The sequence below is a fragment of the Chenopodium quinoa genome, unplaced genomic scaffold (assembly GCF_001683475.1).
Source record: "Chenopodium quinoa cultivar QQ74 unplaced genomic scaffold, ASM168347v1, whole genome shotgun sequence".
NCBI lineage: Eukaryota > Viridiplantae > Streptophyta > Magnoliopsida > Caryophyllales > Amaranthaceae > Chenopodium > Chenopodium quinoa.
Window position 1 is genome coordinate 8,565,655 of NW_018745684.1, and position 70,967 is coordinate 8,636,621.

General features: G+C 36.7%; 6 protein-coding genes across 6 annotated transcripts; 4 read left to right on the forward strand and 2 right to left on the reverse strand.

Moving 5' to 3' along the window:
• The first annotated feature begins 13,950 nt into the window (after window positions 1-13,950).
• Window positions 13,951-15,206, forward strand: LOC110718188. The gene is made up of 2 exons (XM_021896998.1): window positions 13,951-14,090; window positions 14,189-15,206. The coding sequence occupies exons 1-2, from the start codon at window positions 13,965-13,967 to the stop codon at window positions 14,480-14,482; spliced, it is 420 nt and encodes a 139-aa protein (XP_021752690.1). The 5' UTR covers window positions 13,951-13,964; the 3' UTR covers window positions 14,483-15,206.
• Window positions 15,207-26,474: 11,268 nt separating this feature from the next.
• On the forward strand, window positions 26,475-28,016 carry LOC110718034 (protein FAR1-RELATED SEQUENCE 5-like). Its single transcript, XM_021896836.1, has 3 exons — window positions 26,475-26,568; window positions 26,650-26,760; window positions 27,145-28,016. Exons 1-3 carry the CDS (start codon window positions 26,475-26,477, stop codon window positions 28,014-28,016), a joined length of 1,077 nt encoding a protein of 358 aa, XP_021752528.1.
• A 45-nt stretch (window positions 28,017-28,061) lies between these two features.
• On the forward strand, window positions 28,062-29,004 carry LOC110718035 (protein FAR1-RELATED SEQUENCE 7-like). Its single transcript, XM_021896837.1, has 2 exons — window positions 28,062-28,129; window positions 28,287-29,004. The coding sequence occupies exons 1-2, from the start codon at window positions 28,062-28,064 to the stop codon at window positions 29,002-29,004; spliced, it is 786 nt and encodes a 261-aa protein (XP_021752529.1).
• A 4,756-nt stretch (window positions 29,005-33,760) lies between these two features.
• Window positions 33,761-44,524, reverse strand: LOC110718036 (circumsporozoite protein-like). The gene is made up of 4 exons (XM_021896838.1): window positions 44,449-44,524; window positions 42,311-42,390; window positions 38,027-38,114; window positions 33,761-34,209 (listed from the first exon to the last, which is right to left on the reverse strand). Exons 1-4 carry the CDS (start codon window positions 44,522-44,524, stop codon window positions 33,761-33,763), a joined length of 693 nt encoding a protein of 230 aa, XP_021752530.1.
• A 1,510-nt stretch (window positions 44,525-46,034) lies between these two features.
• Window positions 46,035-46,499, reverse strand: LOC110718037. The gene has a single exon (XM_021896839.1). The coding sequence runs from the start codon at window positions 46,497-46,499 to the stop codon at window positions 46,035-46,037; it is 465 nt and encodes a 154-aa protein (XP_021752531.1).
• A 9,793-nt stretch (window positions 46,500-56,292) lies between these two features.
• LOC110718038 (wall-associated receptor kinase-like 8) lies at window positions 56,293-60,294 on the forward strand. Its single transcript, XM_021896840.1, has 2 exons — window positions 56,293-56,296; window positions 59,036-60,294. Exons 1-2 carry the CDS (start codon window positions 56,293-56,295, stop codon window positions 60,220-60,222), a joined length of 1,191 nt encoding a protein of 396 aa, XP_021752532.1. The 3' UTR covers window positions 60,223-60,294.
• Window positions 60,295-70,967: the final 10,673 nt, after the last annotated feature.

A 70,967-nucleotide genomic window follows, 5' to 3' on the forward strand; every position in this document is an offset into this window, starting at 1 on the left:
AGGATGGGATGATAGCTTGGATTTAATTGAATTTTCCTATAATAATAGCTATCATGCAAGTATTGGCATGGATATATTTGAGGCACTATATGGAAGGAAATTTCGCTACCCAATTTATTGGAATGACATAAGTGAGACAATGATATTAGGGCCTCAAATGATCGAGGATACAATTAAGCAAGCAAAGGAAATTCCAGCTAAGATTCAAGCGGCGCAAGATCGCCAAAAGAGCTACGCGGATGTGAAGCGTATAGAGGAAGAATTTGAGGTCGGTGACAAAGTTTTATTAAAGGTGTCACCAATGAAAGGTGTAATGATATTTGAAAAGAAAGGAAAGCTTAGCCCAAAGTATATTGGCCCATATGAAATACTGCAAAAGATAGGCAAAGTAGCTTATAGACTAGCCTTATCATGGAGCTAAGTAAAGTGCATGATGTATTTCATGTATCTCAGTTGAGAAGGTATATCCCTGATAAGTCACATGTGCTACAACCTGAAACTATTGAGTTATATCAAAGCTTAACTTATAAGGAAAAACCTGTCAATATTCTTGACAGTAAAGTGCGCAGTACACGCAATAAGGAAGTTAAGAATGTAAAAGTGCTATGGTCTAACCAAGAGTATGAGGAAGCAACTTGGGAAGCCGAGGATGAGATGAAAAAGAAGTATCTCGAGTTGTTTGAGGTATGTTGAGTTACGGGGACATAACTCGTGCTCTTTAAGGGGGGGGGGTAGAATGCGGTGGAATTTCACGCTTTTTCCCTTTATTTTCAGTCATTTTTGTGCTTTTTGCACATTTTAAACGGTTATTTTGAGTAATTTTAATCTCAAAGAGATGCTAAAGGCAAAAGTATGACAAAAGAGTACAACAATATTATACAAAATAAGGAAAAAGTTTGAATTTCGTTGCCCAAGTTTCGGGACGAAAATTATTTGAATGGGGGGTAGACTGTAATACCCCGTATTTTTAGATGTATTTTTAATTTAAATAGAGTATTTCCTAAAGTATTTAAATAATTCGAAATGAATTATTTAGGGTTTTCATTAATTTAAAAAGAATGATTTTAATTAAAAGTATTTTTTAATTATTTAATAATCTTGAAAACATTTTATTTCATGATTTGGAAATATTGGGGCATATTATTTTATAAAAAGATAATTTTTAAAGTCAATATATTTAAGGAAAGTCAAAATACAAGTTTGATTAGTAAAGGGATCATTAAGGGTAGTAAAGGAATTTTAAGTAGGAGGGATTTTGAGAGGGGGTATAAATACTCATCATAAGCCTAAGGTGAAGTGCACCCAAAGGTGAACTCTTTCTCTCCTCTTATTTTCCTTTCTCCTTAATTTTTCCCCTTCCCCTTTATTTTTAATTATTCTATTTTTAATCACCACCCACACACCACCACACACGGACGGCGCCACCACCCACACACCACCACACACGGTCGGCGCCACCACTACACACCACACACGGCTGGAAGCCACCACCACCGGCGCAGCCGCCCAGCCGTGGTGGTGATGCGCCATGGTTTTAAAAAAAAATTATTATTATTGTTTTTGTTCTAATTAAATCTACCCTAAATCTAATTATTGTGTTTGGGTTTGTGATGATTTTAGGATGTTTAATAATAAGTATTTTATTCATAAATTTTCAGATTTAGTTTTAATTAAAAAGCCCCAAATTGAAAACCCTAGGTTTCTAAATTAATGAATATTGATGGAATTGGATTGTGAGTAATTTAAACTATTGAAATTAATGTTTTTAAACATAATTACAGAAATTTTTCACGGTTTAATAAATCTGGAATTTTTATATAAAGGCTATAATTAGGGTTCTTAAAAGGATTTTTAATTACGCATCAATTGGGAATAAAAGTAAGGGTTTTAAATAAAATTTTAACTTATTTTAGAGGGTTTATGAGTGATTTAAAGAGAGTATATATTGCTGGAAATTTGTGTTAGAGAGGTATTAATACTTCTTTATAATTTTGGTTTGTAGGAGATTTCCAAGTGAGTGATTTTATTTAGTCGTGGCGATTTTGAGATCATATTCAAGGTATGTTCGCGTACTTGGTAATGTTTAAGTGTATAGAAGCATGTTAGGCTTTGTTTAATTAATTCCAAGTAGTATCATGATAGGTGTTGGATGGAATTTGTTGATTGGATTGATGTTGGTGTATGATTATTGATGTATGAATCGTTCATGATGAATTGGTGATTGGAATTAATTATATTGGCATGTTGGATATGAACCACACTTTTATTATTGCCATGTTAGAGAGCATGTTTAATTTAAACTAAATGTTTAATTTGGTTTGGAATATGAAAAGGGAATTTTATAATGGCTCATATAATTTTTATTGATGCTATAAGCATGAGGAAGGAGCTAGTTAACTGTCTTAGTACACAGGAATAAATTATATTGTGGTGCCTATGTGCACTTAAGGTGTTTCTAATACCGAGGGATAGGATTTGCGGTGCTTATCCACTTAAGGTTTTATTTAACACCGAGGTAGTTTAAAAAAGGGTTCAACATTAAATTATGTGGTCACTAACTATTCAAGAATTAAATTGGTATGTTTGATTGCTTGAATGAGTTGTAATGTTTGATTTGTGTTGTGTTTGAGAGTCATCACCAAGTTTAAATATTTTCGAACTTTTTAAAAGGTAGTGATGCAAGGTGATAAACTAAGACTTGCTCCAATACTACTAAAAAAATCTAATGTACACCACTCATAAATTGCAGGACTTAGGGTAATTTTCGGATTGACACTTTTGTTACTTTTTGAGTGCTGGTTACATTCAGTGTCCTAAAAAAGAAAAGTTATCAAGCAACAAAAGATAAATTTTGAGAGAAATGGTGGCTCGTTGCTTCAACAATAAATGTCTTCAGATGAAGGAGTTGTAGGAAGGATAAAAATCTTCACATTATATCAATGAGCTAGAAAAATCCACTGACCACTTCAATGAAGATAGAATACTTGGACAAGGAGGTCATGGTACAGTTTATAAAGGAATGTTGAGTGAAGGAAGAATTGTAGCCATAAAGAAGTCTAATAAATTGGAAGAAAGCCAACGAGAAGAATGCATTCAAAGAGGTTCGAAGTTTGATTTCATGGTTCCTTTCGCATATGGAAAACTTTTGTGTGCTTAATATCATAGATTCTCAAGTCCTACTAGAAGGCTCGAAGGAAGAGTTTTTAGCCATTGCTAACCTTGCAAAACAATGTTTAATCTTGGATGGAAAGAGAAGACCTGCCATGAAAGAAGTTTGGTTAGAGATAGATAGGATTTTGTCTCTACATGTGCCACATATAAATGATCTTAACAAGCCAAAACCTGAACAAGTGTTAGTTAGAGCAAGCAAGAGTGCGAACTCAAGCACATTTTCATTAGAAAGTAGAGTATTAGATTCTGCCGAATTGTCTCTATTGTTCAATCGTAGATGATTTACATTTCCTTTGCCTTTGATAGGGTGATTACTCTTGAACTTTTTATGACTCTTAATAAATGGATATTTAATGGGCTTATATGCTATAAATTACTCTTGAAATTTTCATGACTGTTACAATATAGAAAAAACTCACTGCTATACAAAGGTCAGTGGCGGATCTTGGCCGAATTAAAATATTAGAGGGGTCGGAATATGAATATTTTACCACTTGCTCAAAACTAACTACTACAAGTATATCCCAAATTCCCAATTCTTTTAAAAAAATATATATATCCTAATATTTTATAAGTAAAAACAAAAAAAAAATTATTTAATTTCATTAACTAATAGATTTTAAAATAATAGTGTTTTAACTAATTAATACAATAATTTACCGGGGGTCGGGCCCCAAATGGCCCGGTGGAAGGTCCCCCTCTGACAAGCTAGGGTGTAGCAGCCTTGTTTCTTTTTAATTGGTTCTTATGTATGTTTGTCCCTGCACAACATTAGTATCTATTATTTCGTTGTACTAAAAATAGTTGATTAAGTTGAACCAATAAAACTCCATATGACTATATTCTTTCTTATATAGTTGTGTACTAATATAATTTGAAAAATTACTTCAAATCAATCAATAACATAATACTAAAACAGACACCAGGAAGTGACACGCACACCAAAAATGACACATGTCACTTCCTAGTGCTGTTTTTTCCCTCCAAAACTCCCCTCCCCTTTTAGCAAAAATCTTTTAGTTTTGGAAAATTTGTATAATAATACAACTATAAAAATATTCCAAATATTTTATTTTATTTTTATATAAAATGTATTTCTTTTTATTTCATGTTCATAATTCTTCCATACACATTACCTAAAATATTATTCTAACTCTTTTTAATTATAGAAAAAGTGAGTCACTGGTTCAGGTACAAGATACTATCATTATCGCATGGACATTTTTTAGCCGGAGTATTATTGAAATTTTGTCCTAAAAGTAATAATAAAATTGATTCATATAATTGATATTAAAGAAATTACTTTAAAGCATCACATTAATTTTTTTTTTTTCAAATACCTCTAACATTTTGTTTCTTAGACTAATGGAGTATTACATATGATCGACTATATCATATGTCTAATTCTAGGAAAATATGAAATATCAATCAATTTTTTGCTATTACGTAATTAAATAAATTTATATCTTAGTACATAAAAAAAAAATATTTATTGCTTTTGTTAAAACATGTTATTGAGATGATAAATCTATTACATTTGACATTATAATAAAATGCATAGTAAAAGACACATCGGACATAGTGACAAGTGATATCTTCTTGTGTATCATTTTTTTCAATAAATAACTATCATCTACAATTAAACTTTTAAGGCAATAAACAAACAACAATAAAACTACAATTATTGGATAACTTCAAACACATTTTTATATAATACTCCCTTCGTCCCCAAATGTTATTCCCAGGCCATTTGGACTGTGCATGTTTGCCAATGCAACACTTTAACCATAAATATCGTTAGTTGTTTATTAGTGAAAAGTGTAAAAATTGAATATAAATAATTTATTCATTGAGACGAATCATATAAGACCCAACATGACTATATTATATATTATATATTATATATTAAGAATAATTTATAAGATTCTCTCACCTTGTGAATAGTGTCAAAATTACAAATGGGAAGAACAAAAAGGGACGGAGGGAGTAACAAAGAGCGACGATATCATGTAAAGCATCAATTCATAAACAGAAAATGTACTATTAATAATATAGGTTAGTGTTGCCTAATTGTTGATTATAATAGCCTTTAATGATATGAGTACAATTTATTTCCATTGAAATTATTTTATTGGATATAAAGGTGATATATTATTTGTAATTTATATATGTACATGTATGTTATGCTAATAGTTTTACTGAAGATTTTATTCTAATGTTTGATTAATATTTTCATGTTTATAAAAAGACATTTATAAATAAGTCTTTAGTCATATAGTCACTAGATTGTATAGTTTTATTGGGAATAATATGCATTATTAATGTAATATATTGTATACTACTTTTTAAATATTTTCAACACAACTAATCAACAATAATTTTTTTTTTCTCAATTTTAGTTTTAATAATTTTTGCGTTATTATTTTATTTTTCTATATGCATTGCATTTTTTATTCCACAAGTTGCCTCATTTTTATATTATTTCATATGGGGAAAATGATTATTATTCTCGAGCATCGGACGACGCACGTCACTAATCTAGTTCATTTATAAATTGGATGATTCTTAAAGATAAATTACAACATATGTTTCTTATTATGAGCAGCAAAGGGAAATTAATTATGAGACATAATAAAATATTCAATAGTCCAAGTGAGTATTCTTTTTTCTACAAAACTAATTATGTTGACGGGATGACTTTGCCTTGACTGTTAAGCCCATAATAATACGTAACTGTGACACGGTGAGAGTTCTTATATAGGCTATTAACTCCTACATACTTAACAAAAAAACACCTCATTCTTGGCAAAAGTATTGAAATCCCTTACAAAAAATTCTATTGTTTTAGTATTCAATTAAAAAAATACTCATCACTAAAAAAATATATTTAATCTAGCAAGTTAAGGTCAAATACGGTCTTTAAACTAACGTAATTGTAGCATTTTAGTCCCTCAACTATTGAATGAGGCAATTTGATCCCTTAGCCACCAAGGAGTACTGTTTCCGGCCAAATAGTTTAGGGACCTTCCCTAGTCATCAATAATTTAGCATCACTGCTCGTAGTCAGCCCACACTTACTAAGCATCATATGTGTCACAATAATAATTATATGTCACCTATGTGGCTCGACACTTGGCGAAAAACTGAGATGTCAAGTGGCGCTACTCGTGGCCTAGCTGCTAGACCGACTTTATTTATTAGTGAAATGATATTAGATATTCCCTCTGACCTCATATTTTTGCCCAATCACAAATAAATGGGTAAAATTTTAAAAACTTTGACCATAAATTCTCATCAATCAATAAGAGATAATATAAACATGTGGGGTCTTGTTATATTTGTCTTGTTGTATATTTATTAATATCAAGTATAATTTTACGCGTATAAAAATGGAGTTAATTGCGTTTTAAGTCGCGTCTTGTAAAACGTAAAAAGTCAAATGAGGCAAAAAAAATAAGGATAGAAGGAGTGATAAGTATAGATATGGTGAGAGAAGGGTGAAGACACATAAGGAGACACATAGCACACGTGTGACACCAAATTATGTTGAAGGTGACACATATCGTTAGCATGTTGTTTCTACGAGTTTGATAATATAGATAGATATATAGAGGTGTTTATTCAGGTACTTGGGTCGAGTTCGATTAGGTTGAGATAGGTCGAGTCGGGTCTATTTGAAAGTTAAGTTGTGCTAAATTATTATGTTCATATAAGTCAAATCTAAATCGGATATTTTTTACGGATCAGATCGTTTGGATCAATTTTTATTACCTCTAAGTACAAATGGGGTCATCAATTGGTTTTAGGCTTGTAGCGTTCGGAATATTCAAACTAAACTATTCTTTAATAATATCCTTTATTTTTTATTTTTTTAATGGATGAATAGGTACTCCTATAGTCCTATGTTATCTACTCCTTGTTAGTTTTTCTGATCCAAAATAATACACATGTTTTTACTAATTGACTACTATTGTGACATGACACAGAGAGACAAAGAATCAAATTGACTAGTATGAATGCCGTATAATATGGTTTCAAGACGTGATGATTAAATTATGACTACCTAATCAAAACATATCAATGGAAAGAAGGGACGTGTACATCACTGATCTTTACATACTCCTTTGTTTTTTTTAATTCTGTTTATTTCACCTTATTTTTGTTGATCTAAAATTATTTTTACTGAATTGAAATTATTTTTACTAAATTTAAATTATTTTTACTGATCTGAAATTAATTTTGCTGAATTGAAATTATTTTTGCTGAATTGAAATTATTTATACCGATTCTTTATATTTGTTCTTTATAGTTATTGATTTTTACTGAAGTGAAATTATATTTACTGAACTGAAATTGTTTATACTGAATATTTTTTTTAAAAAAGTGAAGTGAATAGGGCTTAAATCACGTATGTTTTTCAATGCATAAAATTGATATTAATTGTTTCATGATACTAATAATAGTTAAATCAATAAGATTTCACATGACTATATTCTTTCTTGTATGTTAAAAATATTTTTAAAAATTCCTTCCAATCGTCAATATTCTCAATAATGTCAATAAGTCACAACTCTAATAAATAAATAAATAAAAATTGGATAGAGACATAGAGTAACTTTTAGTTAGGGGGTGAAAGTGATACGGATTAAAACCGAAAACCGAACTAATCCAAACCGAATTAACAATGGTTCGATTTTTTTGGAAATTCGGTTTGGATCGGTTTGGAATTTTAAAAAAAATATGGATTGCAGATCGGTTTTGGTTTTGGGCTTTCAAAAACCGAATTTCCAAACCGAATTTTTATGAAGCCCAATACCCCAGCCCATATTCCCTTTCATATATAAATCAAAACCCTACTTTCTTCTCCCTTTCAGCCTTCCTCACTTTTTCAGTCTTTCTTAGTTTCTTAGTTGCGGCAAGTACAACTGTACAAGTGTACAACCCTAGTTCCCCCCCTTTTGCTCAGCCACCACTCTTCCCTCACAGCCTCACCACCACACTCAACCCTCACGGCCTCACCACCGTACTCAACCAACGCTTGTTTCTCAGGCCTCACCACCGCTCATTTCTTAGGCCTCACTACCGCTCGTCCCTCACCACTCATATTTTGGTAATGTTGATTATGAATCTGAATTTTTTTTTTATTTTAATAATGGTTATATTATTATTGGGCAAATTTAGGCCTTGTAATTATTGATTACTCCGTATATAAATAGATTTACAGTTATTTATCAATTTAAATCGTGTTATTTGTCTTTAATTTAATTTGCTTAGGTTTTTTTTTTTTTTTTTTTTTTTTTTTTTTTTTTTTTTTATGAGGTGAAAAAAATTCGATTTATGGATCGGTTTTGGTTTGCTAGCTTATCAGAAATTCAGTTCGGTTTGGTTTGGACCGAATTCTAATTCAGTTTGGATTCGGATTGAAAATTCTAAAACTGAATTATTTGGGTTTGGTTTCGGTTTGGGCCATAATCCAAACCGAACACCGAACTTTCACCCCTACTTTTAGTTCCAACTTTTAAAGGTCCAAGTGATCTGAGTCGATTCTTTTTTTACAAGACAAATTACATTGCCGGGATGACTATGCCTTGACTGTTAGCCCATATTAATAGGTAGTCTTGGTAACTCCTAAATACATACCTCAAACACCTAATTCTTGCCCAAAGTATTGTTGATTTCCTTACAACCGTTTCACTTTTTTTCAAAAAAAAAACAAAAACAAAAAAACTTTCTTCCCCTTACATTATCTACTCAGCTACTCTAGCTCTAAAAACACTCTTATAATAAGCATGGGTTATTCAAGTTATGCTCTCCTACTCTCAGTTTGCCTGTGTTGGGTGTTGACAATGCTCACCAGCAAAGACGAAGCAGCGTCACCCCTCGTTATCAGCCCACACTGCTCAGCTAAGTGTGGAAATTTTTTCTGAACTTATTATCTTTAGCGAGTCATATTTTTTTTGAAACCATCTTAATTAATTTAAGTACAATATAATAAAGTTAAATTCAGCAAACAATATTTCAATCATAAAAAAAAAATATGTTAATAAGTTATGCAAGAATAAGTGTTGTTTAGTAAAAGTAAGTTATAATCAGTAAGAAATTAATAACTTTAACGAACAAGTATTATGGAGAATTAATAAAAATAAATTTTAATAGTATAATTAATTTTTTATCAATAAAATTATTTTCAATTCTTTAAATTAAGGAAAATTTGTAAAAATTAAGTCAACCTTATGGCCGTCCGCTTTTGTTACGTAACTTTTTTATTATTCTTAACACGTTAACCTTGTAATAATATTAATTTTTATTACGTTTAAATAAAAAATGGCATGCAAAAACAGGTTAATTGCTTACACGGATTATTAGATGAAGTTAAAAAAGCTAATCTATTTTTTTTCCAATATTATTTTGGAAAAATTGTCAAAAATAATACAGCCTTTGGCTCATTCTTTTTTAATAATACAAGTTGATTATTTTTTAATAATACAACCTTTAGGGGGTGTTAATTTTAAACAAGATAAAATCGAATATTCGGTGGGTTTTGAGGTGGGAGAAGGGGAAGGGATATTCCCCCCTTCGCCATCCCCACCACCAAAAACTCTCCTCTCCCCTTTCCTAACCTTAAAATTCACCGGATATTCAATTTTGTCTTGTTTAAAATTAACATCCTCTAAACGTTTGTATTATTCAAAAATAATTAAAAGGTTGTATTATATTAAAAAAAATAGGACAAAGATTGTTTTATTTTTGACAATTTTTCCTATTATTTAATCATAGTTAGTCGTTACTATTCCACCTTTTTAATTTCTATCCTTCTTCTTTGTTCTTCTTCCCCATTTTTTAACTTCATTTTCTACACTCCTTCCTCTTCATTCCTCATATTTCTTATATCAATTTAAGGCTAAAATAATAAAGCCCCAATTTGCTATTTAATATTCTACCCTCCCTCGAAATTTGAAAACCCCAAATTTGATATCAAGCAAAGCTCGTATAGGGTCATGATTGCACAACCACAATTCAATTCTTCAAATTGCTCCAAAGTGAATGCTATATATATTGAAAACCCCTAATTCAATTGAGAATATTAGGGTGTGATTCAAAAAGTATCGATGATGGGAAAAGAGGTGGATTGGTTGTGGTGGGTAGTCGTGGGGTGCGTGGCAGAGGTGGTTTTTAGGCAGCGATAGTGGGCTTTGCTAGTGTGAGCGTGCGTGGATATGAGTGAGCAGCGATGAGGGTGGGTCGTGGGTTTGATAGGAAGAAAATTTTACGGTAGTTTGAAATATGACTAGCATAATGTTTTAATGGTTATATAGTTTATAATTGACATATTTTTTCCAAGTAATTAATTATATTACTTTATTCTTGTCAAAAAAATTAATTATATTACTTTATTAATGGTATTAAATAGTATCATCATTATTTTTTTTATTTATAAGTTTTTTTAGTTTCATTTATGTAGTTTTTATTCTTATTTTATAATTTCTCAAAAAATATTTATTTTATGTTGGATTAAAATTTTCAAAATTTATATTTACATTGTAGACATTATAAGCTAATTGTAGCAATTTATAACGTGAAAAAATAAATCGATCATATTATATATTATTAAATAATATGTTAGTCATTTTTCAAATGACTGCTATAAAATCATCTTTGATAGGAAAATGTCAGGAATTGAATTTTCCTTGGTCGTATTTCTCAAAGTAGCATAGTGCCCGTGCGATGCACGGTTTATAAATCAAATTATTAATTTTTTTTTGGTGAAACGCATTATTAATCCTGTTGGAAGGAGTTCCGCATCCGACGATCAACTTAGAACGTGTTCGGATGTAATAAAGTGCGGAAAGTAAAGAGTTTCTCTCGGATTTCGAGAGAGAATATCTGTAATTAATATTGCTATAGTTTGTGTATAAATTTATGAATACCCTCATAAATGAGGTGATCTCCCTATTTATTGGGTTAGGTTAGCAGCCCCCTTGCTTTAGGTTTATGAAACCTAAAGGCTGGTGATGGATTGGGCCAAGAACACCAGTTTCTGCCAATCATGACCTAGGCTGCCACGTGTCAACAAAAAGAAGTTCATAACCTCTCTCAGGGTGACACGTGTCACCATGCAATTGGTCCACGTGGACTGGGTGTTTTTACCCTAAACAGTTGTCCTTCACAGGTGTGACATGGCATGCCACGTGGCACCTGTGATAGGTGTCACGATTTGAGAAGACGACGGTTCGTCTTTTTTTTTTTTTAGGTGACGGTTCGCCTTTTGGGGAATTTTCTCTATAAGTAGGGCTCCTCCCCCCCTTCATTTTCCTCACTTTGCTTTTTAAAATTTTCTGAGAAAAGAGAGCTCTGAGACCGGCTGCTATTTTTCTACAACCGTCTGCCTCTTCTTTGCTCAATCGGTTACTGTCTGGGTACTCTTCACTCCAGACTCATCAGAACCGTCTGAGCACACTTCAACAAATTCTCCTGCTTTCAATCACCCACAACCGGTCTACTGTCTGGGGTATCATCAAGCAGGGATTCAGGAAAATGTCTGGATAATTCAACAACCTCTTGCTTTCAAAGTGGGCCCCGACAACCGTCTGGGTACCTAGCAATCAACTTGATAGATTTCCGCCTACTGATCCAGCTGGTCAACTTCTTCCACATCTAACACATCTTCAAGGTACCGTCTCTACCCTTTGCAACTCTTTTGAGCTTTTCCAGTTGTATAGTTTGTAAAGAATAATGGACTCACCCTACACAAACACGGCACGGCCTAGGACAGTTGTCAGCTGGTCTCCTGATACGGCTGAGTCTAGGACTGGGGATGCCGTTTGGGGGTGTTTGGTCCACCCTTACTTTTCACAAATCCGACCGTCTCTGTGCATGTGCAGGATAGGATGGCTCGGACGAAGCGGACGACTATTGACCCAGACTACAGATCAAACGGCTCAGCTGAGGCACTGGCTGACATAGTATATTATTATCCTCCGGGTGCACCCAGTACACCCAGTGACAACATTTTGGAAGAGTCAAAGGACGTAGACGGGGATGAGACCGTCCAACAATCAGACTCTGATGAATCAACTTCATCACAAGCGAATGCCCTCTAGGAGGATGAGGAGGCGTATAAATGGCCAGCCATCAACAATCCTACTAAGGCGCATATGTCCGCCAGGGACATTGTTACCTTGAACGCCACCTTCCCAGCCTTCATAAAGAAATGCCCGGTTGGGGATAGGTGGGAGATTTTAGTGCCGCCTGCGGAGGCAAACGTCGTTTGGGATGACGACATCGATCACGCCGATAATTATTTTGGCTGTTATGAGCCGGCATTTAAAGACAGCCTCCGGTTCCCCTCCACGATGCAATAAAAGCCTTTCTAAGAGGCTACGACCTTGCATTTGGCAATGAACACCCAACTCCTGGGTGAACATAATTGGTTATATAGCTGCCTGTGAGATGCAGGACATAACGCCTAGCTGGGAGGCATTTGCACATATGCACTACCTCAGCCGTGCCCCAGGCGGCTGGAATGCGTGGTATACACTGACCACGCACCCGGAATACATGATGACGCTTGACAAGCTGTCAAAGTGGAGCAATTAAAAGAGCAAGTTTTACCTGGTTTCCTCTCCATGTTTGCGTTTGAACCGCCGATAATACAATACAATAAGCATCCGGCTCTCCTTGGGAAGAAGTGCGCCCTTCCCTGCGTCCTGGAAGAGGCCTGGACATAATTAATGGAGGCGGGGTTCTTCAAAAGAACATCCATGCCTTTGGATGATGGGACTGAAATAATTGTCCCCAAGAACTAGGTCCCCCATCCAGACTGGCTAAAGGGCGAGGCTTTCCTCTCCGCCTGTGGTCTTAGCAACCTTTTTAGCAGACGTATGTTGACTAATTAACCGACACTTTATGTCGTCTCTAATATTCTGAGTTGTATTTGACTTGTTGATTTTCTTTTTGTAGAAAAAGGACTAGAAATGGTGCCGCCTGAGAAGACACCGGCCAAGTCTACTGCCCAGATCCGAAAGGATTAATTAGAAAAGAAAAAGACCTAATTGGCGGCCAAGGACGATAGGGTAAGCTCCAGCTGCGTCCTTTTTACCGTCTGTATAGTTTTAATGTCAATACGGTTATTAACCGGTTGTGTTCTGTTTCCTTTTTCAGGCTGGGAACAAGAATGTTCCTCGCTCCCTGTCCAAACTGATAAAAGGAGGGCCGAGTAACCCTCCCAGGCTCCTTCCAAGGCAAGGAAGGTTTCGCCTGCCCCCACCACCTCAAGAAGGCCGCTTGTATCTGAACGGCCAACCTCAGCAGGCAAAGGCCTGAAGAGCCTCGGTCTTAACACCAAGGCGACGGTTTCTGAGACGGGCGAGCCTGAGACGCCCTCAAGCCAACCTTCTGTTGCGGCAACCGGCTCTAATGCGGCTGGGGTAGGGTGACCCCTCAACCTGAAAATCAAGGTACGACCTTCACCTTTGATCCCCCCTGGCCGCTTGGGCATATGTGAGTCAAGTCCCAAGCTACCCAATCATGGGATTCCTGGGGCTGCCGGAAAAATATAGGTGCCGCCTATGCTGATTACTTAACCAATCGCTCTCTTGTTGTAGATGTCTCTCAAAGGTGGCCTGACCTCCAGCAGTACGCCAAGAGGATGCTGATAACCATCACCCGGTCCGAGAAAGAGGCCGTCCCGGGTATGCACCAGGTCAACATTGACCGCCTCAATGCCCTTCTTACTGAGGCAATTCACCAGTTGGGATATTGAAGCCAAGTTAGCTATCCATCGGCTGGCGTTCATGATAACATTGTATCTTTTTGTCGGTTGTGCTATAAGTGAGAGACTAACACTTTGCCGGTTGATCTTGCAGGTGATGTTGAGGATAGATGGACTCAAGGTTCCCTTGAGGAAAAAGCAAGAGGAGGTAAGGGACGCCAATAGACGGGCGGATGATACATAGATGTTGCTCAATACAACAAACTTATGTATGAAATTAAAACTAAAAGCCGGGTGATGAAACAGGATGAGCTTATCAAGGAGCTCACTATGGCTATGGAGACGGCGAACCAAAAGGCGTCTGACCTCGAGCTGCAAGTTAAGAACCTCCAGTTCGATCTCAAGGCACTGGAGGGTTCGAACAAAGAGAACACCGAGCTGAGGGAAGATGTTTCTAGACTGAGGACCGAATTGGCCCAGACGCAGGCCGACCACAAGGCTGAGCTGGCGGCGAAGCAGGAGCGGCTGATCGCTGAAAAACGAGCAAGACTGCAAGGCTCGCATGAAGATGGCCTGGTCCCTTGTCCACCCGGACTATGAATGAGAGTTCTTTGAGCTGAGGTACAAGTTGCCACCGAGGAGTATGATGCTCAGCCTCTCAACCTTGAAAATCCGGTTCCCTTCGAAGAATGGGCTGGCATTGCAGCCTCAGATGAAGAGCAGGAGGAGCCGGAAGAACAAGCGCCGGTTGATGCTACTCAAGCTCCTCCATCTGGCCAGGGCCAGACGTCTCCCCCTCCTCAGCAGCAGTGAACTTAACTTGTATTTTCGGCCTGCGTGCTGAGTATTTTAGATGTACTCTCTTCCTCCCGGACGTATTTTCGGGTGACAATTACTCTTGGCTTTTTGCCAATTTTTAATAGAATTTGTCGACTGAGTCGGTTTTACTTATATTTGCCTTTGATATATTTTGCTCCAATTTTTTTAACTTTTGCGATATTTTGGATGTGCATGAATTTTTGAATGTTGATCATATACATGCGGTTTGCCCCTGGACAGGTGTTTGCTTAGTAATTGTCGAACTCCAAGCAGGCAGTCGTCCAACAAGCATCCGACCATAATGTTAGCCGGTCGTTGATCGCTTCCTTAGAAATTTTTCCAAAGTAATTTCTTAGTTGGAATAGCAGACGGTCTTGGCTAGGCTCTAACCTAGATTACACGATTAACCGGTTGTGAATAAGCCCTTAGGGTAATCAGTCTTTGCCGGTTGCATAGAAGCACGCGGCCATTGGCCATGTGTTGGTGTCATAACCAGGTTATGCTTTAGCTGCTAAGTTGACCTAGCTTAACTCTTCAATTACAACCGTCTGTATTGCTTTTGAACAATGATCGGTTATATCCAACCAAGATACTAATTATTACCGTTTGTATTGCCTTGGAGCAAGATCGGTTGTATCTAGGTCTCAAATGATTATTCAAACGGCTGTGAGCTATCTTTAATCTAGACAGACGGTTAAAGCCGTTTGTGTTATAATTTATAGAACAATGTACCACCCAAATGGGAGATGTTCTCTTCGTCGAATTCACCGAATGGGCGTCGCCGGTTGCGTGCTCATGTTAGAGCAGTCAGCGGTTTGAAGGTTATCCGGCCACTGGCCTCGAAAATAGCTGCTAAGTTTTAGGACTTAGCTTATATCTACTCATGTTGCAGCAGACGTAAAATTTAATGTGCCCGTGTGTATTACACAGACGGGAGTTGTACGGAAAAACAATAAATATGTGATAATAAAGCATCTTTTCATTATTATACTCTATTTACAAAAATTTACAAGTCTTAGAAGTAGTACTTTTTCAAGTTGTCTACATTCCAAGTTCTGGCTAGCTACTTGCCGTCTGGGGTTTCCAGGTGGTAGGTGCCGTCTCTGACTTCTTCATAAATCCGGTAGGGGCCTTCTCAATTGGAAGTCAGTTTTCCTTGCTCATTAGCCCTACCAGTTGCCTCCATTTTCCGTAACACAAAGTCCCCCACTTTTAAGGGTCGTTTGTGTAATCTTTTGTTGTAGGCTCTAGTCATTCTCAGACGGTAAATCTCATGACGCAAGGCGGCATTGCCCCTGCGCTCTGGAAGTGAGTCCAATACTAACCGCATGGCCGCCCAATTAGCCTCTTCGTCATAGAGTATGACTCGAAAAGTTGGCTCATAATGCTCGATAGGCAGGACGACTTCAGTCCGTAGGTCATGAGAAACGGGGTTTCACCAGTTGCCCCTTTTTCAGTTGTTCAGATGGCCCATAGGACATGAGGCAACTCATCTGCCCATAGACCGCCAACCCTTTCAATTTTCTTTTTGATGCTGTATGAGATGAGCTTGTTGAACGCTTCAACTTGGCCGTTTGCTTGGGGGCGGCCGACTGATGCAAAACAATGTGAGATCCCTTGGTCTCCCAACCAGCTCTTGAGGGTAGGCTTTTCAAATTGAGGACCATTGTCAAAGACCATAGACATAGGTACCCCAAACCGGGTGATGATGTTCCTCCAAATGAAGGAGATAACATCCTTTGTCTTTATGCCCTTGACCGCCTCTACTTCTACCCATTTGGTGAAGTAATCAATGGCAACTAAAATTTACCTCCGTCCGCCTGTAGTAAGGGTATATGGACCTAGATTGTCCATGCCCCATTTGGCAAATGGTACTGGGTTGTATATAGCTGTCAAATCAGTAGCCGGACGGTGTATGAGTTTGCCGAATTTTTGAAACTTATCACACTTCTTCACCATATCCATGGCGTCTGCCTCAAGAGTGGGCCAAAAGTAGCCTTCCCGCCTGGCCCTCTTGGGTAGAGTTCTGCCGCCTATGTGCAATACACAAAAGCCCGAGTGTAGATCCTCTAAAACCTCTTTCCCCTTTTCTAGGGTAACACATTTCAGTAACGGTTGGAGGTAACCCTTCTTGAAGAGTTCCCCATTATGGATTTCAAAACTTGCGGCCCGTTTTTTCATTGCAGCCGCTTCTGAATGGGCATCCGACAAAGTGTCGTCTGCCAAGTAAGCCCGGATGCCATCCATCCAGGTCGAGCTTCGGTCAAGAACTCCAATGGGGTCATGTTCAATACTTCTTTTTTCCATGACTTCCCAAAAGACTGACCTAGGCGTATCACAGGAGGCGGATGATGCCAGATTAGAGAGCGCATTCGCCTGGTTGGTTTCTGACCTGGGCACCTGACTTAGATGGAATTCGTCAAGTGTCCTGGCTTCTTCTTTGACCGCCTGAAGGTATTTGATCATATCCGGATGGGTGGCCTCATAGTCACCATGGTATTGGCTAACAATCAGTTGTGAATCAGAACAGGCGTCAACTTTTCTTGCCCCTGCTGCCTTACACATGCGAATACCGGCTAGCAGGGCCTCATATTCAGCCTCGTTATTTGAGGCTTGGAACTTGAACCGTAGTTCATATTCATATTTGTCCCCTTCTAGAGACTAGCATATTATCCCTACACCACGGTCGTTCATAGTAGAGCTCCCATCTACGTACACTTTCCAAACCTGATCAAGATTTTCCGGCTCAGCCGGCCTTGTCATTTCGACAATGAAGTCGGCGAACGCCTGACCCTTCACTGCCTTCTTAGGCTCGAAAGTGATTTCAAGGCTTTCATTTCAATAGCCAATTTGAGCATTCTACCGGATGACTTCAAGGTTGTCATAGGCCGCTTGAGCGTTTGGTCTGTATAGACAATAACCGGGTACGCCAAGAAGTAGGGTTTCAACTTCTTAATTGCCATGAATAGAGAAAGGCCAAAATTTTCAACCATGGGGTACTGGAGTTCAGCATTTCGAAGAACATAGCTAATGAAATAGACCGGGAGCTGAATGCCGTCTCTTTCAGCTAGGAAAACGACACTGAGGGCATGATCCGAGACGGCCAAGTACATATAAAGCACCTCCTCTGTTAGAGGACTAACCAGCCTTGGCAATTAATACAATTGCTCTTTTTATTTTTGAAATGCCGCCTCAGCATCCTCCCCCCATTCAAATCTACTCTTATTTTTGATTGCGTGAAAGAAATAGAGGCATTTGTCACCTGACCGACTGAGGAATCTCCCCAACGCCGCCAGACAACCGGTTAATTTTTGAACTTTTTTGACAGTGCGGGGTGACTTCATATCAATTACCGCCTGTACCTTCTCTGGATTAGCCTCTATCCCCCTTTGATCAATCAAAAATCCGAGAAACTTCCCAGACTCAACACCAAATACACACTTCTTGGGATTAAGCATGACCTTGTGTCGCCTGAGGGTGGTGAATGTTTCTCGGAGGTCAGCAAGGTGGTCCGTCTTTAACTTGGATTTGACTATCATGTCATCAATGTACGCCTCTACATTCCTCCCAATTTGATTAATGAAGACTGTATTAATCATTGGTTGGAAAGTAGCAGGCGCATTTTTCAAGCCAAACGGCATCACCGTATAACAGAATAACCCTTGATTAGTGACAAAGGCCGTCTTTTCTTGTTCTTTTTTCCACAAGGGTATCTGATGGAAACCTGAGTAGGCGTCTATGAAGCTCATCAAGGCATGGCCGGCTGTAGAGTCGACCAAACTGTCAATCTTTGGAAGTGGATAACTATCCTTCGGACATGCCTTGTTTACGTCTGTGTAATCAACATACATGCACCAGGTTCCATTCAGCTTTTTAACCAGAACAACATTGGCTACCCAATCCGGGTAGTAGCATTGTTGAATGAACCCAGCATCCATGAGCTTCTTGACCTCGGCGGCACCGCTTGGAATATCTCCTCGTCGTGGTTTCTTTTCTTTTGCCTAACCGGCTTCTTTTTTGGATCCACGGCGAGTTTGTGGACGGCAAGATCCGGGCTGACGCCTGACATCTCTTCCAATTCAAAGGCAAAAATGTCTTTTAATTCTTTCAGAAGTTGGTGCAAGTCTACACCCAACTTTGCAAAAGCAGCCGCCCCAACCTTAACAGTTCGCTCCGGACGAGTGTCGTCTAGAGCGATGTCAATATGTTGACCAGCCAGCTGGGGACGGAGATCATCTGACTGTTTCCCGATCAGTGATTGCTATTGCTTCTCTTTTTTGAAGGTCATCCAATGGTTCTCCTTCCTCTTTTTGCCGGCTGCCTTAGGAGCAGGCACGGCTTCCTTGAAGTCATCAAGGTCAATGGGTTCTTCGCCTTGGCCGGCTGCGGCCACAGTAGGCTTGACGTCTGAGAGATAACGCTCCCTTGCCGTCTTCTGATCCCCATTAAGGGAACCCACCGACCCATCATCCCTCTCAAAGTTCAGCAGCATGAGGGATGGGATAATGATTGCCTTGGACTCGTTGAGGGTTGGACGGCCCAAAATCAGATAGGCGGTCAATTCTTTAACCACCAGGAATTTGACGACCATATGGCGTCCTTCCCCCTTCTCCCCCAGCCGGATGGGTAGGTCAATCCTTCCCACCAGATGCACTACTCCTCTCCCAAAGTCGACTAAAGGGTGTGGGACTTTGTGCATGCTGCTAGGCTAGTACTTGAGCTTCGCCAAGCACCGATTGCTGATAAGGTCAGACAAGCTCCCGGTATCAATGAGGATCCGGCCTACTCGTTGGTTGGCAACCTTTTACTCGATGACTATGGGGTCATCATGTGGCCGCTTGACCTTACCACGGTCCTTCTCAGAGATGATGGCCTCAGAGAAGGTGTCTTTCGACGCCTGGCCCTCATCAACAGAGTTGACCTTTAGCCTTCTAATATAGTCCTTGGTGCCCCAAATAGTAGGACACCCTCCAGCAAAACCGCTTGCTATAGTGTAGATTTGCTCTTCATCAGTGTCTGAGCTGATAGCAAGCTAGTCTGCTTTTTTTGACGGCTGCCCACTGTTTGCCTTGGGGGTCAACCTGGACTTCAGGATATAGGACTTAAGTACCCCTTTGTCAGCCAGATGGTCCAACAATCGCTTGAGGCTATAGCAATCGTTGGTGTCATGGCCTATATCCTCATGGAAATGGCAGTATTTGTTTTTGTTCCAACTCATGGAAATGACAGTATTTGTTTTTGTTCTGACTTTTGGGCGGAACCTTTCATTGCAGCCGATTTCTCAATAGTCATCCGGTCTTTGATCTCCATGAGGATGGAGTAGCAGTCCTTGTTGAACTCATACTTGGGGACGTACGGTTTCAACTCTTTCCTTTTCTTCTGGGATGGCTGACCAGAATATTCCGCCACCCAGACTTCCTTTCTTTTCTTGCTCTCTTCTTTTTTAACTGGCTGAGCAGACCGACTTTCTTTTTTGTCGGACATTTTAGGGTCCGACGGCTGCTTGATGGCGCAGAGCTTCGTCGCCTGTACATAGGCTTCGGCTTCCATCAAAGCTTCTTGGAGGGTAGCAACCCTCTTTCTGACGAGGTCGAAGTTAAAGGTCGACCCGTCCTTCAGACCCTTGAAGAAGTCTGTGTAGGCAACTTCGTCAAATACCCTTGAATCTGAATTCTCATCAGATTGAACCGCTTGACGTATGACCTTAGCCCTTCTCTATCTCCCTGCTGAATAGCCCCAAGTCGAGACTTGTCTTTTTTGCAAGGATGTTCATAGAGATGTTGGGCGCGAACAAGTATGCAAGCTTCTTAAAATTGTTGATGCAACCAACTGGCAGATTGCCGAACCATCGTTGGGCTATGCCCTTCAATGTTGTCGGGAAGCATCGGCACCAGGTGGCATCATCTAACCCTGTAAATACATGAGGTTGGTGTACGCCATTAGGTGGTCTTCCGGGTTGGTGGTACCGTCATAGGTACCAACCAACACGTTCTTAACCTTAGCCGCCTCGGTTATTTCCTTGGAGAATGCTGAAGACTGTTCCCAAGTTTTAGCAGCCGGAGCTGCCAGTCCATTGGCTGGACATTTTGTGCCGCCTGACCCCCGAAGAGGGACGGCTGCATGTATGGTGATCCATACGGCATGTATGGCTACTGCGGCACATACGGAGCCGCCTGGATAATCTAAGGGCCAGTACGTGCAGACAAGCCGCGTGACTGACTCTCTCGGTTTGTTTCCGAATACCTCATTGAGGTATTCTGATAGCTGTTTGGGTAAGTCAACGTTGAAGCCGACTCAGACAATTGTTGACTTCGCTTCTGCTGGGTTAGCATCCGGGCATCCGAGAAAGTCTTTTTTGATCCCACCGCCTGAACTTGCCGGATGGCCTTCATTTTCCCTACTTCAGGGAATCGGAGTTTAGACAAATCCACTGTGGGCCAATCCACCCCCTTTGGCTTAGGGTGAGGACTAGGTACATGGTCTTTTTCCCTGAGGGAAGGGACTTTTTGGCCGACTGACCCTTGTTGGAGCCAGTCTTCTTATTTATAAGGTCCTTGATCTCCCCTTTGAAACTCATCATGAATCTCCCCTGTGACAGGGGCCACGCCCTTTGCCGCCTGGGTGTACCTAGCCAGTATGCCCGGTTGGGTTGCTTGGACTAGCTTTATCATCGCACCGTTCCCTTGTCTCCTTGGGACGGGTGCGTCTTGTTCTTAGTGACCCGTCTAGGGCCACATAGGTGTCAACCTCAAAGTCGTCACCACTGTCTTGGTTCGTGTGGACCTCAGCCTCGGCCATAGGCCGTCTCTCATTAGCAGGCGGTACAGATTCGTGGGATGCCATTTTGGAAGTACTCTCCCCACAGACGGCGCCAAATATTTTGGGGTTTTTGGAGTCCCTCGGGAGAGTTATAATTCCAAGATTGGATGCCGACTGTCTGTACCTGCAAAACCACGGAGACTCCGGTTGGATGGAGTTCCGCATCCGACGATCAACTTAGAACGTGTTCGGATGTAATAAAGTGCGGAAAGTAAAGAGTTTCTCTCGGATTTCGAGAGAGAATATCTGCAATTAATATTGCTCTAGTTTGTGTATAAATTTATGAATACCCTCATAAATGAGGTGATCTCCCTATTTACAGGGTTAGGAGAACAGCCCCTTTGCTTTAGGTTTATGAAACCCAAAGGCTGGTGGGCTGCTTCATGGATTGGGCCAAGAAGACCAGTTTTTACCAATCATGACCTGGGCTGCCACGTGTCACCATGAAATTAGTCCACGTGGACTAGGTGCTTTTACCTAAACAGCAATAATGGCAGATACGTACAAAAATTAAGAAATATAATTTGAATAGTATTTTATGTCATTTGCATTTCTTTTATTCTATTCCCGTTTACTTTTTTTATAATGTTATTTTTTCAATTGAAAGATAAATGAAATATGCTCCACATAACTATATAAGAGAAGTGCACTAATTCATTTCCTACCTCCCGTGGATTAAAAAACTAAAAGTTTCCAGTCATACCATTCGCTTCAGCAACTATACAATCGAATATCTGCTTTACCCGTTTTATATATACACCAAATCTATAGACACAACAATAACCTTATAGTTGACCCACCACTATATACTCCCACCGTTCTTGAAAGTTCGACTCACTTTGCAATTGCTCGGTCTCTAATGAACATCTTTGACCATGAATAACTCCGATTGTGTATAAGTGAAATTTGTAAAAAGTTGATATTTGAATTATTCATAATAAGAGGAGTCTAATATGATCTCACATGCTAATTTATTTATATTGTATAGCTCATAAAATGTGGTCAAAATAAAGTAAGTGAGTCGAACTTTCAGAAACGGAGGTAGTACATTTTCCTAAGCAAAATATTGTGTCAAAAACAATTACACAATATCCCATACAACCAATCAACAACTGATTGAATATACAACACAAATCTATAGATATGGATATTGATAAACTTTATACGAATAAAAGATATTTATTAAGATTTTTGAGAATAAAAGACATATTTCATCAACTAACCAATTATGTATGTAATATATATTTCTTTTTACAGACATATATTCTTATATTGTAATTATTTAAATTTTGAATATTAGCATTACATTAGTAAGTAAATATGAATTTTTTTTTACAAGAAGAAAAAGGATTTCATTAATGAAAGATAGCCAAACGGTACTTACAAACAATTCTTAGGAAATCTAAATTCCAACACAAGTACAAATCACCTTAGAACTAGTTACATTGCAGATTCGATCAACGATCGCCTTAATAAAAAAAACTTCATCCGAAGCAATACAATATGTGAGTTAGCACTAATTTGGCTTGAGATCCACTGATGAATAGCTTTTTGGGTAAAAAAAACTTATATGGCCTTCTAGATACTTTCGGAGATTATAAAACCCTAAATCTTCAATCTTTTGACAGACGAACAAATAAAGAAATTAAGCCTAATAGAATAAACATCATCATAGAGATGGGATCCATTTATTAAAAACAAATAAAAAGTTTTTTGGGTCTTATCACCGGTAAAAACAGCGATGGAAGCCCCTACAAAAATTTACAATTGAGACCAGAAGAAAAGAGATGAAAGAGAAAGAGAGAAAAGGAGAAGAGGGAAGGAAAACCTTCAAAAAAGCAGAAAAAATCTAGCAATGGAGGCTAGAAAAACCCTCCCAAAGGAAAAACCCTAGAAGGAACCAAAAAACCTCCCAAGAAGAAAACCTAAAGGGAACATGATTTTTAATTTAATGGTTATAGAAATGAAAATATTCTTCGTATAAATTTCATTAGAAATCTATGTTAATAAAAAAAAAATACTTTAAAATTGTACAGAATATTTTATTATTATTATATATGCATAATTTTTTGGCAAAAAAAATTGTTAGGCAAATATTGTTTAACTTTTTTTTATTTTTTCGTAGGAAAAAGTTACATTATTAGATATATATTTTTTAATCTAAGTTAATTTAATTTTACTTTAATTTTGTATATTCACAATTGGTAAACTCTATATTAATCTAAAATTACATTAGATATATAGTCTAAAATTGCATTAAATAGGTAGATATAAAGTGTGAAAAAAGCTATACATATATCTTTGTAATTTAATAAACAAAAATTGCACATTCATAAACTTATTAACATTGAAAAAAATTTATCATATTGGAAATTTAATCAATTGCTTAGAATCAATCAAATTTAATAAAATATATTTTGGAATCGAAATAATTTATATAATATAAACTAACCAAAAATACGCAATAAAATATGTCAAGTCTTTATTAGAGATAATATAACAGATATAAGACAAGCGAATCATAGAGTGACACTTGTTAGCTGCACATTGATTTATTTGTCTCATAGTGAACCGCTAATATAGTACCCGTGCAATTGCACGGTTTTAAAATCTCTAAGTATCAAATCTCACAAAATCAACTAAGGCCCATGTGTACCCATTTTATCACGGTACCCCATGCTATAAATATAATTCAATGTTGAATAAAAAAAGTTTAGAAATAGATATAAAAATAATGTTTATGACCTTTACAAATTTTTGAATGATTTTTTGTCTTCTTAAAATATACTTCGTATAAACACCAAAAAAAAAAAAAAAACCTCGTATTAAGTAAAAATTTTCAAATAATACTATAAATTTTATAAAATATTTATTTAAAGAATATTTATACCATACTTAATTAGTTATACCCGCATCCTCTATTTTTCAAGCAACTGTTTTGCATACCTGTTTCGTGTTTGTACTCGATCCCGTACCTGTTTTAGTGCAACCTAGTATTTCATTTCCCATGGGTACTTCTAATGATCATCATACCTGTACCGAACACGCAATACGCACCCGTGTCCTTATGGGTAACTCCGCCAGTGGGTTTCCCGCTGTCAGTCCCAAGTCTGGATAAAGGGGGAGGGTTTTAGTAGGCTACTGACAGCCAGTGTAAAACTTTGTCACATCCCATAACATAAACCAAACTAAGTACATTGATATATAGTTTTATTATTTTCACCAAATAAAATATATACAGTTTTATTATTGCACGACCTCATCCAAATCGTATCAGTTTGAATTGAAATTCGTTGATATATCAAAGGAAAAATTCATGAAAAAATCACACCTTTGAGCCGTTCGTTTTTAATAATCCCACCTTTGGATTATTTTTTAATAATCCCACCTTTACCCCCTGATTTTTTTTAATGGTCCCAACCGTTCATGTAACTTGTTATAACAGGTTACATGACACGTGGCAGTTTGTGATTGGTCAACAAAATAAAATTTTTTTTTTAAAAAAAAACAGCCAGCCACCAGGGAGCCAGCCCAGGTCAGGCCCCTGCCGCCGGCCTCCCTCCCCTTCCCCTCCTTCTTCTCTCTTTCCTCTCTCTTCCTCCATGATCACTCCATCACAACCACCACCAGGGAAACGACCGAACTGAACTCCCCACCCACATCCATTTCCGTCCCGGCAGCCACTCCCTTACCCTGCCTCAGCCCCGACAACCACCCTTCCCCCAGCCCCACCACCGAAACCACCCTCCTTCCAGAACCACTTGACCATAACAGACCCCCTCCCCAGCCCCACCCCCGAAATCGCCCCTAACTCGAACCCCCTACTCCGAAAACACCTTAAACCCTCACCCAAGAAATCCACCCCCCTTTTTTTCCCCCACCCCTCGAAACCAGTGTTTTAGTGGTGAAGGACCACCAGATTCGGCAGTGGGGAAGGGAAAGAGAAAGAGAGGGTGCCCGAATTCTGGGGTGGACCAATTTTGGGAAGTGGAGAAGGGAGGGGGTTCGATTTCCGTTACCCTCAAAGGTGAACAAGGGTTTCGGGGATGGGGGTTGAGGGGCAAGATGGCTACAGGGAAGGGGAGGGGAAGCAAGGTGGCTGTGGGAAAGGGGGGCGGCAGGTCTTCGAGGGGAAGAGGCGTGGTTGAGGGATGAGGAAGAAAGAAGGGGGTGAGCTTTGGGTGGTGGTAATGGAGGAAGATGGTAGGAGGGAGGAGAGAAAGTTATTCTATCCTCCATTACCACCACCCAAAACAAAACCAATATAATGACAAATTTTTCTACTTAAAGTCTTAAACCCAAAACAAAAACAATATAATGATTTTTTTTATAAATAAAATAATCAGTCTAACAATGAAAACACATGGAAAAAATCTTCATACGAATTTTTTTTTAAGAGAAAAAAAAGTACTTACCATAAATATTATCATAAATCATTAAACTATATATTTTTAAATTCAAAAAATAAAAAAGTACGGTGTAGTTTAGTAACAACAGTTACAATAAAATTGTGTGTCTGACATATTACTAATATTAGTCTAGATTTGATAATTTTTTTTTACAAAATTTGTTTGTAAAGATGAAAGTAGACAAAAAAGGGAATGCTGTTACAAATTTATTCTAAAAAATTAAATTTACAGACAATAAATACAATATTTCTTGCGTACAACCGGTATACAGTAAGCTTAATGTAAATCCTGATTGGCACGTGCCAATTGCAGTATTAATAGCGCTCAATTCTTCTTCTTCTTCTTCTGCAAAACATCATCTTCTTCTTCTTTGAAATATTCTCTCAAATTCTCTGCAAATTCTCTGCAAAACATCAGTGGATTCCCTAATTCACAAATTATTACAATCTCAAAAACAAATTCAAGCACCAATTTCAAACGATCTGCAAACTTCGGAAGAAATTGAAGTTGATTCTGCAATTAAGGTTGATTTAAACAACGATTCTATGCAACAAACACTAAATTGCAGGCAATGTGGCAATAATATTGACCTAAATTGCGAAATCGATGACAATGCAATGCATCAAAACCTCAATTCAGGTACGTAATTTTGTATATGAATTTGTACAAATTTACCAAAAATAGGTAAAATGGTGATTGAATAAATTACGATAAATGCAGATCCATATGAGAGTAGAGTTCATCTCGATGAAGAACAAATCTCAGCTGATGAAGTGCAAATCTCGGCGGATGAAGAGCAAATCTCAGCGGATGAAGATTCAACTTCTAAAGGTAACATTAAGCTTTTGAACAGTTGTAGAATTGTTTAAATTGAAGTTTCTGTTTAATATTGAAAAGTACAAGTAAAATTGAAATTGCATACTTGTTTAATTTATAGTGTAACTTTAAGAAATAGAAGTGTAACTTTAAGAAACATAAGTGTAACTTTAAAAAATATAAGTGTTGTTTTGTTTATGGCTTAAAAGTTATAGTTGTTATTGTCAAAGTTACAAAATAAGGCTTAGAAGTTATATTATATAATTTAATAAAATAGTGAAGTTAGTGATAACACTATCAAAATTACCTAATATGGCTTAAAAAGTTACCGTAGCATTACTGAATTATAGTTACACTTTTTTCATAAAACTTAAATCTACTATACTGTTGGAATTGCAGTCATAGAAACCAATATTGATGTTGGGAGAACACTATTAGGCATCAGAACAAAAACCTTAGAAGAAATGCATGAGATTTACAAAAAACATGCATCAATTGTAGGATTTTCAGTAAGGAAACATACAGGTAGGACTAGGGATAAAACTGGAAAAGTTATTGTGGAGAAATACTATGTTTGTTCTGCACAAGGTAAAACAAACACTGAGGAAAGAAAAAAGAAAAAAAAAATAGAAGCAATTGTGGAGAATGCAGAAAATAAAAAGAAAAGAAAACCAAGGCTAGTTCCTATCACAAGAACAGATTGTAGAGCTTGTATAAGAGTTAAGATGAATAAGGATGGATTGTTTGAAGCAGTACAACATGTTTTGGTACATAATCATGAACTCACAAGAAAACAATGGCACTATCTTCATCGATCTAAAAGAGAAATGACTAAAGAAAAGGGACAAGTAATAGAAAACTTGCAAAAGTCAGGACTTTCAGCTATGGACTCATATCGAGCTATGTGCAATGAAGCTGGAGGTGAAGAAAACTTGGGACACACAAAGAAAGACCATCTGAATTATTGGACAAGGTTGAAAATGAAAAATATTGAAGGTGGTGATGCACAAGCAGTCTCTGAGATAATGTACCAGGAACTTGCTAATGATCCTGAATTTTTCTTTAGATTTAGATTGAATAAAGAAGGCAAGTTGAGAGCACTATTTTGGAGATGCTCAATGATGAGAGAAGATTATAGTATTTATGGAGATGTTGTAGTGTTTGACACAACATATAGGACAAATAAATACAATTTGATATGTGCTCCTATTGTTGGAATTAATAACCATTGGAAAAATTGCATGTTTGGGTGTGCTTTTATTGGAGATTAGAAAATTGAATCATTTGTATGGCTTCTTGAGACATTCAAAAAGTCAATGGAGGGAAATTCCCAATCTCAATCTTCACAGACCAAGATCAAGGAATGTGCTCTGCAATACAGAAGGTAACATTTAAAGTTATACATAAAGGTGTTAAAGTTACCTTGTTTCTATTGTGTAGTTACCTTTTTTTCTAAAAATATATCTGATTATAATTAAGGTCTTTCCAGAGGTCAGACATAGATTATGTATATGGCATTTGGAACAAAATGCTATTACAAGATTTGGATCATTGAAACGAGACAAGGATTTTAAGAGAACATTCTCCTACTGTTTGAAACGATGTGTAACTGAAGTTGAGTTTGAAACTGTATGGAACTCAATTATTGAGAAGTATAAATTACAAGAAGATAGTTGGTTCCAAAGAATTTATGATCTAAAAGAAAAGTGGTGTCCAGCTCTAAGCAAAGACTTCTTCTCAGCTGGTATCCTCTCTTCCCAACGAAGTGAAAGTACCAATCATGCAATTGGGTTTAGAGCAAATAGATCAACAAGATTGACTGAATTCTATAGCATTTTCAAAGCTTGTATACATTGTTCGAGAAGCACGGAAAAACATGATGACTTCTCGTGTAGTAAATCAACTGCATCATCAAGAATACCATTATTTGGTCTGCTGAAATATACATTAGAAATCTACACTTTGTCTTTATTCACAGATTTTGAAGAAGAATTTGGGTATTCCATTGCAACTACCACAAAATTGCTTTGGCAAAATGGTAGTACCTTGTTCTATTTATTGGAAATTGAAAGTGAACCTTGGTCGCAACAAAAAGTCACTTTTGAATTTGACAACAACCAAGTTACATGCACTTGCAAGAACTTAGAAGCTTCTAGATGGTTATGCTATCATTGCATCAGAATATTACACTTACATTCAGTGATGAGAATACCAGATCAGTATATAAAGAAAAGATGGACAAAGTTTGCAAAATCATAAATTTGGGAAAGACGTGACAATGAAGAACCTGAACAACATCAATACACACCTTGGTGTCAAACCATGGCTAGAAAATTCTATAATCTAATATTGAAAAGTCAATCGAATGAAGAGTCGAGAACCCTTATCGAGGACATTTATGCTGCTAGCCTTTCTCTCGTTGAAGAACTACTAACAACCATCAACGACACTACTGAAGCAGAGACTAACCAAGCTACTGAAGCAGAGACCAACCAAAATACTGAATCAGAGACCAACTAAAATACTGAAACAGAGACTAACCAAGCTACTAAAGCAGAGACTAACCAAGCTACTGAAGCAGAGACTAACCAAGCTACAGAAGCATAGACTAACCAAGCTACTGAAGTAGAGACTAACCAAGCTACATCATCAAGTACAACAACTGAGGCACCTCTTATATTAGATCCTGAAAGTACAACAACAAAAGGAAGGAAAGAAAGAAGACTGCAGTACCACCACTTGAGTTTGGAGCTATAACCCCTAATTTGAGACTTTGATTTATCTTAGTACATTGTTCTTTAATTTTGAACTATATTCATTGATCTTAGACTATTTGAGACTATTGTATTGTTCTTGAACTTTTAAATACAATATATTGATCTTTTTTTTATTGTATAAGTAATGATGACTTTTGCTAAAAAAACTATAACTTTCAGTAGAATTACTATAACTATTATAATAGTATCCTTAACTTTAATTTGCATTATCCATAACTTTTAACAAAAGCATGGTATTAACCAAACCAAGACTTCCAATTAGAAAGTAGACATAAAAAAAGCATCAGTATATACTTACAAAAGAATGAAATTACTGTAAGTTCTAACTACATTAGCTTCCCCTTAACAAATCCTACTATTGCTAATACAATATTTACTTCCCCTTGGCAGATTTTTCTTTCTTATTGGCATCTTTCTTTTTGACTTCTTTACTCAATTTTTTGCCGCATTTTCCTCTTTCCTTTTTGGTTGCATCATCAGCTTTCTCTTTTCAGCAAATTCAGGTGCTAGCTCTAATCGACGCGGATTAAAATTGCATAATGAATTCAACACTAATTGTCTGCCATCATTCATATCAGACAGTACCAATGTTGCACATATCTCTGCTCGAAGTACAACTCTTGAACTTGGCTGTATTTAAGAACTATATATATTAGTATCATGTAATCACAGTAAAAAAAACAAAAAAAAAACAAATTAACTAAAAAAATTGCAACTAACCCGCATCAACGCATCACAACTAAAAGTAGCACCTTCAAACAACAACATACACATCATAGAATATATTCCACAATCTTGATCATATCCTTTATTATTCTTCCAACTGAACATCACCTCCTCCATTGCATAATCTCCAACTTCACTAAATTCAAGATGACCAAGACTATTGAATAATGTGCTCAAATGATCACACTACAAAAGGAAGAACAAAGTACAATAATTAAACATATAATTAAAAAAATGTAATTTTAACAAAAATAAGTGTAACTTTTACAAAAACAAGTATAACTTTAACAATAATTTAAACAATTACCAATATTACAGACAAATGCTTAATTGTTTCCATGGTAGCTTCTTCATAAACCGAATTGTCCAATAATTGCATGGTTTTTTTCTTCATATTCAACGCAAAAACCCAGAAGTGGTGATACACATAAATAGGAACAAAAACCTATCATTTGTAATTTAAAATACAGAGAATTAGAAATAAAAAAAAATGATGACACATGTGAATTAAAATACACAATAGTAGAAATAATTATTACCAAATCAACAACACTGATATCAAAATTGTTGTTTGTGACTTGAATCCATTCCTTCCAACAAACTTGAAGTTGATCCATAACATCAATATCATTTTCATCATCCCAAAGCTTTACCAAGTTAGCCTAAATAACAATCAGACAAAAAGAAATCCATAAGAATTAAATATAAAAACATCAATTAAAAGAAAAATACATGTAGCTTTACATAAAACTTACACTGCATTCAGCACCAAAACAGAATTTTTGAGGACCTCCGTCGCGCATTCTTTCATTCTCATTCAGCAACATTGCCCAACACTCAATAACAGATTGGAAAATCTCCAAATTAGCAGCTAAAGACACCATATCTTCTCTTAGAACAGTATGAGTAAGATCAAACCACACCAAACACTCCCTAAATAAACAAAAACCAGTTAAAAAAAAACTTTAAGAAATAAAAACATAACTTTAAGCAAAAAAATATAACTTTAACTAAAATATAAATAACTTACTGTTTCAGCACTTGAATATCATCTAAGAAGCAATAATCAGCAATCTCCTGATACAACTTTGGTAATTTTTTCAAAGACTTCTTATTGCTTTTCATCACATGTCCAACAAACTCAACATCACATGGCCCACATCCAACAGATATTTTTGCCTTACCATTACCCAAAGCATTCATGATTATAGATGAGAAAGAACTTTCACCATAATCTAGGTTAATCTTTTCAATCACATTCTGAACAATATTATTAACAAAATCACCCCTGGAACATTTTCCACCCTTCCACCATTCTCCCCACCCCCAACATTCACATCACAAGCAATATTTGAAATACCTCCAGGCAATTTCTTCACTTATAACACAATATCAACAATTTCGTCAACAATCTCAAAAATTCTTGGATCATAATCCTGACTTTGCAAGACAGGAGATGAACTACTATAAGCACGAGCCACATCATGCTTCTTTAAACTTTCAACCTTCTTCAAATGATAGTTTGTAACAACTTCCATATTCCTCTTCATCAACAAAAATTGCTCATGAATAGCCTGAAAAATAATAAGTGAATAATTAGAAAGATAACTTTAGCTACAATAAGTATAACTAGCTTTTAACATAAAAAGTATAACTTTAGCATTAATAAGTGCAACTTTTAAGTTACATCAGTAGCAACAGAGTGAATTTCTTCATCAGATGTCATACTATCAAGAACATCAAACTTAATGATCCTTTTTCCTAGTGATGCTTCATCAGCATTGTCAACTTGAGAAACTTCAGTTTGCTTAGCTTCTTCAGGTGTAATTCGAAGAGGCAGCTGATCTCCGAACACAAAATTCTGAGATATAGGGTATGTAGAAGTATCCAAAATACCACAACCAAAGGACTTAGCCTCAACTTCTTTTTTTCACCCTATCACTGATTTTCTTATCAATCAGTGTTTGTTAAGAGGCAAACTACAATCTTGTGCCTCATTCCTGAACTTCAGACGCTGAAAATACAAAATCTCCAACAACAAAATATAACCCCCAACATTGTCTTGACTCTTACTTTTCTTATACTTCAAAATAGCCCTACACAACCTTTCATGAACATATTTACACCAATAGAAATTCTTAATTTCATCAACATTTTCAAGAGCTTTAACAAAACTGAAATCAGCAGTTTTATTTGCAACAGGTGCTAAAAAGGTAGCAAAAGCAACTATCACAAATAGTCTCTTAAAAAACTCCCCACCATCCTTTAACTAAACAATCCTAGCCTCTAATTTATGCAAAGGTATGCCTGCACTACCAACAACATCAAACATACTCCTCCATTCTTGTTTCAATTGAAGATCAGTACTTCTAGTACTCTCTAAATCATCCATCCCATTATTCAAAGGTAACTTAAATACATCATAAACATCATAGGGAGAAATAACAAATTCCTTCCCAAGACTTATAGAAAACATCCAACTAACAGGATCAAACTGATAAACCAACCAAGGAAGTAAAGTTGTAACAGTTCTAGTCAACTTTAAATCCAACAAACCACCAAATCCTATTTCAACAACAGATTTAACTTGCTCATCAAAAAAATCTTTCATGAGATCTACTAATGTGTGCGGTCTGCAATGGGTACTTAAAAACCTATCCAATCTGAATCAAAAAAAGAAGAAAGGAAAAATAAAATGAACAACTATAACTTTAAAGAGAATAAATACAACTTTAGAAATAATAAATGCAACATTAGCAAACACAAAATTATAACTATAAATAAGTACTAAAATATAGCATTAATATCATTATCCATAACTTTATATAAAATTATCATAAATATTGTATCAACATATAAGTTAATTATCACATCTATCTTACTAACACAATGTCCATAACTTTAAGGGCATTATCCATAACTTTAAGAGCATAATCCATAACTTTAGAAATAATAAAAAAAAAAACTTCAGAAAAGGGTAATTATATTTCAACATCAGAATCAGAATCATCTCTCTCTGATATACTTGCAACAACTTTATCTTCTTCAGCATCAGAATCCGGTCTGTTTCTATTTTCAATTTTGACAGCCTTTTCAACCACTCCGCTTCTTCTTAGCCAGACAACGATCACCCTTTATTGGCTCCTTCTCAGCAAGACAAATATTGTCCTTCACCATTTTCCGCTTCTTCTCGGACGGACGACGATAATATTTTTTTGCTTTTTTTTTTCCTCAACAGAAGCATTATTGGATGCCTTAGCTAGCTTTTTCTCAGGACGGCGATAATCCTTTACTGGATTTTTCTCAGCTGGACGCCGATCATCCTTTACTGGCTTCTTTGCTTTCACACTCAATTTTCTTTTTTCCTTATTTCTCTCAACAGATTCTTCCTCACTTACTTCTTGTTTAGAATCCTCCTCACTTCCCTCCTCATCATCACCTTCATCATCTTCTGAACCCTCCTCATCATCACCCTCATCCTCTCTCGAACCTTCCTCATCATCACCTCCATCCTATTTAGAACCCTCCTCATCATCACCCCCACCCTCTTCTGAACTCTCCTCATCATCACCTCCATCCTGTACAAAACCCTCCTCATCATCACCTCCACCCTCTTCTGAACCCTCATCATCATCACCTCCACCTTCTTCTGAACCCTCCTCATCATCACCTCCATCCTGCCGAGAACCCTCATCCTCACTTTTATCCTCATTCACTGCACCCTTCTTTACTGCAGCCTCCTTCACTGCACCCTTCTTTACTACAGCCTCCTTCACTGCACCCTTCTTTACTGCAGCCTCCTTTACTGCACCCTTCTTTACTGCACCCTCCTTTACTGCAGCTTCCTTAACAACACCATTCTTTAGTGCAACCTCCTTTACTGCAGCCTCCTCTACACCACCTCCCTTCTTTCCACCCTTCTCCACATCAACATTAACTTCATTGCTTACATCATTAGCACCTATAGAAAATAATAGTATTAAAATGTAAATCATAACTTTAACTAAAAAAAAAGTATAACTACAACTATAATTAACATAACTTTTATAAAACAATCTGACATATATTAAAGCATAAAGCATAACTTAAGCAAACATTTATATAACTATAACAAGCTCACAATACCGAAGTTTAAGATTAACATAACTTTAACTAAAAATAGTATAACTATAACTATAATAAACATAACTTTTATAAAACAATCTGACATATAATAAAACATAAAGCATAATTTAAGCAAACATTTATATAACTATAACAAGCTAGCATAACTTAAGCAAACATTTATATAACTATAACAACTAATTTTGTAACTTTAACAAATTTACATAAATCAAGAAATTGTAACTGTAAATAGAGAAATTGGTAAAACCTTGAGCATCATCAGATCCGCCAACAGAGCTTCGCAAACCACGTCTCCTTCGAAAATTCGAAGACCACCTCTAAATTTCACCATCGCAAATTCAAGAAATTAAACCCTAAAATTCAAAATAAGAACGATTAATTAATCAAATACTGACATCAACAACAAATTGAAGAAAATGCATGAAGAAACAGGAAAAAAAAAAAAAAAAACAACAACAAAAACTAGTAACACCTAAAACATTCAATCTAATGTGAACACAATGAAACAGGTAACAATAAAATATGAACAAAATTACGATCAAAAACAAAAAAACCAAAAATCAAACTAATGTACTTACGAATACAACAAATTACAACAAAAACAAAGAATTCTACTTAAAAATTGACATAAAGTGGAGAATTACAAGTTAATAATTCACATGGAAAATTGAAAACCAATAACAAATCAACAATTACAACAACTAATGAACAAAAATTATGCGATTAAAACCAAAAATAATTTAAAAACTAACCTCAAAAACCGATAAGAATCCAAAATTCAATTCATCAACTAAAAAAAACCAACAAAACAAAGGAAAGATGAAGAGAAATTGCAGAGAAATATGAACAGAGGAGAGAGAAATTGCATATAATACGCGCTAAAATGAAAAGAAAAGGAAGAAGAAATAACCACTGGACTGGCACGTGTGAGTCCAATCCAGAAGAGAGAAGTGGGCCAGTTTTACACTAAATTAGTGTAAGCCGGCGTTTTTCAAGAATTTTTGCAATAAAAATCATCACATTTGGCAACGGTATTTCCAACATGATTAAAAACACAATTTAAAAATTAAACACTTCATCAAAATTAAATTTAATTGATATGCATTCGAAAATAGTTACCAAATAAACTACATAGAAACATAGCTTTAACTTTGTGCTAATAATTAAAAAAAAAAAAGGAAAAATTAGTATAGATTATTATATACAGTAGTAAACTTGTATATTTGACTCACCCATCAACCCATTATGAATTTATGAGGTCTATATAAAATAAAGAAATTGAATTTCTGACAAAATTAAAACATAAAAATTGCCTTAAAATATGAGAAATTGAAGGGGGGAGGGAGGAATTACAACTGACCTTCAAAATTAGAGAGATCGTTTGGAAGACAGAGAAAGAGGATTAATCAGGTATCAATGAGGACTTGAGAATCAAATTATTTTTAAATATTGAATGGAAAAACTGAGAGGAAATAGTGTCGTTTGAGACTGATAGAAACAAAAGAAGCGTTGTGTGGAAAAAATTTAGGATAAACAAGAAAAAAAAAAGATGAAGAAGATAGCGTCGTTTGAGAATTTTGCAACACTTTTTTTTTTTTTTTTTTTGGATTGGCTGAACAGGAATGATGATTAACGAAGTGTTGTTTGTGAAGAAAAAAAAAGGATAAAAAACAGTGTGTAAAAAAAAAGATAAAAAACAGGAATATGATTAACGAATTTTTTTTTTAATCATAAAAAATAGGGAGAGGACATGGTCCCTCCAACTCCCTGTTTTAAAATAATAGCATAGATTAGAGGTTATATAATTTATTTATTTTTCACAAGATTAAAAAATAAAAACATATGAGGTAAAGAAAAAGTGGCACTCGAGGCAATATCCGGACCACACGCTAGCTATACAAATAGTCAAACATGACAACAAATTAAAGAAGTAAAAACCAGCAATTCGGGGCATCGCCTAGGCCACACACTAGTTAATAGTATTACAAAGTTGACGTGTTTATAAATAATCAAAAGGTTGACATAATAAAAGCGGCTGGCCAAAAGGTTGACTTAATATTTACAATTTTTTCTTAAATTAATTAAAGTTCAATAGAATTAATTTCAGTTCATGCATTTAAAATAAATTTAGTTAATAAAAAATAAGGTGAAGAGAACATGTCCTATTACTTATTTTTACTGAAAAAAACTTGTTTTTACTAAAATGAAATTATTTCTATTAAATTTTATTTGAAAAAATATAATTTTATTTTTATTGAACTGAACTTATTTTTAGTACATACCCTGTAACTAAATTAAACCCCAATTATTTTTACTAACTATCATTTAAATAAGGAATGTACGTGAATAGAACAAACCCTTTGTCAAGAGTCGAAATAATCTTTCTAAACAATCTTAATTTAAATTAAATCAAAATCACGACGAACAAAGAATCTTTACTATAACTCCGATGTAAAGTTACGAAACACATGTGTGGGCAACATAATAAACCTATTAGAGTCTATTATGTGCTTTACTAAGTTAGTTCCCGTATCACGCACGATAATTTTTAAATTATTATTGGTGTAAACAATGATTTATATTTATCTTTAGAACACAATAATTAGTATTAAATTACAAAATTAAAAAGTGTATTTTAGTATAATATGTAAGAGAGAAATATAATGAAAAATTTGGAAGGAAAATATTATATTACATGTATTAAATATTCTCTACGAAGCTTTTTGACAAAAAACATTTGGTGGGAAAATTACTAACCAAGAGATAGACGGCAGGTTTCATCTTTGGTTTATAAGTTAAGATATTAATTACTTTCACTTTTGGATTTTTTTTAATAACTAGGTTATTATCTCGTGCAATATACGGTTGTTAATATTTTTGACAATAATATTACAAAATACTACATAAATTATATAAAAAATATTTAGAAATATTTCATTTGGGTATATATGGAATATGGTTGACAAACTGGAAAGAAAATATCATAAGGTATAAATAGTTTTCTTACAGATTTTGCAATAAAAAAAATAAAAAAAAAGCGAAATAGACGGGAAAATTTTTCACAAGGTAATGACAAGTGTCATGGAAGGATTTGCTTTTAATATAGGTTAATAGATTACTTAATTAATATATGCTCATTTAAAAAAAATAAAAAGTAAAAATACGAAGTATTTGTAGAAATAGTTCAATTCAGTGTATATATGGAATAAATATTATTGTTTAACTAGACAAAAAAAAAAATATTACAAGTTACAAATTATTTTCTATAAGATTTTGCAAAAAAAAGAAAAAAAGGAAAGAGAAAAAGGCAGTGAAAGTTTTCATAACATAATGACATATGAAGTTTATAAATTATTAAAACTTAAAAATAAAGTTTTGGTTATTGAAGTTTAGTAGTATGAAAGACTTCCTTAACAATGACATATGATCTAACAGATTATTGTCAGTAGCTAAATTAAAAAAAAAACCCTAACCCCCACCACCTACATGGCGGCACCCCCTCCCTGCAGCCAACACTTCAGCCACCACCACCTTACCCTCATCCCTAACCAACCTCCCCTACCCTACTTGACGCAAAACCATCACCCCAACCTTAGCCGAAAACCACCACCCCCACCCAATCAAGTCGCCGAACTCCTCTCCCCCACCCTAACCATCACTGAAACCCCAATCTAATCCACACCCACACCCAGACCCAAACCCAAAAACCACCCTACTCCTCTCACTCTCACTCACCCTCACCTGAAGCCAAACCCGCACCTAGAAACCAAATGAAGGCTAAGGCTAAGCTAGGGTACGGATGGAATTTTAGGGTTGGGCTAGGGGGTGTGTCGTTCAGGTTGTCGGTTGGGCTGGTTTTGACGGTCGAGGGTGGGGTAGGGGGAGCCGGCGGTGGGGGCAGGAGGATCCTGCGCGCCAATGGTGGGAGTGGTGGCCGGGTTAGGATTTAGGGCTTTTCCTTTTTTTAAAAAAAAATTTTCTTTTCTTAAACCAATGCATTATTGACACGTGTATGAAGTGAGTCCCACTAATGAATTTCATCCAAAAATCCGTTAAGTGGTGGTGAATCCAATTTTTGGTTTTTTTTTTTTTTTTTTTTTTTTTTTTTTTTTTTTTGGTATTATAATAAAACTTTTAGATTTTGTGGTATAAGTAAAAAAATCCTATAAAATTAGTATAAAAATATATTAACAACTTGTTAAAAATTTTTTTTTGTTGGTGAAGTTATATGTAAACTAAAAAAAAAAAAAAAAAGGTTTACAAGTACTTTTGTAATTGTCATAGTAGTGGTGGAGCCAAGAATTTAGAACTGAGGGGTAAATAGAAATCAAATAGTTTGACAAAAATATTGAAAAAAATCAATACTTGAACTCACCAATAGCTATATTGTTAATGTATTACAACTCAAAAAATTCAAATTTCAAAATACGGAGTCCTTGGTCAAAATAATCTAACACCATATACCATAGTACCACACCAATTTTCCTCTAGAATTAGTTGCTTATGGGTTCGAAAATTTTAAAGAATTCGGACATTAGATGATATAGCTAATTAAATACAATTTTCATATATAATTCTTTATTACATCCCGTAATTTAGGGGATATGTTCATGCAAAATTATGATAACAATTACTTTTTTTTTTTTTTAAGGGAAAGATAAAATATCATTAATTGAAAGCCATACGGCATCTACAATAAGCATTATAGAAAAATAAAATACAATCTAAATTAATCAAGTAAAAATCCTCTTTAAAGAAACTATGATGATGAGAAACTAGATCTGACGATAAAGTACAGATCCCGATTGTTCGCTGAATTATGCAGCCTTCTGTGAGGGAATCCATTTTCTTGAGATAGTTTTGGGAAGAAAATTCATTACCTGACCATGTCGATCGCATCATCAATTCCAACGCCAATTGCAAAATTGTACGAATAACAACCCATGAATCCAATCTTTCAAATAACACCCTAAAAATAAATTCCAATCTTCCATAAGGGAAGAGAAGAAATACAAACACCAAACTCTCACAAAAGGAGAGAACAAACCCAAAAATTGGGAAGAAAACTCTCATAAAGAGAGAGCAAGGAGAATTATTAATGGCTAAAAACAAAAAAACAAAGGAAATAAAGAAAGAAATGGGGCTTACCATCATCAAAGAGATGATGATGGTAGCCTCTTGCGGTTGCCAAAGATTTTAGGGTTTTTTTTGGAGAGGGAGAGAGAGAGGAAAACATGATAACAATTACTTAGATAAATATATATAGAGTAATTATTTAGGAATTAAAAATGGAAGGAATACTATTTTTACACACATACACACACACACAAAAATAAAATAAAAAAAACAAAAAATAAAAAAAAGGAGGATTGAACTCAAAATCCTTTGAATAGAAGCTCACTCCCCTTACCACTCCACCATCTCATTTGGTCAGATATAATATTGTACTTAATTACAATTTTAATCTGAACTATTGGCTCTCCTGGGATAGGACAATAGGTTTTTTTTTTTTAAAATTTTTTATCTTAAATTTAGGATGGTAGTTTTTTTAGGTGAAAATGAGTAATTTGGGAAAGTGAAATTTATCACCCCAAACCCCCACTTCACTTTGTAGATTAAATTAAAAGCTACGAGACACACACGCTACATGTGTATAATATAGGATATTTATTATTTTACTCATAATATTGTTATTGTAGATTTTTTTTCGAAAATCAATACTTGTATAAAACTTTAAATTAAAGATCGTAAAAAAATTTAGACAATAATTTAGTCCACTTTTTGACTTCTTGTACCTTACCCTTAAAAAATATTGTTGATTGTTGAGTTTTTTGTATAAAAGATTCAAGACCATAAGGCCCTCAAAAAAAAAAAAAAAAAAAAAAAAAAAAAAAAAAAAAAAAAAAAAACCACAAACCCCCTCCACTGTCTTAAACAGAACAACCCTAAACAGGGCATCTATTAAACCAGCCAAGCTCATGCATAACAAAACAACAACCAACAACCCGATATACTCCTAGCCTACCTATTTTAGACACTTCTACCCGAATGTGAGCCACATAGGTGAAGGTAGAAGATACGCAAAACATAAAGAGTTATTTCAATTGTGCCAGTTTCTTCAAAATTAAGTCGCTTACTCAACATTAGGTTTTATACATTAGTTAAAAAATTATGGTCAAAGTGGGGCATATGATCAATGCAAAATGTCAAATTGAAACAACTATTACAAAATGGAGGGAATGTTAAATTTGCTTCCCCAGCCCCCAAATTTAAAAAAGTAGATTACAAAATCACGACAAAATTGCAGACAAACAAATACATGGAAAACTCAGGATTGAGAGAAACTATAGGCCCTAAGAAATTGTTTACAAAACAACAATACAAATATACAATATGTTAATAACAGTAATCAACTATGTCTATGAACATCAACAGAGAAATAAACAACAGACGGAAAGGTCTAACAATTTCGTTTAACTGTATGTGCTATAAATGTATGTTTAGCGGGGTGAGCAAAGACCCAGGGTATCCGGTACTGGACCTGGAACCGGTTAGGACCCGCCGGGTCTGGACCTAGAACTGATCTCACCGGTTCCGGGACGGGTCCAAAATGTCGGATCCGGTTGTAACCGGTTCCGGGACCGGATCCTAAAATTTTCACGGTTTTTACACTAGGTTTTCTACTTTTTTGCCAGCCTCCATTCTCCAACTTCATTTCATCCCAATTCATTTCATTGTCTTCTACTCTTCTCTGATTCTCTTTGTTCTCCTCACTTTTCTCATCTTCTCTTTCGTTCTCAATTCTTAGATTTTGGATGAATTTGAATCGTTTAAAGTAATCAAATTCAACTTGATTTTGTGGGATTTTTGAGAATTGGGGTAATTTATTTTTCAATCGACTTGGCAGCAACTCTAGAGTTTAGTTTTGCCGCAATTGGTAATTGCTTTTCTCAGCTCTTCTCTTTTCTCTTTCTTGAAATTCTTCCCCAAATTGTTTGATGAAATGTTGGATCTGAGCCTCCTCCATTGAAGCGTACCCGTGAGTTCTCGATTGAAGCGACTTTTGATATATTTATCTTCCTTCTAATTCAGCCTGAATTGCAATTTTAATGTTGAATTTTGTGAAATTTTAGAAAGTAAAAGTTGAAGCACAAATTTAGGAAAAATTAATTCTAATAATCCCACTTTTGGCCGGTTCGCTGTTAATAATCCCACCTTTTGATTATTATCTAATAATCCCATCTTTAGGGGGCATTCTCTTCTAATGGTCCCTAACTTGTTGGTAGCCGGTATAGTGGGTTAACATGACATGTGTCATTTTGTGATTCGTCGAAATATTTTTTTTATATTTCTTTTAAAAAAAATTTAAAAAATTAAATTTTTTCCCCTTTCCTTCTTCCTTATCGTTTTGAAAAAAAAAATTAAAAAATTAAATTTTTTTCTTACCTCCTGATGGCCAAGGAATTAAAAAAAAAAAAATAAATCTTACCCAAACAACAAGTTACCGGTCATAAGGGACCATTAGAAGAGAATACCCCCAAAGGTGGGATTATTAGATAATAATCAAAGGTGGGATTATTTTTTGCATGTCCTCCATCATGATTAAGTTGATATTGCTGGATCAATATTTTGTTTTTAGCTCAATTTTTTTTAAATGATTCTTTTTGCAATGCTTTAATAGTAATAGCCATGTTGATTATTGCCAAAATGTGTTGGGAGTGCTGATTACAGGTTTACAGGAATCTAAGTATTACAATTTTTTTTCAACATAATTAAAAAAAAAAAGAACCGGATACCCGGTCTTAGCTTAGAACCGGTTCCGAAATTTTGCTACTGGTACAACCGGTTCCGGGACCAGGTGCCCTGAAATGAATCGAGCACCCGATTATGCTCACCCCTACTTAGCAAGTAATTTCATTATTGAAATTACCACTTACCTGGTCAAGACCACCACGAGACGTAACCTCTACAAACAGGCGATGTAAATCTAGAGTAGTTCCTCCAACAGAAGGGTGAACTGCACATTAATCAAAGAAGTTTGAAACCCTATTAGTAATTACCAAACCAAAATTTAAATTTCAACTAACCCAAGCACAAAAATAACCCAAAAAACACATAGCAGCTAATCAATCCTACGAATAGCAATCCAAACAAGATTCAACATCATCAGAGGAACACCTTTTTTTATTCAACCTAGCTTGATAAGGCGGTATCAGATGGTCTTGAAATGAATTAACTTCACAACCATTGGTCAGAATTGACAGAAAAGGCTTCTCTATAAAACTCTTACACCCTTTTCTCTTCTTCCAAATGGGTGAAATTAGACTAAAACAAAGCTAATAACATGATTTCTCCTCATTTTATTTTTTCAATTCCTTAACAATTTGATAATCAAACAAATAAACCCTTTGATTTCACAGATGCTCCTCCATTTTAATCATGCATTACTATTATTATTTAAACATTCATCTTGTAGCCTACTACGTATTTACTTATTTAGTCACAACTTAAGCCCTGTTCTTTTGAGCTTCTAGCAGAGCAGGGGTCAGCAGAGCAGATTTTAATTAGCAGAGCAAAGCAAATCAGATCTAAAGAACAGGACCTTATACAGTCGTACCATACTAGTTTTGGGTGAATATATAATATTTTTTTTTCAAGAAGCAATGAATATTTATTAACTTATACTAAAAGCGAATAACCAATGACACTTGTCATTACCTTATGAAATTTTTTTCCTTTTTTTTTTTTATTTTATTTTTTATTTGCAAAATATTTAAGTAAACTATTTATACCTTATAATATTTTCTTTCCACTTTGACTATTATATCCCATATAAAGCCAAATAAAATATTTCTATATATCTTTTATATACTTTATATGCTGTAATATTATTATCAAAAATATTTAATAAATGTGCATTGTACGGGATTTTAACCTAGATATTTTAAGAAAATCCAAGTTTTTTTTTTTTTGTAAATAAAGGTGTCAAACTGTCAATTCAGATGTCGTCGAGCAATAGTTATTATGTTCATAGAAATAGATGCACCACGTCTATACTTTTGAAAATTTAGTAAAAAAAATTTGAACATTTTACAAAAAATAAACATTTAGTAAAAAAAATATGAACACATCACAAAAATGAACATAAACATCTAATTTTTATGTGTTCATATTTAATAAAGAAATGTTCATTTTATATGTAGTAAAGGTTCACTTTATATTACAAAACCATTGAATTATTACGAGTCAGATAAACTTCTTTAAAAAAAAAATATTTATTATATAGTGCTGTATTTAATATACCTAAATGTTAAAAATTTGCGATTGTTCAGTTTTTTTTACTAAATGTTCAAAATTTGCGATTGTTCATATTTTTCTTTACTAAATGCTCAAAAGTATAGGTGTGGTGCATTGTGATTGTTCAAATTTCTTACTAAATGTTCAAAATTGGCGATGTTTAGATTTTTTTTGCCGAATGTTCAAAATTTGCAATTGTTCAGATTTTTTACTAATTCAAAAGTATAGGCGTGGTACACCTATTTCTATGTGCATCAGGGTGCACCTTATAATTTGCGGTCATCGACTTCGGTGAAGTTAGGTTGGGTCAGGTTTACTATAAATTTGAGTCATGGCCCATGGTAAAGTATTGGGTTCATACAAGTCAAAATCTCTATTTCATTTTTTTTTTGCGTCGATTTCGGATCGGGTCGGTTTTGACACCTATACTGTAAGTACATCCTTTTTTTTTTTTTTTTTTTAAAGAAAATAGCCTTAGGGCCAACTAACTTTCATTCATGGAGAGATTCGAAGACAAAAGATTAACAATACAAGAAGGAAAAATTATCAAACCAAATATGCCAACCTATAGCCCAAGGCAACAATGAGCAAGCTCATGGGCTACTTTATTCCCCTCCCTACGAACAAAGTTCCAAGAAACAAAAGCAAAAGAACTACACATATGATAAATATCATGAAGAACAAGGTGAAAACAACTACTTCCCCTCTCTCGTGAGTTCAAAGCGTTAATTAGGCCAAGACAATCACTCTCAACAACTAACCATCGATATATACCCACATTCCACAGCAACTTGAAGGCCCATAAGGAGAGTTTTTGCTTCGGCAATGGCTGGCGTCCACCTCTCCTCCCCCATTCAAGACATCCCAAAGGTAGCAGCCCCATCACTTCCACGGATCACTGCTCCAACACATGACCCAAGCCCTTCAATCACACCCCCATCCACATTAAGCTTCCATACATTTCTTCTCAGTGGCTTCTTAAAGAGAAACTCCTAGTTTGCATCACCCCCTTTCTCCTCATCCCCACCTAACTCCACCATTAGATTATTCACATAAGCCAACGAGCCTTGCGGGTCACAATGCTCTCCCTCAAAAATCCACATGTTCCTCGCATTCCGGATCACCCAACAAATAGTCATAAAGATCCCATGCCCCGATTTTGGCGATTTCTCCAAATAATCTAAGGCCACATCCCCGAAACTTCCATGTCCATCACCAAGCGCACTCTCCAACCCACTCTCACTCCAAATAAGCCTCGTAATAATGCAATCTCTTAGGCAATGAAGCTCGGTCTCAACTTCCACCCCACACAAGCCACACACCGAATCATAATTCTGTAAACGCTTGCTCAACCCCACCCTTGTAGGCAAAGCACCACAGCAAGCTCTCAGAAAATACTTTAACTCTAGGTAGTGTGTTCGCATGCCACACCTTATTCCACACATTGTGAGAACTTGAAGAACCAGTGTGCAAATCCGCATCAACATCACCCGAAATAGCTCGATAGGCCGATCTCACCGAGTATTCATCATCCTTCTCCAAGTCTTAAAAAAATATCCTCCGGAAGATGAGAGCTAAGTGGAATACCCAAAATATACTCTCTTTTAAACGACAAAAAGAGCTCATTAATCAAAGGAAAATTCCAAAAAGCCCGAAGTTAAATGAATCAAATCACAAACTCTTAAATCATCCGAGCTACTACCTTTCGGAGATAAGACTTAGCGCGATTGCGTACCTGGAATCCAAGGAATACCCCAAATTGGAATGCTCAGACTATCACCAATTCTCCACCTAAGGCCACGCTGCACCACCCACTTCACACTCACAAACCTCACTAAACATAACTTGGATTGCTTCCCAGCTCCGCATCCAAGAAATCACTATCAGGAAAGTATCAAGCTTTGAGGATCGTTACCATTAAACTGCCAGGAACCTGCATAATTCGCCATGCTTGCTTGCCGAGAAGGGCAGCATTAAAGAGTTGAAATCTCTAAAACCTAGCCCTCCTTTTGCCTTAGGTTCACATAGATTCTTCTAAGCCAACCAATGTATCTTTCGCTCACCTTTCTTTTTCCCCCACCAAAAATTCGATACTAAAGAACGCAATTCATCACAAAACGAGGAAGAAAATTTGAACACACTCATCGCGTAGGGTTTGATAGATTGGGCCACTGCCTTAATCAAGACCTTCTGACCCGCCTTAAATAAAAATCCCCCTTTCCACCCTTATAGCCGATTCCACAACTTGTCACGAATACCTTTCTTAAGCACTCTCTTAGACCTCCTTATCACCGTAGGTAAGCCTAAGTATTTATCATGTATGTCCACCACATTAACCCCCAAACCATTTGCTAAAGCAATCCTCTAGTCATCTTTCACACCCTTGCTAAACGACACCGTCGTTTTCCCCAAATTTACCATTTGATCCAAAGTCGCCTCATAAGTATGAAGAACCTCACAAATAGTATTCACTTCATCAATATTAGCCCTTGTAAAAATAATACTATCGTTCACAAATAATAAATGTGAAATTGGGGGAGCCGTCGGAGCCACTCGAATCCCATGAAGACGACCACCATCCACTGCTTTAGACAACAAGCCCGACAATGCCTCAGCACACAAAATAAAGGGATACGGGGATAACGAATCACCTTGTTGTAAACCCCTAGAAGGAGTAAAATTCCAAGAAGGTACACCATTTATAAGAACCGAGAAAGAAACCAATGAGACACAATGCATCACACGGTTAACCCATTGAGCAGCAAACCCCAATTTCAACATGAGGGCCCTTAAAAAAGCCCATTCTACTCTGTCACATGCTTTAGCCATATCAAGTTTCAAAGCCAAAAAAACCACACTCACTGGTAGAGTTCTTCATACAGTGAAGTAATTCGAAAGTACCAAAATATTATCTGTGATTAACCTCCCTGGGGTAAATGCACTTTGATTAATCGAAGTAATATCATTAAGGAAAGTTCTAAGCCGATTAGAAAGCACTTTTGTGATCATCTTATAAAAAATATTACACAAGCTAATAAGCCTAAAGTCAATCATTTTTTCCGGGGCTTTCTTTTTAGGAATAAGAGCAATAAAAGTTTTATTTATCAACTCAAGGATCACATCACCGTTAAGGACACCAAGAACCAATCTAGTCACCGCAGGGCCAACAATATTCCAGTATGTTTGACAAAGAAAGAGGGCACATGCCATCCGGTCTTGGAGCCTTCAAAGGGTGCATTTGTTTCAAGGCGATAAAAACTTCTTCTCCGGTATAGTTCGCGCACATCCCCTTATACATTTCATCATTCACTCTTCGACTTATCCCGACCAATGCATCATCAAAAAAAGATGGTTGAGCAGAGGTAAATAACTCAAGAAAGTAATCATGGAAACCTTGCTAACTCTCTTTTCATCCTCATGAACAACCCCATCATTCGTGACTAGCTTGGAGATGCGATTTTTCTACTTGCGAGACGAGGCCTTATGGTGGAAAAAGCTTGAATTTCTACGTCCTTCTTTTAACCACAGAGTGAGAGAACGCTGGCGCCAGTATAACTCTTCTTGATGGAGCAAGTTGGAAATCTCTCGCACCACCCTACGTCTCTTAGTCACCTATGCTTCAGATCTCCCTCCTTTATTAAGAACCCTGAGCCTTTTTCTCCTCTTCCTAATCTCCCTAAAAATATGACCAAACTCCTTGTCACTCCAAGAAGTCTGGTCTGTAGCACACAACGCAAGCTTCCCTTCAGTTGTAGCACCCCCAAAAACTGCCATGCATGAGCAATCACTCCTTCACACTTCTCACTTTCAGTCCAGCCTTGTTCAAACCAAAAATTTTTCTCATTCCCCTTCTTCATAATCCCCCCTTCCTCATGACATAATTTGAGTGGTGAATGATCAAACCATTCCCTCTCTAAATGTAACAATTTCGCATTGGAAAAAGTATCCATCCAACTATGAATAGTAAGTGCACGATGAAGTCGACATTGCACATTATTCTCACCCACTGCTCATTATCGTAGGTTAATTCATACCCCGAAAATGACACATCTTGCAGGCTACATCGGGGCAAATTGGTAATTGCATATTAACTAGAGGTGATAAAAAATCAGGTCGGGAAAGGCCTTAATATCATATCTCATTCCCAAACCCGCAAAAAAGTAGCGGGCTTAGCGAGCTTTCGGGTTTTTTCGGGTCAGTTCAATTTTTTTCATTACTATAAATGTGTTTTTTGGCCTTCCCAAACCCGCGCTATTTTCAAGCTAGGTCGGGTCAGGTTTGCTGCCATAATTTTTTTTTTTTTTTTGGGGAGAGAATGAAGTTTTGCATGAGCCATACTTTCATTTTATACATAAAAAACATAACTCTATCAGTTGGCAGGCGTTAAATGCATATATAAACAACAGTTAACACTTCTTTTTCACATTTCATTATTATAAAAGTTAATTATATTTTAAAAAATGTCACTTGATACGTTTAGGTTAAAAACTAGGAATTTCTCATTGATATGTGTAATTAATGTACATAAAGTAAATAAAAATATTACTCGCGAAACATTTTGTTTCTTTTATCTGAATTTAAAATCACGCAAATTATTTCCTTCTTCCTCCCTTTCCCTCGATCACAATGTTACGACCCGTCGGCAACTGAAATCCTCCACCCTCCTTCACCTTTAAATAAGATTTCAGAAAATTAAAATTAGTTTTAATTAGGAGTAAGTAAAAATGTAAGGTACCTAGTCTCAGACCCAAAACTAGTTATGACTAGCCAGGTTAAGAACCAGAATTGGTTCCACTTTTAGGTCCAAAGTTTAGGAACCGATCCAATCCGATTTCATTTCTTGAAAATATGGACCTTGTTCCAGCTGAGTACCCGAAACCGGTTCTATAACCTTATAATTCTTCCTAGCCTTTTTTTTTAAAAAAAAAATCACTAGTGACTTTTTACTCCGTAGGCCTAGTATATATATATATATATATATATATATATATATATATATATATATAATTCCTTATCCCACTCTTAATTTATACCCAACTAGCACTCATTTATAAGGAGTACATCTTTACTTCTAACCCAAATTAAGGGGATCCACTGGACTAAAGGCTGGAGCTATTGGGCCTACGGTAGCTAGAGACGCTAGAGGTTAGAGCCGCTAAAGTTGTGGAATTGGCGCTAAAGAGAAATGGAGTGTGTGTGGTTTTAGGGTTACCACTTGGGGGTTTGGTAGAGTCAGAGACTCAATTTTTTATTTACTTTTTTGTGTAGGAAATGAGTTCAACAATATAGCGTTGTAATCACTACACTAATCACCACAATTAGATATAGTTTTACATATTGATTATTGAGGACAACCCCAACAAAATCGAAAAACACTATTAAAGGCTATGATAATGGTGGATGTTGTATCCAATAACCATTCGTTGCGAATTTTTTTTGTAACAAATACAATCGATACCAAAGATTAGAAGTACGCTGCGAAAAGGTAATTTTCTTGTAGGGGTACCCCTGCATGTATTAAAATTCAACCTGGTGTTAAGACCATTGAATATATATGAAACCCTGGCACGCTAGAAGCGTGGGAAGCCACTTGGTTCCAAAGATTCTTAATTAACCAAGAAAACTAAAAAGACTCTGTAGTAGAAAATGACATTAATAATGTTCCCCAAACCAAAGGTCAAGCTAAGAAAGGCCAAAAGTGGATGAGGATAAAGATAAAGATGATAATCCAAAATAAAAGGTGTCAAAATTAAATGAGCAAATAACAATGACGTTTCAATAAATTATATTTCTACCAAGAAACATTGGATAGAAAGGATGGTATCGTAAATGAGTTATCTACTTAGGAAATTTTGTGTAGAACTACAAGTATCTTATAAAGATAAGCTGTTTTGAGAACAACTATCCGTTTTTTTTTTATGAAAACTACCCATAAGATAGCAAATGTTTGTCTAGCACTATTCATAAATAGTATTTGTCTAATTAAGCCGTTTGTGAGGCCTACTCCTACGGTTTCCCACTCAGTTCTCTCCTCCTTCATTTACTTTCCCTCCAAACTCATCCAAAAATCTAAGAGAGAAAAATTTGAGCAATTCACACAATTTCTCACTAAATTTGGTAATGTTTAAAGCTACTGTTATAATTCTTGGTCTGTGTAATTGGTTTAGGGTTTTAAACTTACTTCAATTAACATAATTAGGGATTCAATTTAGGATTTAGGGCTTTAATTCAATTTTGGAGATTTTAATTTCAAGGGTTTAAGGCTATAATTAAATTAGTGATTTTGTTTATTTTTGTAATTAAAAATTTAGGGTTCTAATTTATGATTTAAAGGTCACAAATTTCATAGTAATTACTACATTGTACCTCGTTCATCCTTGTTTTCGTACAATATTTTTAGCATTTACTTTGCCCTTCCCTATAACCATTGATGCAGTTTCACTCTCTGACATGGAATTAACCAAAATAGCAAGAAGATGAATTGGAAAGAGAGAGACAGCAAGGGAAAAGGTTATAGGCCCTGTCAAATTTCTAAAAAGGGAATGAATAGGAGATTTGCTTAGGTCAGATTAAGATGGTGAAAGGTGGAAGGTCAAAGAAGAGGAGTGAAAATGAAGGGAACGTAAATGAAGGAAGATAGAGATAGTTAGGAAGGGAGTTAATTGGGTGGGAAACCATAGTAGTGGGCCCCACAAATGGTTTAATGGGACGGAAACCGTTCATGAGTAGTGCAAGAAAAATGTTTGCTATCTTACGGGTAGTTCCACACAAAATTTTAAAAAATGGGTTTATGTTCACAAAACAACCTATCTTTAGGGTAGTTTTACACAAAATTTTCATTTACATACTTATTCTATTATAATCGAAATGATATCCTATATTATCCTAATTATAATTAAATTATACTTTGTATTGCATTTTGTAAGTTGAGATATTTTTGACTTTAAAAAACTATTCAAAAATATAATTTTATGATTAAGTGCGAAGTATTAAGAAAAAATTGTCACGTATGTGGAGTCTCATTAAATTCATCTCAATGACTATTTTTCAAATATCAAATACTTATAATTTTGTTTATACATAATTTTAGATAATTATATTTAAAATTATGCACTATACATTGACAAACATACCTAATGTAAAAGATCTATATGTCAACTAAAATAAAGCGAAGGATGTAGAATTGAAATATTTTTCAAACACATACATCTCTCCCAACTATAGTCCTTCACCCTAAATCATGCATGGAAGAAAAGATTTAATAATTTTAGTTGCTAAATTATTGTACGTCGCTGTACGTCGCTGTTATTAGACTCAATAAACTAGTAAAAAAGAGAATTTTTTTTATTTCTTTTTTTTTTTTTTTTTAATATATGGGAATCCATAGGCCGTAGTGAAATTATGTTGATTCTTGCCACCTCCAACCCCAACTTAGAATTTTCCAAAATAAAGAAGTACAAATGTACAAAATTGAATGGTGCAATTCGTCTTAAATTCAATTGTACTATTCGTCTGTTGCACAACTTAATATTCTAAAGATAATGAATGATGGATTGATGGATCAATGTAAGGTCGACTCCAACTAGTCAACTATGAATACCACCTTAGCTTATTGGAAGGAGTATAAATTATGGGGTGGGCTAGCTTCACCCTTTTGAAATTTCTAACTTAAATAACACTCTCACCGTTTTACACACGTTTATCTCTAGATAGGTACTGTACGATATATTCAGGTTTCGACTAATTATACCACGTTGAAGAAATAAAGGGGGAAATGACTATAACTTGATTGACGGGGCATTAATAATGTATTCAATCTTTTAGTTGATATGTCACTATTTTCATAACCTCTTAATTTGGCATGAGCCTGCTGTCAAAGCTAAGGACTAGTTCAGATAGGGTAAATCAAACTTATAACATTGGTCACTGTTTACACAACCTCTCAACTTGGCAGGAGCATCAAAGCTAGGGACCAAGTCAAGTAGGACAAAAATGAGCTTATAGCATGGGTCAACTGCGCCTAGGTCTTCTCCTGTCAAGCGATAATTGTATGAGTTGCATCTTGTTATATTGATTGAACGTTGATCATTTTCTCAGATTATACTGTCCACTAGGACGTTAGGACCACAACATTTCAAGGGGTACTGATGGATAAAGGGACTATGCAATAATTAACTACTAATATACCTTTTAGCAATATTCAATTAATAGTATTTGAGCTAGTGTTGAAAGTGCTTATGAAGTACTCCCTCTATCCTTTAATTTTTGCTCCACTTTTCTTATTAGGGTGTTCCTTTTATTTTGCACTATACCATATATAGCAATAGGGACCACCATTTTCCTCACACAAACAATATTTAGGACCCACTATTATTCTCTCTCATCAACTTTACCAAACCAAAAATTAATAAAGTGAACATATACTTATGGGGCAAAAATAAAAGGACAGAGGGAGTATCTCACAACCTCAATATGTCAATATAATGTTATAATGTTAGACATATTACTTGTATGTTATAATGTTAGACATATTACTTGTTTATGTCATAGTTAATTAAAGATTTAATATTTTTAAATTTATACTTTTAGTAATGAAATTTTTTAATAATGATATTTGAAAAGATTTCTTTATTTGCAATAACTTAAAAACCCGAGTTATTTGTTCCTAAGCAAATTCATCCTTTATTAGAGCTAGATATCCGCCAGCAATTTTTTCATTTTTGTACGGTATAATTTTTTGCAATTTTCAATGCAAATTTCAATAGGTATGGAATACGTGATAGTATGTATGATAATAGTACGTGTTTAAAAAAATACAGAAATAGAATATTTAGATAAGGGGTAATACATTGCATTGAGGATAATGAATAGATTTTATTATAATGCTTTAATTTTGTTACTCCATATGTAATTGCAACACAACAAATGGAAGGAAAAAAAATCTTAATAATTTTAAATATCTCAATTTTTATGTGTACGTTTTAGTCCAAAGTGAGTTTTTTTATTTTTATATTATTTTATTTGCACATTGATTTTCACAAGAAGACTTTTCGTTGATGGTTAAGCCCGTTAGTAGACTTTTCCTTAATAAAGGCTCTCTCTCTCTCTCAGTTTTTTGTTCAATGCCATTCTTGGCCAAATTATTGAAAACTTTTACACCAAATTATCTCCTTTCTAGACCTCAGAATTTTTATCCAGCTTCAGGACTACTATTATAAGCATGACTACTTGTTCAAGTTATGCTCTTCTACTAACAATTTGCCTGTGTTGGGTGTTGACACCACTAATCACCGGCGACAAAGTAGTGTCACCCCTCGTAATCGCCCCACACTGTTCAGATAAGTGTGGAAATTTGAGCATTCCTTACCCCTTTGGTATTGAAGAAGGTTGTTATTATAAACCACCACATAATGAAAAATCATCATCCTTCAAAATCACATGTAATTATAGTACGAGCCCTCCTACACCAATCTTTTGTACAGATTACGAGGTTTTAAACATTTCATTGATAGAGGGAGAACTCCGCACAGAAGTTGGTGTTTCTAACGATTGTTACAACAAGGGTAACAATACTGCATACTGGGGGAGCTCGTTCAACTTGATAACATTTACCCTGTCAAGCACAAAAAACATGTTAGTTGCTATAGGGTGTGACACCTATGCCTGGTTTAAGGGTGATCGAGGTGACAAGAAATACAACAAAATAAATAAATTATGGTTTGAGCTAGATTCGAATCCATAACCTCCAACACATAAAGGTCATACACTTACCATCTCAACCAACTTTTATTTGTGTTTTAAATTTCACATAATTAATATTATATATTCCTTTCATTTATTAAGTAAATTAGAGGTTATTTAATTTACTTTTTCTTCACAAGATTTGAAAATAAATACATATGAGGTAAAAAAAAACCGTAACATCCGAGACAACACCCGAATCACACACTAACTATACAAATAGTCGAACATAATTATCAAATTAAAAAAGTACAAACTAGCAATTCGGGGCATCGTCCGGACCACGCACTAGTTTAATGATAATAACCCGAAAGTATGATAATATGAAAATTTTATATTGGAGATACAATAAAAAAATAATTAATCAAATTGTCTTAAATGATTACATATAAGATTAAATGTTTGTAATGTTAAGTTATGTTGTTATATTCCCTTCGTTTTTATGTTCTTTTCATTAGAATTGGGCAAGAAACCAAATAAAGCATTGAAAAAAAAAATCCATTTTATAATAAAAAAGAGATTTTGATTAAAATATTAAGAAGCTAAAAATTGCACCAAAACATAAATTATTATGCATTTTATACACTTTGTGATAATGGAAAACATAAATAAATGCTTTGTAATATATAAGCAGCTGGAAATTAAAAAAATAGAATAAATATTTTGAAATATATTAATGGAAATATATTAGAAGAATAATTGAACAAGTATTATTATATTTATGTAGTACCAATCATCGTACACGTTTATGAAGTGACTTAAGCTACTCGTAAGATGATTCATTTTTTTTCCATTTTTCTATAGAGTTTTCCTATTTAGAGGGGGAGTGTTCATAAAAAAGAGCAAGCCCTAATTTATAACCTTGATAAACAAATTATGTTAATCAAATGGCATTTTCGTAAATAATTTGCATTGAAAATTGTGTTTTTTGATTAAAAAAAATTATGTTTTTACTATTTTTGGGCCACTATGACAAGTTGGACAGATTTTTGGAGTTAACACCGTTAACTCACTGTTTGCTACTATTCATCTTCTTTTTCCTCCCACCTTCTTCTTCTTCATGTTCATCTTCTTCCTCTTGTTCATATTTTTTTCTTCCCATCCACCTTAATCTTCTTCCTCCAATCTCTGCTCACTTTCACCTCATCTTCCAAGTCCGTTTGACACCAAATTAAACGAAAACCCTATTAACAAAAGGAGAAATTAATGGCATGGTTAACCCTAAAGGGTAGCTGAGTTTTCCTTCCTCCATTAAATTCGACTTCGTACCACCATTTCCGGCGACGAAGCCGTCAGAATTAAACGAAAACCCAAATAACAAAGTGAAAATAACGAACATGGTTAACCCTAGAAGGTAGGTAAGCTTTTCTTTCTTCATAGATGTCACTTGTTCGAGTCATAGTGAGAAGTAGTATTTTCCATCATTGAAATTGAAGGTTGAAGGAGGAGAGAGAAAACAACAAAAGGTTGAAGGAGGAGAGAGAAAATCAGAAAATACCAAAAGGTTGAAGGAGGAGAGAGAAAACAACAGTTAACCAAAAGTTAGATGTAATTTACATATACACCCTTTGATAATCAATGTTATAAACTTGTATTTTCTCCATAAAAAATATCTAAAAATGATATCCTAATTTGACTTTTAAAATAAGAAAAATAAACTTTAATAATTCCAACTATTGGCGATTTTACTTCTAATAATTCCAACTAAGGTTTATTATTTAATAATCCCAACTAAGCTACCACTTTGCCTGTAGTAGTCCCAACCGGTCAACAACCTTTTATTACAAGTTACCAAGCCACGTGTCAACACGTGATTGATCCAAAAAATTGAAATTTTTTCAAAAAAATTGAAAAAAATGAAAAAAAAAGCAAACACCCTTCCCCACGCCAGCCACCCCATTGCCACCCACTCTGAGCCTAACCCCTCTACCCCAGCGCCGACCGACGCCCATAACCCTCCTCCCCCGACCGCCGGCGCCAGCTATACTACCCACACCTTAACCTTCACAACCTTAATTCCTAAACCTATACCACACTACAGCAACCCTGGCCCGTACCAGCCACACCACACAACCTCCCTACACTCTCCACCTCTTGCCACCAAAACCACCATCAATTACTAACAACCTCCATCTCCACCTGCCGCAAAAACAGAGCAGCAACCTTCATGCACCTATAACCACCAAGACCCGCAACTCCTGCCTCACCGCAACATCAATCGCCACCACCAGCCCACACCTCTGCTGTTGCGTCTCTTCCCACCGCAACTTCACCACCAATCACCTCCTTATCCACCAACAACTTTCCCCTATTCCACCAGCTAACATCTTGGAAAGTTTGAGTTAAGGGTCGAGAAGTGGGAGGGGAGGGGTTACGGATGTCCCAAGGGTGGCAGGGGGTTGGCCGACCGTTTTCAGGGGTTAATGGGGAGCCCGACCGGTTACCGATGGGGTTAGTGGGTGGGCTAGGGTTTACGGTGGGGTTAGGGGTGGCTGGGATTGCTTTTTTCTTTTTCATTTTTTTTTAATTTTGTTTTCCAAATTTGGAGCAATCAATTTCTGACACGTGGTTTTTTATTTTTTATTTTTTTACCCTTTCAACAGGTTATCGGTCGTTGGGATTACTGGAGGCAAAGTGACTCCATAGTTGGAATTATTAGATAACAAACCTTAGTTGGGATTTTTAGAAATAAATCGCCAATAGTTGGGATTGTTAGAAGTAAATCGCCAATAATTGGGATTATTAAAGTGTATTTAATTTTAAAATAGGCAAAATTGGCCTCAACACCTTGAATTGTAGCTTAGGTGCATCCAACACCCCGAACTTTGACTAGTAGCTAAAACACCACCAACTATTTTTTTCGGTGCAACGCGTGTCATAAATGGGTATTTTGGGGCACTCAAACTGAGACTTTTTTTTGGTAATCAAAGGATATTTGATAGCACACATTCTCAATCAATAGTTAATGGTGTTCTAGCTAATAGTCAAAATTTAGGGTGTTGGATGCACCAAAGTTATAGTTCAAAATGTTGAGGCTAATTTTGCCTTTAAAATATTATTGATTCTAAAAATATATTCGTAATTAATTTTAATTTGTTTAATTCTAAATTTCTAACCTATTTAAGAATGAATTAGTTCTAATAAGTGATTCTTATGCATACTTTACGTAAGAGGAAATATGTATCTAAAATATTTTATAATAATTAAAAAAAATAAAAATAGGGGATTTTAGAGGGAAAAAACAACAATAGAAAGTGACATGTGTCATTCCGGATGTTTGTTTTAGTATTATACTAGTTTAGTTCCCGTGCGATACATAGTTTCATTAAACTAATACATTGTGAGATTTGTTTATAATACGGAGTAAGAAAGTTTTCTACTCCGTAATTTTTATATACACAGTAAGTAATTTCTATTGTAGCATATTACTTGTAAAGTAAAATATACAAAAAAAATCACAATAAAGACTTTTGAACATTGAAATGTTAAACCTACTGGTAAAAAAGGGATTCGGTAGGGACTCATGATAAAGCATATAAAAGGTTTATAGGATTCAAAAAACAAAGGTAAAAAAAAATAAAAAAAAAATAAGCTGATGATGTCATCATAGTGTATTGGCGAGAAAAAAAATTATGTGAGAATGACATATGTGGAGAAAAGGATGATGTCAGCATATTTTGTTTTATTATTAGTTAATAGATTAGGTAGTGCCCGTACGATGCCCAGGGTCTTAACTTAGTATGCGTATCTGTTGTTATGATATATGATCTACTTCCTCCAAATTGCTAATATCAAATGATATTCTCTTTGATTCTTTTCCATTCCTGAAAAAGGTTTAATTGCTCCAATAGAAATAATTTCCCCACTAACATCTAAATTAGGAAAAAAAAACAAATAAGATAATAAAGTCACAATAAAAAAAATTAAAAAATAAAAAAAAACCATATAAATAATAGACGAAATACAAGTTTGTTATTGTTTCAAAAAAATAAAAAAAGAAATCTAAGTTTATTAGATTGGTAGAATCATATACATATTACGTATGTATCATCAAGTTTGTTTGACAAAACATCATCTTAAGAAACAAAAGAAAATCAATACATGCAAAGGAATTTCTAAATCCTCACACATGTTGACTGATGTTGAAGAGACAAAGTTTAGCTTATATGGATGTTGCGATGTCTCGTATGATCCAAAATTTTGACCAGCAATAAAATTGGTTATAATGCGAACATCGTGGCTTTCCGAAAGCATGGGAGAGAATGCATGTACCAACAATTTCTTTACATACGTCGAAATTTTAGAACTCTACAAATAAAAATTAATCAACTGAATTAAACTTGTTTAATCTAATATTAAAATAAGTTTTCCACTTACTATTCAAAAAAAAAAAAGTTTTCACTTTGAAATAATAATAATAATAATAATAATAATAATAATAATAATAATAATAATAATAAAAAATCATTAACCTTTCCGTCCACGAGGACCATATAAATGCTAATTACTTCGGATGGTTTGATAAAACTTCGAGATCCCCATATATAAACGAATTATTCGCACCTTAACCTTCCAGTTTTCCTTTATGTGTGTTATTTCTTCAATGAGACTAATATTGGAATCCATCTCCTACGATTAAATTAAAAAAAAATTAGTGTTAACATATGCAAATTATTATTATTATTATTATTATTATGATTATTATTATTATTATTATTATTATTATTGTGTATATATTTCTAATTTTTAGGAGAAACCTATCTACATCATAGAGTAACAATTTTGATTTGACAAGATTGAATAGCAAACTAACCAACCAAATGGCACAAAAAAAAAAAAAAAAAAAAATCCACAAGAAACAAATTACTATGTATATTTATAATCTAGTGTAACAAATTTGATTGGATAAGCTTGGATAGCAAACTAACCAACTAAATGACAAAAAAAAAATAGGGAGGTAATAAAAAAAAACCAAAAAAATGATAAAAAAAAACCACAAGAAGAAGATGGACGGAATTATAATGCTTTTGGAGGAAAAAAAGTTTCATTTTAGTATAGTAGTAGTATAAATGTTGATAGTTGTAGATTGTATTCGTTAGATATGATAATGTAAAATAATTTACTAATAGCTTACAAATTTTCATAAATTGTGGCCCTTTTTTGTTGATTTAATTATGATATTGTCATGCTTATACTAGTAAGAGTTCATGAATTAGTTTTAATTTTGTCACTTCATTTACATATTTTGTTTAGTAACTAGTTAGTGTGGCTAACGTGCATGGGCAATGCATACATCATAAATTCATAATTAGTCATATTTAAGGAGCTCTTTCAATTTGTCCTTATATCACAATTTTATTTGTTGGTAGTATTAATGATGGAAAATATGTAAACAAATATTGTTAGGATTAACAATGTCTGCACACTCCTCTTAGAGCTCCAAAAAGAGACATTCATATTAAATAGGGGAAATAAGTAAATAAATATTTTAGATAGTATAATTATCAAAACACTATTTTTAAGAGTTATTTCAAACTTTATAAAAGGTAGTGATACAAGGTGATAAATTAAGACTTGCTCCAATACTACTAAAAAATCTAATGTACACCACTCATAAATTGCAGGACTTAGCGTAATTTTCGGATTGACACTTTTGTTACTTTTTGGGTGCTGGTTACATTCAGTGTCCAAAAAAAGAAAAGTTATCAAGCAACAAAAGATAAATTTTGAGAGAAATGGTGGCTTGTTGCTTCAACAACAAATGTCTTCAGATGAAGGAGTTGTAGAAAGGATAAAAATCTTCACAATCAATGAGCTAGAAAAATCCACTGACCACTTCAATGAAGATAGAATACTTGGACAAGGAGGTCATGGTACAGTTTATAAAGGAATGTTGAGTGAAGGAAGAAATGTAGCCATAAAGAAGTCTAATAAATTGGAAGAAAGCCAACGAGAAGAATTCATCAATGAAGTGGTTATTATGTCACAAATTAATCATCTAAACATATTGAAGTTGTTGGGATGTTGTTTGGAGACCGACGTACCATTATTAGTATACGAGTTTATTCCCAACGGAACGCTTTACCATCATATTCATAATCCAAATGAAGAGTTTCCAATCACTTGGAAAATGAGGTTACACATTGCTTCTGATTCAGCTGGAGCACTTGCTTATTTGCATTCCTCAACTTCTACTCTCATCTTTCATAGGGATGTTAAGTCTTCAAACATACTTTTGTACGATAAGTATAGAGCAAAGTTAGCAGATTTCGGGTTTTCAAGATCTGTGGCTATTGATCAAACCCGTGTGGTTACTCATGTCATGGGAACGCCTGGTTACTTGGATCCAGAGTACTTTCAATCTCACCAATATACGGAAAAGAGTGATGTTTATAGCTTTGGTGTTGTCCTTGTTGAACTATTGATAGGACAAAAGGCAGTACGTGCTGCATTCGAAGAGGATCGAAGTTTGATTTCATGGTTCCTTTCGCATTTGGAAAACTCTTCTGTGCTTAATATCATAGATTCTCAAGTCCTACTAGAAGGCTCAGAGGAAGAGTTTTTAGCCATTGCTAACCTTGCAAAACAATGTTTAATCTTGGATGGAAAGAGAAGACCGACCATGAAAGAAATTTGGTTAGAGATAAATAGGATTTTGTCTCTACATGTGCCACATATAAATGATCTTAACAAGCCAAAACCTGAACAAGTGTTTGTTAGAGTGAGCAAGAGTGCGAACTCAAGCACATTTTCATTAGAAAGTAGAGTATTAGATTCTGCCGAATTGTCTCTATTGTTCAATCCTAGATGATTTACATTTCCTTTGCCTTTGATAGGGTGATTACTCTTGAACTTTTTATGACTATTAATAAATGTATATATAATGGGCTTATGCTGAAAATTACTCTTGAAATTTTCATGACTCTTACTAAACGGATATTTAATGCACTTATGCTGTAAATTACTCTTGAACTTTTTGTGACTTACAATATAATAAAAATAAACTTCACTACTATACATTTATATACAAGATAGCTCAAGTGGTTAGAGCTTCGCTCCCGATTCCAGGTGGTCTTGAGATCGATTCTCATCATCTCTCGCCCTTGTGACTCTCTAAACACCAAAAAAATATACAAGATCCGTCTAGGGGTATAGGCGCCTTGTTTCTTTTAAATGGTTCTTGATTTATTCACGTACGTCTGTCATTGCACAACACAACATTAGTATCTATAAATAGTTGAACCAATAATACTCCATATGACTATATTCTTTCTTATATAGTTGTATGTTAACATAATTTAAAAATTCCTTCAAATTCATTAATAAATTGAATGATTGTATAAAATAAATCACAATCTCTGTTTCTTATTATGTGCAACAAAATGATATTATTTGTGAGATATAATAAAATATTCCTTTAATTTGTTGCACACTTTAAGAAATGGAGGTAGTTAAAAAAAAAAACAAAAAAAAAAGATAGAGAAATAGAGTAACTTTTAATTCCAAGTTCCAACTTATAAAGGTCTAAGAGAGAATTCTTTTACTACAACTAGGGTGGCTAACGCGCACATCGCATGTTGGGGGGGGGCTTTTTTAGTTGTTGGTAACATTAATGAAGGGAAATATGTAAACAAATATGTTAGGGGTATAAATGTTTGCTTACTATTTTAAATAGTTAAAAGAAAAAAATAAAACAAAAAAGCAATTAATATTAATGAAGGCAAAAAAAGAAAAAAAAAAGGCTATTAATATTAATGAAGGCAAATTAAAAACTTGTACATTGATGAGGGTAAATCTGTAGATACACATTTTGAAGGGTATAATTGGTAGCATACTATTTATAAGAGTAATCTTGTACTTTTTATAAGGTAGGGATACAAATTATGTTGACGGGAAGACTTTGCCTTTACTGTTAAGCCTATAATAATAGGTAATAATTGTGAGAGTTCTTAATTCTTATATAGGCTATTAACTCCTAAATACTTAACAAAAAAGGGAATTGATGAGTGGAATTAATTCTATTGGCATGTTGAATATGAACTACATATCATGCTAGGCTTTGTTTAATTAATTCCATGGTAGTATCATGATAGGTATTAGTTGGAATTGTTGATTGGATTGATGTTGGTGATTGATTTGTGAAGTATGAATTATTTGTGGTGAATTGATGAGTGGAATTAATTCTATTGGCATGTTGAATATGAACTACACTTTTAATATTGGCTTGATTGAGAGCATGTTTAATTAAACTATATGTTTAATTTGGTATGGAATAAAAAAAGGGAACTTTATTGAAGTTCATATATTTTATTGATGCTTTAAGCATGGGAATTGAGCTGTTAAGTGTCTTATTAGTACACAAGAATAAAAGGAAATGCGATGCCTACATGCACTTAAGGTGTTCTAAACACCAAGGGATAGGATTTGCAGTGCTTTATGCACTTAAGGTGTTATTTAATACCGAGGTAGTTTAAAAAGGATTCAACATTAAATTATGTGGTCACTAATTATTCAAGAATTAAATTGGTATGTTTGATTGCTTGAATGATTTATTATGATTGATTGTGTTATGGTTTAAGAGTCGTCACCAAGTCTAAAAAATATATAAACAATGTAAAGTGAAAGAGATTACGCACCAAAATTCTTGGAACATATATACCTTGTGATTAGGGGATTTTTGTCCACCAATCACCGTCTGACAAGTGGACCAACCAGGTTCCGCCACGTGTCCTTCACGAAGGCCAACAGGAGCTTGCCACGTGTCAGTCACAGATACGTCCTCCACGGACCACTTAAGACACGCCACGTGTCCACCCATGCCAAATGGGACAACCGGCCATCAAGGCCCATTTCAGTCTAGAGGCCCGATCAGCCCTAGGTTTACCTTAAACCTAGAGAGTTGCACGCTTCCCAAGGCTATAAATACTCGATTAATCCTCATTAATCACACAACAGAAAAGAACCGAATAATTAAGAGATCAAGCAGAGAAGAACAGACTTATTAACAACCGGCTAATCTCGCTAACAACACAGATTACCAACACTAAGCACTCTCACCTAGAGAGATCTGATTACTTTAATTTCTGTATTGATTACTCCTTAATCAGGTACTAACTTGACCGTTGGAGGCGGAGCTCTCAGGAGTCTCCGTTATTTTGCAGGTACAGGCGTCCGGTTCCAGTCTCGGAATTGTAACTCTCCCGCAGGACATCAGAAAACCCCGAAACATTTGGCGCCGTCTGTGGGGAGAGTACTTCAGAGATGGCATCCAAGTCTGTACCGATTCCAGAAGAGAGGCGTCCCCTAGACGACCCTCAAGTTCAGTCGGACCATGATACCGAAAGTGAATTTGAAGTTGAAACTCATACAGCTCCAGACGGGACCCTAAGGGCCCGCCGTACCCGTCATACTGAAATAAGGGAACGGGAGTATCTTCAAACAGGAAGCGAGCCAGCAGGCGCACCGCTTGCTCGGCAACAGCCGACTGATGGGTCTGCTCCCATCACAAGGAACGAACTCATGACCTTCATGAGGGGCTTCAAGGGAGAGATCCAAGAGTTGATCAACAAAAAACCGCCTGCTTCAGTCAAAGAGCAGGCGGCCAAAAAACCTTCCACTTCACTGAAGAGGAAGCCAGTTCAAGGGCGAGAGGCGACTCCCCATCCTAAATCTAAGAAGCGGGAGCCGTCTGCTCTTGATTTCACAAAACTCCGTTATCCTACGGGAAATAGGAAATCGGTTCGTCATATTCAGGCGGACGGGTCAAAGCAAACGTTCACAGATGCTCGGCACCTGCTAGAGCAGAAGAAGAGTGACCGATTATCAGAGTCGGCTTCTACTTCAAATTTTCAGGACAGTTTGCGAAATGCCTCGATGAGGCCAACTCAGTCGTACCATGAGAGTCAGTCAGGCGGCACCTCCCGTCAGTCTGGCTTTCATAGTACGCAGGCGGTACCAAATTTGCCATTTGTGCCGCAACAACAATATTTTATGCAGCCACCTCCATTTGGTGGACCTGCAGCAAAAAACGTCCAACCTATGGACTGGCAGCTACGGCTGCTTAGACTTGGTGAACAGCCGTCGGCCTTCTCCAAGGAAATTACTGAAGCCGCTCAGCCGGCCAAAGTAAAAAATGTTTTAGTAGGCGCCTATGATGGCACTACTAACCCGGAAGACCATCTGATGGCATTCACCAACCTGATGTACCTTCAAGGGTTGGATGATCCCACTTGGTGCAAGTGTTTCCCAGCGACTCTCAAGGGAATTGCACAGCAATGGTTCGGCAACCTGCCGACTGGTTGTGTAAACAGCTTCAGGACGCTTGCTTACTTATTTGCCTCCAACTTCGCAATGAACATCCCTGCGAAGAAAACGACCCTTGATTTGGGAACAATTCAGCAGGGTGAAAAGGAGGGGCTTCGTTCCTACATCAGGCGGTTCAACCTGATGAGAATACAGATTCAAGGGTTACCGGATGAGGTAGCTTATACTGACTTTTTTAGAGGTCTCAAAGACGGGTCTACCTTCAAATTTGATTTAGTTCGAAAAAGGGTGGCGACTCTTCAAGAGGCCTTGATTGAAGCAGAAGCCTATATACAGGCGACTGATCTGTGTACAATGAAACAGTCGGACGGGAAGAGGTTCGACAATAGAGAGGGACGACAGAAACAGTCGTCCAACAAAGATGAAAAAAGAAAAGGGGTCTGGGCGGCTGATTCCTCTAAACAGCCGGCCAAGAAAAAGAAAAAAGAATTCAAACCATACTCCCCAAAGTATGTGTTTAACAAGGATAACCAGTTTATCCTAAAAGAAATAAAGGGACGGCTCTCAATTGAGAAGCCGCTCCCCATGAAGGGTTCTGCGAGCAACCGGAACCAAGACAAAATCTGCGCTTATCATGATGACATTGGTCATCACACCAATGACTGCATCAGTCTCATGCGGTACCTAGACCACTTGGCTGATCAAGGTAATCTTGACACTTATGTCAAGAAATCTACGGGGAATACTGCCTCAAAAAAGCAGTCGGCCAAAAAGAATCAACAGGCCGACAGTTCCGATACAGATGATGCAGTCGTCTACACCATTGCAGGCGGCTTCTCAGGAGGCGGCCCCACTATTAGGGGCAACAAAGATAATATAAGGCGGTTAGATGTAAATTCCGTTCACCAAGAACGACCGTCCAAATATACATTTCCTGAGATTGTCATCACTGAAGAGGATCTAGGAGGAATAAGGGGGCCGCATGACGACCCTCTCGTTATTGAATGTAAAGTGGCCAACCAGAGAGTTGGTCGAATCCTCATAGATACCGGGAGCTCTTCAGATCTCATCAGCAGCAAATGTCTGTCAAAACTGAAATATCAGACGGACTGCATACATCCGGCCTCCCACCCTTTAATAGGGTTTGGAGGAGGAGTCGTCCACCCACTGGGACGAGTAGATCTACCCATCCGCCTGGGCGAAAAAGGGGAAGGACGACACATGGTAGTCCGGTTCCTAGTGGTAGAGGAACTCTCTGCCTACAACATGATTCTGGGTCGACCAACCCTGAATAATTCCAAGGCTGTTATAATCCCGTCACTTATGCTGCTTAAGTTTGAAAGGGACAATGGAACAGTCGGCTCCCTAAGGGGAGATCAGAGGATGGCCCGAGAGTGCTATCTCTCGGATGTCAAGCCCACTGTTATGGCCACTGGGTCAAGTGGAGAAAAAACAGACCTTGACAATGTCAAGGAAAGTGCGCCTGTTCAAGAAACAGGCGACAAAAAGAGAAAGGCACCCCAGATTGAGTCCGCAAAAAAAGCAAGAAAATAAGCAATCATTGGCAGAGGACCGGCCGGATGAGTTCCGCCCTCAGCCGACTGGTGAGCATGAGGACCTGATATTAGACGACTCCAATCCTGACCGAACAGTCAAAGTAGGGACGACTGCTCTGAGAAACCTTGGTGACGACTTTCACAACCTGTTGAAAGAATACAAGGACATCTTTGCATTTGAAGTCCATGAAATGCCAGGCATTAGTCCTGATCTGGCAGTACACAAACTCGCTGTGGATCCGAAAAAGAAGCCGGTACGACAAAAGAAACGGAACCATGGTGAAGAAAGAGGTCAGGCGGCAGCCGCCGAAGTCAAAAAATTACTTGATGCAGGGTTCATTCGGCAATGTTACTTCCCAGATTGGGTTGCAAATGTGGTACTTGTTAAAAAGCCGAATGGCACCTGGCGAATGTGTGTAGACTACACAGACTTGAACAAGGCGTGCCCCAAAGACAGTTACCCTCTGCCTAAAATTGATAACCTGGTCGACTCAACAGCCGGCCATGCCTTGATGAGTTTTATGGACGCCTATTCTGGTTTTCATCAAATTCCTTTGTGGAAGAAAGATCAGGAGAAGACGGCCTTCGTCACTGATCAGGGATTATACTGTTACACGGTCATGCCGTTTGGTCTTAAGAATGCCCCGGCTACATTCCAACGAATGATAAACACAGTGTTCTTTGATCAGATTGGGAGAAACGTCGAGGCATACATTGATGATATGATTGTCAAGACTAAACTTCAGAAAGATCATCTGACGGACCTCCGAGAAACTTTCGCCACACTCAGGCGGCACCATGTCATGCTCAATCCCAAGAAATGTGTATTTGGAGTTGAGTCTGGGAAATTTCTCGGATTCCTTATCAACCAGAGAGGAATAGAGGCGAACCCTGAGAAGGTACAGGCGGTCATTGACATGCAGTCGCCTCGTACCGTCCGAGAGGTTCAGAAGTTAACAGGTTGTCTGGCGGCCTTGGGAAGATTTCTAAGCCGATCAGGCGACAAATGCCTATACTTTTTCCAGGCAATTAAGAAAAAGGCAAGGTTTGAATGGGGGCCGGATGCTGAGGCCGCCTTCCAGAAATTAAAGGTTCACTTGCATTCCTTGCCGAGGCTGGTCAGCCCTCTGCCCAAAGAAAATCTCTACATGTACCTGGCCGTCTCTGATCATGCGTTAAGCGCGGTGCTCCTTGCTGAAAGGGACGGCTGTCAACTTCCGGTCTACTTTGTCAGTCACGTACTGAAAAATGCCGAGTTGAGGTATCCCCTAGTGGAGAAATTTGGTCTTGCACTCTTCATGGCTGTTAAAAAATTGAAGCCCTACTTTCTGGCACATGCAGTCGTCGTGTATACCGACCAACCGATCAAGCGGCCCCTTACCACCATGGAGTCCTCCGGACGAATGATCAAATGGGCCATAGAAATGCAGAGTCTCGAAGTTACTTTCGAGCCTAGAAAAGCAGTGAAGGGGCAAGCCTTTGCTGACTTTATTGTAGAGATGACTCGTCCTCCTGACTCTCAAGTTCCAGACCAAGTCTGGAAGGTATATGTGGACGGAAGCTCTACTTCAAACGGTTGTGGAGCAGGCGTCGTATGTCAATCTCCAGAGGGCGACAGGTTCGAGTATGCTCTACGCTTCAGTTTCCAGGCTTCAAACAATGAGGCAGAATATGAAGCTTTACTAGCCGGGATCCGCATGTGTAAGGCGGCAGGGGCAAGGAAAATAGACGCCTGTTCTGATTCACAACTGATAGTGAGTCAGTACAATGGCGAATACGAAGCAACACATCCGGCCATGATCAAATATTTACAGGCGGTCCGACAAGCAGTCGGCTCCCTTGAGGAATTCCATCTGATCCAAGTACCGAGATCAGAAAACAACCAGGCAGATGCACTCTCGAAATTAGCATCATCCGCCTCCTCCGATACTCCTCGAACTGTGTTTTGGGAAGTAATGGAGAAGAGAAGCATCGAGGAAAACCCTATTGGAATCCTAGACAGAAGCTCAACCTGGATGGATTCAATCAGGGCATATCTGACAAACGGTACACTGCCGGATGATCCTCAACAGGCGGCATCACTGAAAAAACGAGCCTCCTGTTTTGAAATGATACAGGGAGAACTGCACAAGAGGGGGCACCTTCAACCCTTCTTAAAGTGTGTTACTCCTGAAAAGGGACGAGAGATACTAGATGATCTTCACTCTGGTTTCTGTGCTTCCCATATAGGTGGTAGGATGCTTGCTCAAAGGGCAAGGCGGCAGGGCTACTTTTGGCCTACTTTGGAAGCAGATGCAATGGAGATGGTGAAAAAATGTGACAAGTGCCAAAGGTTTGGCAAATTAATTCACCGTCCGGCTACTGACCTCACTACCATTCACAGCCCACTACCGTTTGCTAAGTGGGGCATGGACATTCTGGGTCCATATACGCCTGCTACAGGCGGCAGAAGGTATATACTTGTTGCCGTTGACTACTTCACTAAATGGGTAGAGGCGGAGGCTGTAAAGGGAATCAAGACGAAAGATGTAATTTCATTCATTTGGAAAAAACGTCATCACTCGGTTCGGGGTTCCCATGTCTATGGTTTTTGATAATGGTCCCCAATTTGAGACGCCTGTTCTCAAAAGCTGGTTGGGAGACCAAGGAATTGCACATTACTTTGCATCTGTCGGCCGTCCACAAGCAAACGGCCAGGTAGAAGCCTTTAATAAAATCATCTCAGACGGTCTCAAGAAAAAGATTGAACGAGCAGGCGGCCTATGGGCAGATGAACTACCACAGGTTCTTTGGGCCATTAGGACGACTGAAAAAAGGGGCGACTGGAGAAACTCCCTTCCTCCTAACTTATGGTGCAGAAGCTGTTCTTCCAATAGAACACTACGAGCCGACTCTTCGAGTAATGCTATATGACGAAGAGGCAAACTGGGAAGCTATGCGCCTGGCATTAGACTCACTTCCTGAAAAAAGGGGCAATGCTGTTTTGCGCCATGAGATCTATCGCCTAAGGATGACTAGATCATACAACAAGAAAGTACACAGGCGTCCACTCAAAGTAGGGGACTTTGTACTTAGAAAAATGGAAGCAGTTGGTAGGGCCAATGAGTCTGGAAAACTAACTCCCAACTGGGAAGGACCCTACCGAATCTATGCGGAAGTCAGGGACGGTACCTACCGTCTGGAAACACCAGACGGACAACCGTTGCCTCGAACTTGGAATGTAGATAACCTTAAGAAATATTTCTTTTGAATGATGTAAAGTAAAGAGCTACTTAATAAAGTTGGCACTTACTATTCAATTTTGTATTACGAGGGGCATGCCGTCTGTACCTTTACAGTCGGCTACTCTCCATTGAGTTTCACTCTTTATCTTTAGAGGGGCATGCCGTCTGTTCCTTTACAGTCGGCTACTCTCCATCGAGTATTTTACTCACAATACTTAGCTAAAAAGATTAGGGCCTGGCCGATCCTGTAACTAACAGGCGGCTACCCTTCTTTTACTTAGCACCTACGTTCACCAAGAACTTACCAAGGCCACCGGCCGAATGATCAGACCAGGCGCCAAGCCACCTGATCAAAACTACAAAACTAATTCGACCTGTCCCAACATCATAGCAGGCGTCCGACGGCATCCCTCCGGATGAAATTCGTCGCAGAGAGCAGCTCCCTTTTGGGTGGAACATTGTTCTATAAACTAATTACACGGCACCTATACGACTGTCCCCAAGGGCAACCACGTAGCCGTTTTTGAGACAAAGATAACTCTATCACTAACCAAACCAATGGTAGCAGTTGACATCTGAGTCAGATAACCGCCTGTATTACTTGGGATAAATGCAGGGGGTACCTATTGAGTTAATAGCCAACAAACATTGGCGAATCAAGGGGTCTAGCCGGCCTACGCCGCCTGGTACCTCTACTTCTCAAACAAAAGTGATGGCGACTGAGTAACTCCAAAGTTAACTCATAGTCACTCCTTCAAATTTGGTATGGAATCTAAAAAGTTTGAGTCGTCCGCTTGTTTTAAACAAACAAGGGCACTCGAACCCCTATTCCTACTGGATAACCTATCGAGTTAAAAGCCAACATTGGCAATAAAGGGAAACAACCGGTACCCGCCGCTTGTTTTCCTACTTAAATTCCTTGGCTACTAGGTAATTCTATTTACTTGGTCAAATTGAATAAAGAGTTAGAATACCGATTGATTAAATGGCCGACTGATCATCTATCCTGGAAACAGACAACCAGTCGTCCAGGGGCATAGGCGGCATACTTACTATTTGTACCTATCTTAACGTTCGGCCATACACAACAGTCGGTCAAGTGAGCAAATTTCAAATACTTAGACAAATTTGAACAAAAACAAAAAATTTGATTAAAATGAGCCGGCCATAAAAGACCAGCAGAATATTCAAAACCCCGGCCCCCTGGCCGGGTAATTACAAAGCAAACGGCACGCAGGCCGTGAAAAAAAAAAAAAAAAAAAAAAAAAAAATATACTTAAAGCTTAAGAAGGGGGCAGTTCAGTATCAGCAGCAGCCGCCTGGTCAGCACTCTTCTTGCTGGACTCGGCCTTCGCTGCATCATCTTTTGATGCCTTACCCCCAAGTGGCACAAGCGCCACAACCGGCTCTTCCTCCTCCAACGCAACGTCCATCGCCTCTTCTTCAGCAGCCGCCAGGATCTGTTGATTATATATTTCCGAACACTGGCGGTACGTTCTTTCCCATGAGGCAAAGTCGGCACTGGGAACAGTCGTTCCCAGGTCATGCGTTGGATTTGGGCGGAGTCTTCCACCATCTCCCGGACGAGCTCTTGTTTCTCTTGCTCGGCCTTGTCCGAGAGCTCTTGGGTAAGACTCTTCTCCTGGTTCACCAGGCGTTCTTTTACGTTAGCCAAAGATTTCTCCATGGCTTCGTAAGAGTGCATTTTTTGGCGAAGGGGTTTCAGCTCGGCTTTAAGTTTGGTGACGGTCCCCTCCAGCTTCGTCAACCTTCTTTTGGGCCGTCTCTAGCTGAGCCCGAACAGCGGCGGTCGCCTGCGCCTGATAATAAAGAAGATCAAGGGTCAGTACTTCATTTTGGGCAATTTGAAACATTGCCTTATCACAGCTGGAGGCGGCCATAGCCTTTGCGGCCTTTACCTCTTTGTTTTTCCGATCAATCGGCTTGCGAAGGCTGTTGACTCGGAGCAGGGCCTAAGTACAAAGAAAAGCAGGCGTCAGTTTCCAATCAAAAGAGTTTAACAGGCGTCCTGGAACTTAAAAGCTCAAAAAGGTGCTAAGTATACCTCAGCTAGGATCCCTGAAATTCCATCGAGGTCAAGGGTGCCGGCACCCTTGACCGCCTCCCTGTCAGAGGGAGGAAACTACTTTAACCATTGACTTGGCTACCTCAACCAAGTCAAAGTCCCTGGGGGCCGGCTGCATTAAGCAAAAGGAAAAAACAAGTTAGACCTAATCAAGAAGGAAGCAAGGGTGAGTTTTTACAAGCAAGTGTCCATACATCTAGGCGCCCCGCCTGGGTTTTTGAAGAAGTGGCCGGCTGCTTCTCAGCCGCCACTGTTTTCCTGGAAGACCCAGGAGAGCTTGCAACAGTCGTTCTCCGGGCCTTGGGGTCCGGCTGTTGCGAGGAAGAAGCCCTTGGAGTGCCAGACTGAAAACAAAAAAGAGTTAGTATATGCATAATACAACTAAAAGGAGAAAAGTTTTCAAAGCTTACCAAGGGTGCCTCCTTGC

Excerpts from the sequence above, each read along its gene's own strand:
- LOC110718188 (XM_021896998.1), top strand. The coding sequence starts at position 13,965 with ATGATAACATTGTATCTTTTTGTCGGTTGTGCTATAAGTGAGAGACTA. Across the intron at positions 14,091-14,188 it reads TGAGGAAAAAGCAAGAGGAG|GATGAGCTTATCAAGGAGCT; the intron begins GTAAGGGACGCC and ends GTGATGAAACAG.
- LOC110718034 (XM_021896836.1), top strand. The coding sequence starts at position 26,475 with ATGCAACAAACACTAAATTGCAGGCAATGTGGCAATAATATTGACCTA. Across the intron at positions 26,569-26,649 it reads GCATCAAAACCTCAATTCAG|ATCCATATGAGAGTAGAGTT; the intron begins GTACGTAATTTT and ends CGATAAATGCAG. Across the intron at positions 26,761-27,144 it reads TGAAGATTCAACTTCTAAAG|TCATAGAAACCAATATTGAT; the intron begins GTAACATTAAGC and ends TTGGAATTGCAG.
- LOC110718035 (XM_021896837.1), top strand. The coding sequence starts at position 28,062 with ATGGAGGGAAATTCCCAATCTCAATCTTCACAGACCAAGATCAAGGAA. Across the intron at positions 28,130-28,286 it reads TGTGCTCTGCAATACAGAAG|ATTTGGATCATTGAAACGAG; the intron begins GTAACATTTAAA and ends TGCTATTACAAG.
- LOC110718036 (XM_021896838.1), bottom strand. The coding sequence starts at position 44,524 with ATGGGGGAGGAGAGGTGGACGCCAGCCATTGCCGAAGCAAAAACTCTC. Across the intron at positions 42,391-44,448 it reads CCTTCAAGTTGCTGTGGAAT|TTCACCCTTCTGTTGGAGGA; the intron begins GTGGGTATATAT and ends ATTAATGTGCAG. Across the intron at positions 38,115-42,310 it reads CTCGTGGTGGTCTTGACCAG|GTGAGGGTGAGTGAGAGTGA; the intron begins GTAAGTGGTAAT and ends GTTTGGCTTCAG.
- LOC110718037 (XM_021896839.1), bottom strand. The coding sequence starts at position 46,499 with ATGGCTAAAGCATGTGACAGAGTAGAATGGGCTTTTTTAAGGGCCCTC.